General features: G+C 39.6%; 2 protein-coding genes across 2 annotated transcripts; one reads left to right on the top strand and one right to left on the bottom strand.

Annotated features, from left to right (window-relative positions):
* Positions 1-5,788: 5,788 nt before the first annotated feature.
* On the top strand, positions 5,789-11,846 carry SPX (spexin hormone; the record flags this gene model as incomplete). The annotated part of the gene is made up of 6 exons (XM_084301395.1): positions 5,789-5,794; positions 6,706-6,786; positions 6,915-6,972; positions 8,217-8,279; positions 8,909-8,995; positions 11,788-11,846. The coding sequence occupies 6 exons, from the start codon at positions 5,789-5,791 to the stop codon at positions 11,844-11,846; spliced, it is 354 nt and encodes a 117-aa protein (XP_084157521.1).
* A 4,943-nt stretch (positions 11,847-16,789) lies between these two features.
* On the bottom strand, positions 16,790-71,383 carry GYS2 (glycogen synthase 2; the record flags this gene model as incomplete). Its single annotated transcript, XM_084305620.1, has 16 exons — positions 16,790-17,011; positions 18,080-18,160; positions 19,516-19,679; positions 23,291-23,386; positions 25,149-25,275; positions 27,397-27,510; positions 28,155-28,233; positions 28,980-29,039; positions 31,876-31,982; positions 34,427-34,547; positions 35,049-35,166; positions 47,979-48,123; positions 58,445-58,630; positions 59,418-59,609; positions 61,374-61,555; positions 71,263-71,383. The coding sequence occupies 16 exons, from the start codon at positions 71,381-71,383 to the stop codon at positions 16,790-16,792; spliced, it is 2,115 nt and encodes a 704-aa protein (XP_084161746.1).
* Positions 71,384-72,089: the final 706 nt, after the last annotated feature.

Genomic DNA, 72,089 nt, shown 5'->3' with positions numbered 1-72,089 from the left:
TGCTGTTGTACAGCTCATAGAGTAGGCACAGGGGCAAACAACATGCCTGTAGTCCTTGCAATCTAAACTGAGGCAGGAGGAGTAAAAAACAGGGTGATTGGAAGAAGTGTTTCATTTACAGGCTATGAGGTTTAATTAGACCTTTAATAATCTCCTAATAGTCTTGTTGGCATACTAGGTAAGGGTTAGGTGTATGTCATATTCAAGGTACATTGCCAAGTATCGAGGACAAACATTTTCAAAGTATAGCGAATGATAATAGAGCAGAGTTCGTAAGATACTTGTCTTCTCTTGAAAATACTTCTTTAAATACTTCTTAAATCCATTCTGTCTTTAACAACATTTTTCTCTACATAAACTATACACTTTGCATATAAATATATATGCACATATAATACACATATAAACCCTTCTCTATTCCCTCCTGCTATGCATGGGTAAGGAAAACAAGCCCAAGAGACCATGCATTTTATGGACTATGCAAGCACAGTCCATACACTTTGTAAAAAACATGAAGCAGGCTGTTTCAGTCTCTGACTCCTGACTGTCCAGTTATCACTCCAGCTCTTGGTGTGACCTGCTTTTTTTTTTTTTTTTTTTTTTCCCTCCTCTTTCCCAGTTCTACCCACTGTTTACAACAAAATGTCAGCATCCAGCTGCCCAGCAACAGCATGTATTTCTTGTACAGCTCTATGGGTGAGACTCTGTGACAAACATACAACTCAGCCAAGACAAGACGACTGCATGTGTAATGTTTAGCATAGTTTGTAGCCCTCTAGGTAATTTATTGACAAAGACAAAAATCCTCTTTGCCAAGTTCATGGGGGTGGATGAAAAGGTCAGATGACTCCCTGGCCTTTGGTGCTTCTGCCATTATAGAAAGGTATGTTCTGGAAGATGCGTTTGGTAGTAGTATGTGCTGGTCTGAAGAGCTGTACAACTTCTGCTAACAGACACTGTAAATGCCTGTACTTAGATGGTCAGATTTCTTTTCCATTTTGCAAATTGCAGAAAACTTTTTCAGCTGGTGCTTTCTTCCTGGTGTTTGCCCCATACTTTTTCATCACTGAAGAAAAATGTCTTACTATCCTATGGATCACTAAACTTCAGAAGTAATACCTCTTTTTTGTGATGCTTGCACCTTTCAAATATTTGTTGATTTCTACACTTTCCTGATACTTTTAAATATCCCTTACCTCACATAACACCTTTAACTTTTACTTATAATTACCTCTAGAAATCTCTTCTGTTTTGTCAATACACTTTTGAGAAAAGTAGTGTCTGGACCCAAATATAGCATCTCACTGCAGTTCTCAGCAAAGACTCTGTTACCTCTACTGTGTGAGCCATTTACACAATCCCTAGCAGACTGTCTTTTCTACATCTTGAACTCTACTTTGAGTAGTTTTTAGTACAGCTAAGTAGTTTGTTGTATAGTTCTTCTCGTGAGGTCTAGAGAAAAGAAGAAAAACATCTCCAGTAATGATACACTAGCACTGGTATTGTGCCTCAAGATATTCTGGCTTTGAAGGATACATAAAAAACAGGACTGACGTTGTTCAGAGATTGTACAGTTCATCACCCTGTCCACAGGCAGGAGCAATGTACCAACTAGTCCTAATAGGGGCTTGGCTAATATATTCTCTGATCTTCTCAGTGATTATAGGTTCAAAGCCTTCTAAGGCACTATGCTACCATTAGAAAGTCTGCTTTTCAATCTACATGTAACTTAAGTTCCCTTAATGCAAGTTAAGTACAATACCATTTGTCTACAATTCCTGTTTTGCAGACTCTCCCACAATAGTTCAGTCTTTTAAGATATTAAGACTAGCATGTACAAGCCATAACTACACTGTGCTAGATGCTGTTCACATGACAGACAGAAGTGAGATGAATTTGCCAAAGAGTTAACAAGCTAGCAGGAAAGCACAAAAGAAATTAGAATAAACATAAGAGACAAGGGCCATGGTAACAGGGGATTTGAACCTTGACACCATCAGGATATTGTATTGGCTGACGTATAACCACCTCCACACAACAGCTACACCTTCTACTCAAGGGCAAGCAGCAGAACATTGGTGACATTACCAGCAGTTTAAAAATAGACAGGGACAATGACTGTAGCCTATATTTTTAGGGAAAGATTTGGGAAAACACATGGTAATGACGTAAGTCAGTGATGTATGCTTGACTCCACAAGGTAAATCTCCTCATGCAAGAACCTTCATGCACCTCAGCACTGAACGCCAATCCCAGAAATTGGCTTTTTATCATTTAGTGTCAGGATAAGCAGCCTCTGCCCTTTAGATCATCTTTAAAAATAAAGATGATCTATGCAGGTTATGTTCTTTCTAATAAGGGATCCTGCTGCTACAGCTGCTACACTCTACTTCCCTCACTTAAGGTATTGATTATATGCCAAAGCCGCTTCCTCATTTATATGAATCAGCTGAGAAATCGCAGGATTGACAATGAGTGTTTTGTGTGCAGCTTATCACCCTGAAGTGCTGTAGTTTTTCAGTGTGTCATGAACCATAACCCAGTTACATGCTGCTTCATTTTCAACAGTATAGGCTTATATATGCCTATACAAATCCTTTTTTTTTTTCTTTTGTGAATGCAAGAACCTTCAGTATGTGCATTTCACAATGTATGAAGTATTGCCTTCTGTTGCTGTTTGCAAATAAATCAAATAAATCGAGCATATCCCATATGCTATCCCAGAAGTGGTTAGATTTCTGGGAAAAGTGAGAGGACCCCCTTCTCATAGAACCATGACAAGAAAGAGCTATGAAGAGAGAAGGAGAGTCTTTTAAAATTTAATCACTGAAGTAGAATTGACAAACCTGGAGTTCCTTGTTCTGCACACAGACTTCTTATTTCCAGGGACATGGTTTGGAAATACATTTTTTTAAAACACCGAAGCAACTTAGAATCATTGTTCATAGTGAAATTAAATGGATTTAGGGCCATAAGTCACAAAGGCACAAAGAATTTAAGGAAACCAAGAAGCTTTCTTCTTTAGTCTCTGTCTGATTTCCACACTTTTTCATTAAGGATTATGAAGCTCCTAATTTTAGACCACTATGGAAATTTGATTTTAGATTGGGTTCATTTCACCTGATATGGTCTGTGCAAAATGCCAGCTGTCTAGACTCCGTCTGAAGCCAATGAAGAGAAACAGACATCTCCAGATGGGAATTCAGTCCTTCTCTCTTAATGTCAGATGCTCTGAGGGCAGAGGGTGCTCTTCGAGGTCCTGTTTCCCTCCACAGAAAGGGAAACTGTGGAATTGATTCAGTTCTAGTCACAAGGAGCTAGTGACAATTTAGGTGCCCTAGGAACCCTGCCTGCCCCCACCTCCTTCTCCACAAGTGCTTGGGTCTCTTGCAGGCCCTGTGTCACAGCTGGCAGACCCACATGAGTGTCTTAAGTGTCCTGGATGGTGTTTGGGGAAAGCAGACTGTTTCTTGCTACTGGATGAAACTAAACCCTTCAATTTTAGACACTTTAATGCCATTGAGACACCTGACAAGACAGCATTAAAACAGTTCTGACTAATTAGAGGATGCTGTCAAGGTCCTGCATTTGCCCTTGAGCGATTTTTTGCCCTTGGTCACCTGATCCCACAATAAGCCAGCTCAGGTTTTGACCTGTCCAGCTGAGCTCCCTTTTGCCCTCTGGGCAGCCTCAAACAAGCCACAGACACCACAAGGAGAAGGGTGGGACTGCCAACAGAGACAAGTTTGGAAGAGAGAGCACAACTCCAGCAACACCAACTTCAAGCAGCTGAAGACTTTGGAAAGTGGTCAAAAGATATGAAAGGCTGAAGTTTTCTTCCTACAGTGTGGTAGTGACATAAATCTTTATCCATGCCTCCCATTTTTTCCCCTTCTCCCCACTTCCAACAGGAGGAGAAGACCTGGTTGTCTTCACAGTTAACTTGCCTCATTCTAGTGGCAGGAGAACGAGGACTTATTGTCTGTGTCAAACACATTCTGGTTCTTCTACCACAAGGACGACCATTGTGAAGACAATTTACTTTGCAGTGAGTAGTGCTGAACTTTGGGGGTTAATTTTCATAGACTCAGTTGTACTTTGTGATTCTGGCCCTTTGGTCTGTGCATAAAGAGAGGCTCCAAAGCAGCTACAGGGGACAGGTGAGTAGCTTTGTCTTTTCCAAGTCTCTGCTTGTTAAATGTCTTCTGGATGCAATGCATAACCCTCTTCTAAGGCTAAGGGTAAAACATCATCAAGAAATGTCTCTGTCAGAGCAAGAAGAAAATAGCAGGGAAAATGTAAACTTCATATTGAAGAAGATGCAAGTAGAATACATTTTGCTGGATAAAGGTGCATCATGGCATGGCCTTTTTAGAGGACAGAGGTACAATGGCAGTTCCCAAACATCATGAAAGCTGCATGAGGCCAAAACCTAAACTTCCCTTTCAGTTCTTGCATCTATGCCAGAGTGAGTTGTAGTTAACGTGAGTTCTCTAAGTTGCATGACTTAGAGAACTCTCTCTGTCTGGCATCAGCACAGAACAGAGAGAAATTTCCCCCAAAAGCAGGAGAGTAATTGCATCTTCAGTATCAGTGTGGTTCAGAGCAGTCTCCAAAGACACCTGATCTCAGGAAAAGGCTTCTACAAAGCCTTAACATTGCCTGTACACTCTTAATTCAGACTCCACATACACGAGCATGTGCTTGTCACACCTATAGGATGACTTGTATTTTTGTTACATAACAAGGTGGTTTGGTTTGTGAGGGTCCCAGAGTAGGTTTTTTTGTTGTTGTTCAGTCTTCCAATCAGCAAATTTCTGACTCCCTGTTTGCTTCCCTTCCCCTTCTGATCCTCTCTCATTTTACAAAGGAAAAAATGAAGAAGCAGAGATAAAAACACTAGCTGCACAACAAGCAAAGCTAGGAATCAAGCATGTTTCACTCTTTGCCTGAGGACCAAAACGACCATCCATGACTGTGATGAGACAACAATCACTTAGAAGTAGCTTATGCAAATGGCTTCTCTGATTCCCTCTTCCTGCCTTTCTTCTGTTAACTGCTCCACTGCTTGACCAATTCAAGCCCACAACCTGGGCTTTTATACCAATCAATCCAGGAGACAGTAAAGTGTTTCTGGCTACTAAGGATATTTTTTTAATTTTTTTTTTTTTAATTCAGCTTAGTATTTTTATTCATGTGTAAGAAAACCATACGCAAGAGATTGTTAGAGAAGCAAACAAGAGACTGCCCCCTCTAAGCGTATGCTAGGAACAATCTCAAGTGACCCTTGGATAAGTCACCCTTTTCTCAATGTTGGCATGTTATGACTGGGGAGCTATTTACTACCTTTTCCAGTGTCCAAAATGACTAACAACCTGAAGTTAGATTATCCTAGGTAAATACTCATCATCCATATTAATATTTGCTTCTGGCCGTTGTTATCGATCATCTGGCAAGAAGGTGACATTGTATTGCAAATGCACAAGGCTGATGCTGATGTATTCAGAAAGTATTCACCTGGCTAATGGGGTGCATCTCCAAGTGTGTCTATCTTTCAATCACTTCACTGACTTCCTGCAAGACTACAGGTTTCCCTCAGGAGTCATCAGACCTTCTACTTCTCCATCTACAGGGCTGACAAGAGATCCCTTTAGACTCCTCCACCCTGCCACAGAAGGGGAGGGGACATTCACTCTGAAGATTTAAAAAGGTACCCACAAACGTTTAGGAGATCTTGTGACACGTTATCCCAATAAACGAAGACTGAAGATTCACCACTGCAATAAGTATGAAGGTGAGTGAGACTTTTTGGTATGTGGGAAACATTTAGTTTGCAATTCAAGATTTTTCATTTCAACATAATATTTTAGGAACTGCAGTGGGGGTTAACAAATTTAACATTAAAAAATAACTTAAGATAAATATACATGTCATTATGTTCAGTGTGCTTGAAACCACTGCATTAGAAATAAATAAGCAAAATGCGCTCTCAAAAACAGACTGAAATAAAACACTGTGAATCATAGTGCTAGATCCTCTCTTTTACCCATCATGGTTACCAATGCATGAATAGTAACATGATCTGTGCAAACAAGCAGATATTCAATTTGTTTGCAGAGGATTTATGCTGAATGCTTTCATTTGCATGTGCTGAATCAGCAAACAAACTCCAAGAATCAAGTAAGCCTATCTCATGACAAGTATGTAATCATGGTTGATGCAAATAAGATGTTAAGTTTAAAAACTTCCTTTCCTGAGGAACTAGTGATCTACTTTCCCTGTTCGTTTGTTTGGAATAACAAGTCCCCTACTTTTGCTTATTGTCTAGTTTCTGTCTTCAGGTGTAGTAAAATCAAGATGCATTTTATATCATATTTCTCCTTAGTTTGCACATTATTCTCATTCCTGCAGGATCTAGTGTCCTTGTAAATAGAAGCACAAAAGGCGTTCACTTCAATGACAGTTCTCACCTGTATGGAACCTTTATAATAAATATGAGTAAAGAGAATAAAGTGTTTGATTTAACATTCATCCTCTTGTTGGATCACTGTGTTTTGAAGCTGAAATAGCCACAGAGCATGAGGAGGTTGGGCAGCAAGACAGGGAGAAAGGAGGGACTGGAAATACTTTCACATTTAGATTTGAAATTGAGAAGATCTACAGACCTGAAACCCTTTTCTTGTGTCTTGTGGTTCTTGTGCACAGGGACTCCGTAAATTGACAGCATCTTCAGTGGCACTGTTCCTTGCAGTGTCCTTCATATCTTTCTCCTGGAGTGCTCCTCAGGTAAACAGCTCACTCAGGCTGAATGCGCAGCATCCTTGCATCTCGCAGGTTTGTGCTGTATAAGTACTTGTACTTGTTTGTAATGGCGTATGGTGCTGACATGTCTCTTTCTCTTTTTCGGCATAAAGGCTCATTTCCAAAGGAGAAACTGGACTCCCCAGGCTATGCTGTATTTGAAGGGTGCACGTAAGTCCTAAGCTCTTTAAGTTTTGAGGAGATGACTTTCTATACCACCGGATTATTCCTGATCTGCTTGGCTCCACACAAGCAGTAATGTAAGGATACTGTGTAGGTAGAAATTCTGAAGCCTACCTGGATATGATTATAATTATTTCTCCTTGTCTTTGAAACAGTGGCATTGCCAGTATTATTACTAATTTTTAAAGAAATCAAATTGAAGAAAGCAACTTCTGGAAGAAGAAAAGCACAGTTACTTCCAGAAAGTACTGGAAATGTATAGAGTTGGAAGCTTGATTGTGAAACCTATTGGAAAAGCAATTCTCTTAACTGAAATAATCTTAAAGGGGGATTAAGACATACCGGATATAGCCATTATCCCTTATTCTCACTCAGGCTTTAATTAAAGCATCTTCCCAAGCAATAGGATAAAACACATTCATATAACAAGCATCTTGCATTACAGTTGGAATTCAAACCACAAGCAACCTCTTCTAAGAACTTGAATGTCAGGGTTATCAATACTGTTGTAATTAACTCTTGCAAAAAATTATTTTGAATTTCTGGTATTAGTACAGAGTTAAAGGAGCATTAAATATAAAATTTAGAGTCAAGGAGAGATGATCTTGTCCTCTGATGCAGACCCACATTTAACATAAATATTTGTGTTTTTAACAATTCTATTCTGAATTGTTTCAAAATCAAAAAGTACCAGGCAAGGTGTGTATTGAGGGAGCAAAGTTCCTTAAAAAAAAAAACAAACCAAAACAAGAGATTCTCCCCCACCTTTTTATTTACTTCTTCCAACTGAATAATGAACTGTTATTATTATTTTTTATTATAACTTAGTTATTTTATTTTTTTCATTTTATAGAGCAAAATCCCTTTAAAAAACAATACTTTATAGACCAGCAAAGTGATTGAAGGCTCTTGACCATATAGGAGTCAAGGAAAAACTGAGGAAAATTCAGTAAATTCCTCCATACTACATACAGCTCCTACAGTAGATTAACATATGAATGAAAAGTGCTGGAACAACATCTTTTTAGAATAAAGTATGTTTGGGAGTGTTCCAGTTAAGGATGGACTATTGCTGATTTCAAAAATCCCCCAGGGGATAAATGCATCCAATTTTATGTTTGTAGAATTAATGCTGTAACTTTGAGTTTTGAAAAGACTACTTTAGGGGTTGTAAGGTACGAATTACAACAGATTTGTGAGGTTGTTTTCAGCTTTTCCCACTGTTCTTCTAGAGGGACGGCGATTCATCTCAGATGAGAGCCAGCGAAAGGATCTGTATGACAGAATGCAGCTTGGTAAGTGCCCACAGTCTTTTCTCAGATTAGGAAAGAAATCTATAGAAACAGGAGAGGGGTTGTTTTCCCGGAATCATATTTAAGGAAGCACTTTTTAAATATAACTTTGTTTTGTTATATCCTTCATTCCAAAAAGCACATTATAAAGACCATGTATCTGATTTTCTTTTCTTGTGTACCTGTGACTTCACTTCCATAAGCATTGATGTTTCACATTATTAGTATTCACATGATAATGTTTCACATTATCATCAGGCCCTTTGACTTTCTTTTCCCAGTGGAAAAAAATCAAATGAAATTATTAATTCTGCTGAACTGACAAGTGACGAAAGTCAACAACATTTTTTCATGCTAGACAATGTGCCCAGAGGAAATAACCTAGCAAAATAATAACACGTGAAAAAAAATGTTCTCTTTACTTTCTAAGGAACCCCCTTTGCAAGAAATAGGTAACCTCTTCTGTGTTAGACATTTATCAGGCTGGTTTTGAGTACATAATGTTACAGAGTGAAGGAAAGAGCAGTATTTTTTTCTATTTATATCTCTATTTGTAGATATAAAAGCAGAGTGAAATAAAGAAATCGCATAAAACACTGACAAACTGGGCATCTCTGATTTTGTAATTCTAGAAACACGCAGCCAAAATACAAATCCTTTATCTCTTTCTGAAGCTGCAGCACTGTTCCTTAGTTCCTTACAGAAAGCCCAAGAACAAGGTAAGTGCATGTTTTGTTTTTCCCAGAGCTTTTAAAAAGGGGTTTATAAGTACTAATAAGGGGTTTATAAATACTAACATGTTAATCTAAAAAGTCAGTCTTGAAATAAGGTGTTCCACAGGGTATATTTTATCAGGGTGTACATTTACACAAGCTACAGCATGAATCTGAGAAGTCATAGTTGGTAAACTTTTGTCTGCTTTTCATTTGCTTTTCAGATTTTTATTGGTTTAGATTCAAGGGAATGGCTATTTTGATTTGAATTTTCTAAAACAAAACTTCTCTAATGGGACTCCTTTTTCTACAAAATATTGCTTGTGAAATTTTCATTACTCCATTGGCTTTTCTGCCCTGGTAGAAATGCTTAAAAAGAATTCTAAAAAGCTCCAGAACAGGAGCTGTGGGATTAACATTTGGCTTCTGAGAGCTCACTGGCACAGTCGACAAAGGGTCCCAAGGAGATTTAGAGGCAGAGCCCTGAAATATCCTGAAAAATCCAATAATCATTCATGTATTCCCAGCCTGCCATAGAGCTTGTCCAGCCATCCCATCTCTCTCTCCTCATCACCTGCTTTCTCACACTGCTGCTGCATACTTCTGCTTCTCAAAGCAAAACCTGAAAACCTGTGCCTGTCTTTCACAGCCTCCTACAGCAGAAACCAGTTACTGAGTCAGTCTTAAATAACTTGTGTTCCCCCATCTCCTTCACACATATTGCACCCCCTTAGATGAAGAGCCCTGTCTCCTGTCACCCAGCTCCCTCACCCTGCAATAGTTCACCTTTCCTCCCTAGACCAGCCTTCCTGCAAAGCTGTTATCCCAAACCCCTCATCTTCTGTTGCATACATACAGTTCACCATGCTGAGACCCTAAATCTATGCACTCTGTCGCCTGTCATAGAATCATAGAATCATTAAGGTTGGAAAAGACCTTCAAGATTATCTGGTCCAACCATCACCCTACTACCAATATCACCCACTAAACCATGTCCCTGAGTGCTAGGTCCAACTTTTCCTTGAACATCCCCGGGGATGGTGACTCCACCACCTCCCTGGGCAACCCATTCCAATGCCTGACTGCTCCTTCTTAGAAGAAATGTCTCCTCATTTCCAACCTGAACCTCCCCTGGCACAACTTGAGGCCATTCCCTCTAGTCCTATCACTAGTTATCTGTGAGAAGAGGCCGACCTCCAGCTCCCCACACCTTCCTTTCAGGTAGCTGTAGAGAGCAATAAGGTCTCCCCTGAGCCTCCTCTTCTCCAGACTAAACAACCCCAGTTCCCTCAGCCGCTCCTCACAGGACTTGTGCTCCAGGCCCTTCACCAGCTTCGTAGCCCTTCTGTGGACACACCCCAGGCCCTTGATATGTCTTGTACTGAGAGGCCCAAAAGCGAACACGGTACTGGAGGTGTGGCCTCACCAGAGCTGAGTACAGGTACCCTTCACCTCTTCAGTTAAACAGGCTATTTTTTTGTCAATGGCCTACTCCATTTGGAAATGGAGTTGGGAACAGGGAAGTTGAAAAGGGAAGGATACAAGCACCAGTGACTCTGTGCTGTACTCCAGTCCCTGGTGCTGGGGAGGTTGGAAGAGCTTATGCAAGATCAGGAGCTTGTCCAAGCTATGTTCCTTGCCTCTTTGGTCCAGGCCAGGGAGGAATATAAGGTGACTAGAAGCTATCTTTGTGGCATTTTTGGTCTCAGTTGTGAGATTTTTATGCAGCCTCTTAATTACAGTTGTCACAATAGGAAGAAGAGCTTTATTTGAATTATGAAATGTAAAGAAAAACCCAAGTGAAATATGAGGTGTTTTGTACCTTTTGCATAGATGCATGGTAAAACAGGCCTATTACTGCCTCGTTACCTTTGACGTGATCACTAGTGTGCAATAAATAACTTGCCATTGCTGCCATACCACCTCACCTTGTTTATCTAAAGTATACAGCTTTCCTGAAATGAAAACAGAATTTACCTGGTGTATGTGCAGATATCCTTGAACCATTACTGACTTTTCCAACTCCTAGCATCTCCCACTGTACCTCACATGATTCTGGGGCTCTATGCTTAACTCTCTCCTCCCTGCCATGGCAGAAGTCTGAAAACCAAAAATTTCAGTGGTGCTTTAGGTGAAAGAGGCAGAATTAACAATGAGCATAAGTCTTTGGACAAACTATATGGGCAATTCTAAAGATAAATCAGTGAAAGTGTCTGTTTCTTGTGAGCTAACAAAAAGAGAAAATCTTGTGAAGTTCATGATTCATAAATTTTAGTGGTGTTTTCCTGCCTGCTGTTGCTGTTCAAAAGGAGATAGTGTCTGGCAACACCCATTAAGAAAAAAGGTGACACATCTGAGAAAGCTAAGCAAAACTGCCAGCTTGCTTGAAAAATACTCTCTGAAATAACATTGACATCATTGTAGTACTAGACTAACAAAACAATCAAACATGGATAAGCCACACATTTTCAGAAGATCATGTTCAGTTGATTTTAGAATCCTCTTGACTGAGAGAAATGTGCAAATACAGAACAAATATTTTTTTTTTTCATGAAAAAATTGTTCCTTTTACCAAAATATTTCTCTGGACATGGCTTATATCCTTGTTCCTCAACAAACAGAAAAATTCCTACATTTAAAATGACAGAAGGCATGATTACTTCTATTTTCATCATTTAGCTAAGCGGTCAGATTACACTAGGGCTGTCCCTGAGGTATATTCATATCCTGAAAACTATGGGTGGCTGAACTTTCCTTTATCTACATCTTATTTTCTCCCATTGTGTCTTGTCTTACAGTTGAAGAAGAAAATGGTGATCACCCTGGCTACTTGACGGATAATTTATCAAATTGGTGAAATATTTCAAATTTCTTTAACATTTGTATTCTGTATACCCTGAAACCATGATTTGTGTAAACAGAGCATTTAATTTGTCCTCACTTAAGTTCCAAAAGGGTCACGTATTTTTCACATATTATTCATAGCAATGGTTTGAATACAAACTGATTAAAAATTACCAATTCAGCTAAAGATATTTGTAAAGTTCTTGCCTTGTTTAGATCATTTTGTATTTCTAATCCAAAGTTTAAAATACGCTGTTCCATCTTAGCTGAAAGGATGATTAAAGCTGTCCTTTTGCACAATTACTTCATTAAAATCAAATTTTCAATAGTGAGTGGAAAACCTTTTGCCACCTTCTACCCAGCTGTATATCGGAGCCATTTTTACTTCCAATTAAGGTGGATTCTTTCATTTCTGTCCCTGTATGTTGATGAAGGTTAGTACAGAATCAGGGCCTCAATAGGGTCCATGGCATACAGTCACTACTGCTGCAGGTGGTACAGGTCTGCTGGAGCTGGTGGTGGCACACTAGTTACAAATCTAGTGTCATACATGACAACTGGCACACAGAATATTAGTTGCATCATTCTTGTACATTTTTGTTGTTTTTTAAGTTTTCAAACTGAAATTATATATAAAATGGTTAATTATTCCATGCTGATAAAGATATATTGAACATTATTCATGCAGCTTTGTGGTCTTACTGGAAAGCCCTCTGTAGTTCTCATGTAATTAAAAAATAGCCACATGATTCTTGTGTCCAAGCAACTATGTTTTTTTTTTTTAACCTTTAGCCCTGGTCCTGCTCTTCATCATTTAATACTACTTTCCTCAGATCTTTCTCATGATACTGCTAATTAATTTTGTTAACTCACACTAACTATAATGCTTCTCCTCAACACAAAAAATGCATCTGAAGAGTAATTAATTTCTATCATTGGGCCATAGGCATTTTCAGTAATTGTTTATGTCACTTCATGACGAAACATAGAAGAAATCAAAATCTCCTTGTTTGTTTATTTTTAAGCAGTAATATATCTATCAATAGCAGTGTATACTATATGACAGAATGAATTCATGATGAATTTCATCTAAAGACACCACAATCTTTTCATTCATTTAGTAACTCTTTGTTTCAAGCATGTTCTGAAAGTACATTAAGTTAATTTTCACCAAAATTTGCAGTATGATCAATCAGTATTAAGAAAAAATTAGGACATCTGATTTAGTATTCTGAAATTCATGTTCCTCTAAATGTCCTAGAAATACAAAAATTGTACTAATCTCATTCTCCATTGACCTTGTATGTATTCCTGTGGATCTGAGCTCACTAGTTCAAACTTTCTTTTTTCTTTTTCTTTTTCTTTTTCTTTTTCTTTTTCTTTTTCTTTTTCTTTTTCTTTTTCTTTTTCTTTTTCTTTTTCTTTTTCTTTTTCCTTTTCTTTTTCTTTTTCTTTTTCTTTTTCTTTTTCTTTTTCTTTTTCTTTTTCTTTTTCTTTTTCTTTTTCTTTTTCTTTTTCCTTTTCCTTTTCCTTTTCCTTTTTAAGTATCATGAACCAGAACAGCAATTCTGTCATAGGTAGAGCTGTCTGTGAAACCCCAGTATTTGCAATATGGCAGATAATTGGTTATGTAACATAAAGCTGCTACTAACCTTGTCAGATGACAGTATCAGTTAGAAATCTGGGGCATTTAAGTTAGACAGTCTGTTGCCTTGACTGAATGAGAAGCCATTCCCCCTAACATTTCAAAAGGCAGAAATGTTTTGCCATACTTAAAACTGCGTTGCTACTGATATCTGGTCCTAACATACATGTACAAGGCAGAACTACAATAAGCCTAGAAGTGGGAGGCAGAGATCACTTTGTCCCCTGCAGGAGTATTTCTGAGAAGACTGAGCATGGTATTCACTTTAGTTATGTATCAAAAATTGTACACTTTCTGTCACTGGGCTGGTGCTCACAACGCGTGAGCATGATGAAAAAAACATAGCTGGCTTTGTAGAAGATGTCATGCCAACTCTCTGTGTCTGCTAGGAAACTCAAATACCTTCAGTACATCTAAGTGAACCTGCAGTCATGATAATACACGTTGCTTATTTTTCTCCTTATCCAGAAAGAAAAAGCATAGCTGTCTTAATGTAACCCCAGCAAAACCCTTCCAGATTCAATACTGTCAGGGCTGTCTCCATCATTTAGCAAGATTTACAGTTATGTGTGTAGTGATCATATCTTCCAGCACTGAAATGATGCTGGGTCTGGAATGATAATAAACAGCTTGTCACTACTAGAACATTTGTAAGCAACAAAGGAAGTGATGGATCATTCTCAGATGATGTTAATGCAAATTACAGGGAACATGGGGTTAAATGCTTTTCTTCACTATAACAGTGTGTTGACATACAAGCAATAATGCTAGTCTTCCTGAAATCCTTTTTTTTTCTTTTTTTTTTTTTCTTTTTTTTTTCTTTTTTTTTTTTAAGAGAAAGTTAATTTTCATTCAATATGACCTTTAAATGTTCTTTTAGAATCACAGAATCATTTAGTCTGGAAAAGACCTCTACTACCTCACCAGAGCTGAGTACAGGGAGATGATCACTTCCCTAGTGCTGCTGGCCACGCTGGTTCTGATACAATCCAGGCTGCGGTTGGCCTTCTTGCCCACCTGAGCACACTGCTGGCTCATATTCAACTTGCTATCGACCAATACCCCCAGGTCTCTTTCCACTGGGCAGCTTTCCAAACACTCTTCCCCCAGCCTGTAGCGTTGCATAGCGTTATACCACAAGTGCAGGACCAGGCACTTAACCTTGTTGAACTTCATACATTTGTCCTTGGCCTGTCAATCCAGCCTATCCAGATCCCTCTGTAGAGCCTACCTACCCTTGAGCAGATTAACACTTGTACCCAGCTTGGTGTGGTCTGCAAAGTTACTGAGGGTGCACTCAATTCCCTTGTCAAGATCATTGATAAAGATACTGAGGAGAACTGGCCCCAATACTGAGCCCTGAGGAACAACATTTGTGATCAGCTGCCAACTGGATTTAACTCCATTCACCACGATTCTTTGGGCATGGCCACCCAGCCAATTTTTTACCCAGCAAAGAGTACACCCATACAAGCCATGAGCAGTCAGTTTTTCCAGGAGAATGCTGTGGGGAAGTGTTGCACCCTTAAACATCATATTCATTGACTCAGCAAGGTAACTGATTAAATCCACTTCAACAAAGAACATACATTTTTGAGCTCACAGAATGCAGTTTTCCACTTAGTAAAAGGTATGAAGAAAATACATATGTGGTATCTTTGTTTTCACTGCTTTCATATGAAAAATACTTATTAACCATTTTTAATTACTTTATAAGTGGCTAAACAATAGTGACTCCTTTTAAATCCAGTCAAGTTTTTGCCATAAAACTTGAACATATCTTCTGAGAATAGGTATTTTTTCAGTTATCCAAATCAGCTTGAGAATGAAAGTCCAATTTTAAAACTGATTTTAGGTGACCAAAAATACAGATAGGCACTTAATCACTTTTATTTTATATGATCTATAGTAAGAACCATGTCTTCAAGTGTTGGTTAAGTGTTTGAAAGGTAGGTATCTAATCAAAACTGGTCATGTAAGCTCTCCCCAGAAAAGACAGTGAAGGTAAATACCTCCAGAGGTCAGATCATCCTACCTGCTGAGGAACAGCCTGAATCAATTCCTAGAAATGTCTTTTCTTAAACAGCTTGAGAAATTCTTGATTTTCAAACTTCTAAATAAAAGATGGATCTCCTTCCTAGTATTTTCATGCTAAGATCTACTTCTGAAGATCTTTTTCAGGCACTCTCTGCTTCTCTGAAAATTAAAATACCTTTGAAAACCATAACACAAATTAGATGTCTGGTTTTCATTGTAAGGTTCATTTATTCCCCAAACACTTTGAAAAGAAGTATCTTGTGCTTTTTACAAATCATGTCTGTGGGGAAGATATGTTTTTGGAATTGTTTTAGAATTATTTTTTAAGATGAGGTTTCTTCCACAGAAGTGAAAGAGAGCATGAACTTATGGGGCAATTGGAAGAATTTAAATGCACAACTTTGAATGTTTTCACATTGCTCTGTGGCATGTAGGTTTGCCTGCATGAGAAGGTGTTAATTAAGCAATTTTTGTCATTTTCTTTAACCAAATAACATTCATTTCTTCCCTGAACTTGGTTAACAAACTTAATGTACGACATAGTGAAAACAATTAAAGAAACATAACAGAGAAATGATAAAATAAATGATCTGCTGTTTATTGTGGGTCTAAATGACTTCAGGAAGATGACTTTCATTTATCTCTAAAATTCAAATGCCCACTGCATAAGACTTTATATTGTTCCACAGTATATTTTACCACTGAATCAAGATACTTCCATGTGCTGTAAAAAAATGTTTTAAATGATGTAAGCTTACAATAAGATAAACAGCATGAGGAAAAATGAAGACCATTGTGTTTTCAGTAAATCTTTTTTAACCCTGATAAGGTTTCCTCGGTGTACCACTTTTTCTCTGCATTTTCTGAGCTCTGATTTAAAGATCATTTCAGTTTGGGAGGGGAAAATGGAGGGCATAAATGAAGCAAGAGTTCATTTGGAACAACCATAATAGAGCTATCAGCATGGGCCATGATTAATATAGACAATTATGCAAACAAAGGTATGATCTACAGTTTGTATAAGCTCCTGAAGGGACTGTCACATTGTCTAGGTTTACTAAGCTTGAAAAATTTCTTCTACCTTCACTGGGCACAGAATTGTCATTTAAACTACTTTCAAGGTGAAATAATATTAGGCTTCCCAACAGTGTAACTCAAGTAACATTTAAGATTCTCCTAATCACAACACCCTGTCCTTAACACAAAGCTTGCCAAGCCTACAGGAGAAGCTCTTGAATGGATGAAGAGACCCTGATACAGTGAGAGCAACACATTCAGTTCCTGTACTCTCCATGTTGCTTTGTCTTCCCTTGAGGTAATACTCCAAGGGAAAAGGGAGATTTGATGTTTTGCCTATCCCTTTCAGCCTCTTCATCTTCATCATATCTTTCATCCTCATCTTCATCTTCGCCTTCACTGTGGTGAGGGCTGGAATGCTGAGAGACAGAAGGTGATGGTGGCACTGATGAAGGCCTGGGGTACCTGAAACCTTCCGTCTGGCAGAGAGAGAAGCAAGTTGTACATGTTATCACAGTGTTCCTCAGTTGGTTGTGTACAGCAATTCAAGGCAGTCAGCACGTCAAGGCAAACTATTGGTGATGGCATGTAAGCTAGACCACTCCAAAATTAAACTCCCTTAAATACAGGTCCTCTCAGTCCTTCTCTGATAGGAAGTATGTGCCTGTATGGCAGTAATCTTTAGCTTGTATCATAAACAATACGCTTCCTTTCCAGCATTGTTTCTTTGACTTATTGAGCATTAAAACCCTCAATGCTACATGAAATCCTCCTGAACTCTCTAGTCAGAATGCTCTGACTGAAATTCAGAATTAGCCTGAAGTTTTGAACAATTTTCTAGTTATACATCAATTTCTGCAAAACCAGAGCCAAACAAGGAGTCTTGGCCTGAGCCTTCCAACCTAGGTGATTCTGTGATTCTGTGATTCCTTTCTTCTTATTATTTGAAAACCTGAGTTGCTCTGGGGGTGTCTGGATTGAATTTGAGCAGCATCCCTTCTAACATTGGTGCTAATGTGCACTACACAAGAAGTGTAGTGATTGAAAGTATGCCTTTAAACTGGACCCCTTGCAGTTCCAGCCACAGCCTTCTCCTCACATACTCTGTTTAGATGAATACTGTGTTTTGCTTCGTTTTCCCTTGGTATCTTTTCCCAGCTTCCTTTTTATTATTGGATTAGTGCAGAACATCTTCATGGAGTTTACCAGGAGCAAAACTAGAAGTTGACGCTTTTCTAAAAGAAATTCCAAGGACCAGTTCTTCAGCTGGTCTAAAGTGGCGTAGTCCCATCCAGATCACTCTAAATTGCTGGAAGAACTGTCCCTGTATTGCACATGGTATCCTTACTGTTTGCATTTGATATCATTACAACTTGTGACTGGAGCTTGGGTCTACAACTTAAGATTTTAACTGCGAGCTAATTTATCTGCAGTTAGAACAAAACTTGCTGACTGACTCTCTCTCTCAAGCACACACACATTCTCTCTCTTTCTCTGTGTAAAACAGCCAAAATGCAGATGAACTCATCTCCAAAAGCAGACTGTACCTTTGGTGGAGCACTTGGTTCCATCTCAAATTTATCAGGGAATGTTCTGCTGAGGGCCAAGTGTCTGGCATGCATGTAATACTGCAAAATAAAAGAGAAACCTTTACAAGTCAAGGAGGACAGCGGATTTACACAGAAAAAAAAGGAATGTAACATGAATATCTTCTCAAAGGTGATGCTTAACAAAGCCTGACCATGTGTTTAGCTAAAGAGAACCCAAATGGTTTTGCTACCTGTAACAAACATATCACTGTGAAGTAATGAGCTCCAAAGTAGAGCTGAAGCTGGAACAGAAGCTGAATAAGGTTCTTTTAAGTCTAAGGTGTACCAATTTGGTAAATAGCACTCATCTCAGTCGGTGTAGTTTGGTGTAGAGTGACAGGCATTATTTATCCCTCAAGACAGAACTGTCTTTTTAAAACCAGGAAATTTTACATCTCTAAATACGTATGTGTATAAACTTTAGGCTCATTCTTGCATATAGAGTATGTGTAACAGTTACAAAGAAGAAACATTTATGAATTTCTGAGGCTTGGCATTTAAGAATTTGGTAACAATATTTGATGGATCCATTATATTCACCAGCCTCCATCACCTGTATTAAAAAAAAATAGCTTGTGTCAGTCTTATATTGTGTCAGGAGTAATATCAACAGAAAGGATCTCACACAGATACCAAAGCAGAGCAAGGTCCGAAATCATTACAAAACTGATATGTATGGATCCTTCCACTCCTTTGCTCCTGTGGACTTAATATTGCTTTGCTATTTCTTAGTAGGTGGTACTGTGGTGTTTTCTATGTCAAATCAAAAACACTGTTTTGCCTTTAAGGTACAGATTTAGTTTAGGAGTTCTGACTATCCACAAGGCCCAACAGCCTTTCAGGAAGAATTGATAGAATCATAGGATCATTAAGGTTGGAAAAGACCTCCTAGATCATCTGGTCCAATCATCAGCCTACTACCAATGTCACCCACTAATCCATGTCCCTAAGCACCAGGTCCAACTTTTCCACGAACACCCCCAGGGATGGTGATGCCACCACTTCTCTGGGCAACTCGTTCCAATGCCCGACTACTCTTTCCGTGACGAAATAGGATCCTTGAAAAGAGTCCAGATGACTTTGGAGCACAAATCTTAGTTAGTGTAGGGGTGCTATTGTCCTCAGAGAAAGCTCCCAAAAGCTTTTTGCATTGACTAGCATGAGGGGTACAAAAAACTAAGCGTGATTGGCTCCTGCTCTAACCTATTCAGTTAAGTCCCTCCATACCACTGGAGAATGGAAGCATTACACTGAAATGTAAAGGCAGGCTTTATCTTTAGCACCTTTGATGGGTGCCTTTCAGAACAGGGATGCCTCCTTGCAAAGTAGCATGATGCTGAAGACAGTTAGACACTGTGTCTGTTTTTAATACCTCTATTAATAGTTTCACACACCCTGCCTAGGTATCTCCAGTCCAACAGATCTGAAAGCCTCTCAGTTCGGTTTCTTTGGATGATCCTCTGGCGACGGGACTGCTGACAAAATCCATATAGGAACTGAGTCAGCTGGTTGCATGATTCATCAGGTGAGCGGAACCTCCTGTCTACTATGTAGATCCCTAAAAGACACAAAAAAGGAGATGAGTTGAATTGAAGATGACCTCTTACATTTCCATTCTACTTCCTGTCACATAGACTTACAAACATTACGTGTTAGATGTCCTTTTTTAATGTTGGGAGGCAGTTGTTTATAACTGGAACATTTGCTACTATTTTGATGGCATTCAAAGATGTAGGGAAATATGTATTTTTTTACTTCAATTTTCTTTACCTTTCAAGCTGAAATACAGCAGATTACTCAAAACATAGAGACTTTCTTGTTGTTGTTTTTCTTGTATAAATATATCCAAAAGGATTCAAGATTTTCTCGCTAAAGACATACCACTTTTATCTCCCACCATTTTAAAATACCATTTGCTTAAAAAATATCTAATGCTTTCCAAGTTTGCACTAGAATTTATAAATGTGAATCAGTCTGTAGGACATGGGCTGTGTTTTCAGTACAAATACTAGTGACTTGCACAGAGACAGCTAACTCACACACATTAATCAATGTACAACTCTGGCTGAGAAAGGGCAGAGGTAAACTTTGCCTCTGTGTAGTTTGCCAAGATCAATACATTATTATTGTCCCCAGGGAGTTGGAAAGAAAAGGAGGATAGACTTCAGGTATCTCAATAGGTAAGACAGACACACAACTACCTTAAGTGAACTGCTTGGTGTTCCCTAGGAATGTATAAGTTACGTCAATGCCCACACCCATGTTTTGGCAGAGAACAGCAAGTGACCCATGCTCTCTGTATATATATATATATATATATATATATATATATATATATGTGTGTGTATATGTATATATATATGTATATATATATGTATATATATGTATATATGTATATATACACAGTATAATATTATATTAATTAATTAATACAATACACACACATATATATGCACATATATATGCATATATATATATATGTATATATATATATGTATAATAATGTCCTGCTGGAGCTCCTGCCTGGCTCTGCCCTGTCCAGTCTACAGGAGCAGCCTTGGGGTCTGTGTGGCTCATGGTGACCTAGGCCCCATGTCTGGACAGTCTCCATGTGGGATTGTACACTTGATGAAACAGTGCTGGGAATGGGGGAGACCACGGGCCACTGACGGAAGACACGTGATGAGCGAGGAACAGGACAACACACCCCTTTCTTTGGCATGTGCCACCCTTGACAGGCAAAGTTAAAGGCCAGCATCCATCCAGGTAGAGCAAAGGTAAGAAATACAAGTGCAAACAGCAATGGCCCATCTGGTCAACCACCTCTCCCAGATTTGCCACAGTTCTCGTGCCATGGTTGGTCATAACAATGTGAGAAGAAGGCAATAGTAAATCTATCCAGGGAAATACAAAGTATTACAAACGTTATGGTGGATAGCATGAAAGCTCTACAGAGGGCTCGAGGCCACATGGCAAATGGCAATGCAACACCAGCTGGCATTACACTACATATCTGTGCCAAAGGAGGTGTTAGTAATCTCATGAATGCCAGTGGTTGTCTTAACGTAGACAGAAATAGGGACTGAGCCACTACTCAGGGAATCAGGACAGTGGAGACGGGAGGACAGAAGAACCAAGCCACTACTTAAGCAATGCTGGTAGTGGTGTGGGTGGAGAGAGGGGCTGTTCTACTACCCGAGGGATCTGGGCTGAGGTGGTAGGGGACTCACGGACTCTCACTAGTTGAGGGACCCTGGCTGGGGTGATGGGTGGACATAGGGTCTACCCTATAGACCCCCACTGTGTGCAGAGAGGACCTCTGCCACTACTTGAGGGATCTAGGCAGGTGAGATGGGAGGGCAGAGGGTCTGTGCTGCTAATTAAGGGATCCCAGCAGGATGGGGCTCTGCCACTACTTGAAGGATCCCAGCAACAATAGTGGGTGGTGATGGGCTCAGGGCAGCTACTTGAGGGATCCGGTCAGGGTGTTGGGAGGAAGGGGAGGTTGTGTGTGTCTGTCTCACTGTGGCTGGGGTGCTTGGTGGAGATGGGCTCTACTGCTAATTAAAGGATCTGATAAGGGGGTGGTGGAAAGACAGAGGGGCTCTACTGCTACTGGAGGGATCAGAGCATAGCTGCTGGGTGGACTGAGAGTCTGTTCTGCTTATTAAGGGATCCCAGAATGGGTACTGGGTGGAAAGAGGGGCTCTGATGCTAACCGCGGGATTCTAGCAGGGGTGGTGTGTGAAGAGAGGGTCCAAGCCACTACTTGAGGCAATAATTAGAAGATCCCAGCAGCAATGCTGAGCAGATAGAGGCCCCTGTGCACCCCTGTCCTCTTGCCAGTGGCAGGCAAGGCAGCGTGTGTTGCAGGGTATTTACCCATAGATTCTCTGCTGGCAGCCCTTGCAGGGGTGACCAGAGAGAAGCCCCCAGGCCCTGGCCTGGGGAAGCATATTGGGTTTATGTGGCAAGGTTTTGGTAGTGGGTGGCTGCAGGGGTGGCCTCTGTGAAAAGAGTTCAGCAGCAGCTCCATGTTAGATAAGGGGCAGCTGCTGAACTTATCAGCCGGCTCCAAAGGGACTTGCTGCTGGCCAGAGTCAAGCCAATAAGTGGTGTTATTTGTGCCTCTGTGAGAGCAGATTTAAGAAAGGGGCGGGGTTGTGCAAAAAAACTGCTGCACAACAGCAGCTGGGAGAGAGAGGAGTGAGAAGCAGCCTTGCATCCCCCAAGGTCAGTGCAGAAGGAAGGCAAGAGGTGCTCCAGGCATGGAGCAGAAGCTCCCTGCGGCCTGTAGAGAGGCCCCTGGTGGAGCAGGCTGTCCCCTGAAGCCCATGGGTCCCACATGGAGCATATCTCCATGCTGCAGCCCATGGAGGAGCCCCCGGTGGAGCAGGAGGCTGCAGCCCATGGAGAGCCTCTGCAGGAGCAGGCTCCGGGCTGGAGCTGCAGCCCTGGAGAGGAGCCCACGCAGGAGCAGGGGGCCTGGGGGGAGCTGCCGCCTGTTGGGGATCTGTGCTGGAGCAGTTTGCTCCTGATGGATGGACCCCGTGGCACAGACCCATGTTTGAGCAGTTCTTGAAGAACTGCTTGCGTGGGAAGCCCACACAGGATCAGTTTAGAAAGGACTGCATCCAAGAGAGTGACTATGAAGGAGTGGCAGAGATGAAGCATCAGGGACTGACCACAGCCCACAGTCCCCTGCACCACTTTGGGGGGAGGAGGTAGAAGAGAGTGGATGGGGGGAAGGTGTTTGTAGCTTGTTTTCTAAAAAACAGTGTTACCTCAAGAATTTCCAGTTATGGAAAGTATGCTTTAAGGGTTAAGTAAGACTGTATTAATGCTTAATTCAAGGCCGGGTTAGATGAGGCCTTGAGCAACCTCATCTAGTGGGTGGCATCCCTGCCTATGGCAGGTGGGGTTGGAACTAGATGATCTTTGATGTCCCTTCCAACTCGAGCCATTCTGTGACTTTATGAAGTGCTAGGAGACTATGTTTCTATGATTCTAACTGGTTTTTGGAGCTCTGAATGTATTCCCCCAGTGAACCACATTGCAATAGTGAAAGCATGAAAGTGAGAAGCTGAAGCACTATTGCTGTGCTTTTTGATTTCCTAATGCAGGGGCATTATTTTGATACAGTGTTAAAAAACAAACAAACAAAATTACCATAAGCAGCTGGGTCAGCAACATGTTCCTGCATAAAACAGCCGAATCCAGAAAGGTTTGTGGTCACACTTGGAATGCCCATCACAGTACATTCAGCTGCCAAAAGAAACAGACAAAAAGTGTTTCAGGGCAGTATGTTTTGAATGATTTTACCCTGAGAGAAAAAAAAAGAAAAAGAAACAGGCTGACAGAGGTCCCATAAAACTAGAGCTGCTCTGAAAACGACAAGGGAAAACTATTATGCTTTTTTGTGGATTTTGAGGAAAAGAAAAAAAAGAAGAGAGAAAAAATGGAATTTTAAAGAGAAAATTTTGCACTGTGAAATTAGCCTCATGTTTCCCAGCAGCTAAATTGAAAACTTTCTGGGAATCCAGTGTTGAAACAGAGAATCCCAACATATGGTCTGGACTGTTAGTTTGGAGTTTAAATTGAAGCCTGTTATACACAAATGTTCATTAGGTGTTCATGACTATTTGGAAAATTGAATCACTTAGTTGCTTGAGCAGGTTAAACTTTTTATTTTGATATTCATTGTTTGTAAACTGGTCCATATAGCAACAACAAAGAAAGCATCATTAATTTAGGATTGCTTTCAAAGTAGATGTGGAACCAGTATCATAAAATTATAAAATGTACACATCTTTTGTAGTTATTTCTGTCATTTCTGTGAGCAAGAATAACTATTTACTCAGGTTTAAAGAGTTTTTTGCTGATGAAATTAAGCCTATCCTATGCTAGCAGGCAGATAAAATAGAATACTCTAGTCTTTGAAATGCTGAAAGCCGTCTACACGCCCTTCATTCATATGATAACAAAGATTGTGTCTATAAAACAGAGCTACAAATCCACCTAAAAACCACCACTTTTTGTTTCTTGGAGAATTAAGTGGGTATATCAACAAAGAAATAAATTTTTGCATTAATAAAAGAAAGAGAAGCTATTCTTTTAACTAGCATAAATCACAGCTTTCCTCAAAACTGTTAACAGTCTAACTTTTCTGGCTGGGTTACTTCGAAGTTACCTGGTTGTCACATTTTCTTTATACTTTACCTGAAACTTGATCAGGAAGAGAAATTGCCGGAATGCAAGACCGTTGTCTTAGTTGGAATTAGATAGGTCTCTTACTTGGAGAGAAATAGCTCTGGAGAATGATCAACTTTGCAAAATTTTTATTCTGATTCATTGGCTTGCAGCAAATGCACTTCAGAGGAGCATCTAAACTTTTAGATGTGTATCGAGATTACAGAAAATATTTTGGAGGACATAAAAGACACCTGGTATTTGATCTTCACAAGTATTCATGTTTATAGTTTGCACTGATCTCATTAGGTGCTAAGTGCCTTTTTTAATTTTGGATTGTTAACTTTTTTTTTTTTTAATGTCAGAAACTACAAGTTTTCTCTATCTTTAGAAACTTAAGTCTGTGATATTCACCATCGCTTTATGTAAGTGTTTGTGGTAAATATCTTAGATATGGTATTATATATGTCTATCAAACTTAATTGCTATCTTGAATTAAATCCACTGAAGTATGTCTGCTGGTAGCAACAGAGTTGTTGCTTTAAGTTTTTCAATATGCTTTTTTTTTTTTTCTAAAGCCACAGAAAATCAAAAGATTACATGTTAGTATGGGAAAGGGTCCAGCGCAGGGACAAATTTGAGTAGTTGTCAGTCAGTAGATGCCATTTTATACCACCTGGCCCCCAAATTTTGCCAGCAGTAAGACCTTTGCACTGCAGAGGAAACAGAGTCAAAAGAGTTTTTTCAGCACTCCAGAAGAAACTGGCTGTAAAGCTATTCTGCATCAACAGAATGTGTATTCATCTTTGATACTTAGTTAAATGTACAGATTGCCTACCTGGAGTGTAACCCCAGGGTTCATAGTATGATGGAAACACACCCAGGTGACAGCCTCTAACAAACTCCTCATAGTCCAAGGGCAGCAATGGGCTGGTTGAAGAAAGAAATTCTGGATGTAGGATCACCTGGATATTCAAAAGTTACATTAGAGGTGAAAGGAAACTACTAATACATTTTAATTATCAATATACTTCATCAGTTCCTTCACTCTGGTCTTTTCCTAAGTACTTGGACAATACCTCCTTTGCCCATCCTAATTCAATTACCTAATTCAATTCCCACACTAAAATACATGATCTTATAATGAAGCCACATGCATGGGTCTTGTCCTGGAAATAATACTGATAATAAACGGTACTTTCTGGAAAAGTCTTTGGCTTTATCCTTCCTGATCAAAAAAGACCATGCACGTTGTGAATTATGGCTAAGGCTGTGACAATTATCAACTCTAAATTGGTTCTTTTGGTTGGCTGTACCAAGGTACAGACAGTACAGGGACGTCTTGTTCTAGAGGAGACCTCATGAGGACACAGCACTCCTGAGCTTCCAATTGAAATATAGGAATGCTTATGGTGTTCAGAGGGTCTTTTAAGAACTGAAAGAATTTTGAAACCAGACATATTATAACCCGATCATCACAATCCTGTGCCTGGGCTAACTAATCTTGCTGAAAGACAAAGCTTATTAGTTTAGGTTAACGTCCCTCTTCCAGGACCCAAGCTAATTTATTTGTATGACTCTGTTCAGCTTGGTGTTACTGCCCCATATTCCACTGACAGGTAAAGAACCTTGTGTAGGTTGTCCAGTCAGCTCTGGTAGAAAGAAGTATGAGGGAAGGGTTTAACCTCTGGGCCTTTCTTCCCCAAATTATCATACTTCAACCATCATTCCTCATCAGGGAGATGCCTTTATTTATTCTTAATAACAGAGTCATGCTACTCACTTGCATAAATCAACACATGAGTGTATTCAACCAGTAAATTGCCTGTAAACTTCTCATATGCAAGCTTACTTGAACCCACTGATTCAAGTAAGATTTCCCATTGGCATCACTGTTTTTTTCACATGACAATTGTGTGGACATGTCATACGTGTCTCAAGATGACTTTCTCTTTCAAGTTTAGAGAACTTTTATTGATACAATCAGCTCATTTAGTATACATTCTGTTCAAGTAGTAGGTAATTTTCCAGTGGTAATGCCAGTTTTGTACAACCTTTTCAGTGAAGTTTGCTGAGAAGTAGGAGGAGGTATCTGCAGTGTTATACACAATCTGCTTTCTAATGACTTCAAGATGTTAGTTCTGAGTAATTTTTAATACATTTATATACAGTGCCTCCTTCTACCCTACATTTATTACATCTGGTACATTACTATCATATTACATTCTCAGAGCTCATTGGAGACACGTGCTTAGTAGATATACAGTTAAGCCATGAAGAAGCATACTAGGAAGTTGAGGAAAATGGTTATGCAGTAATCCTCATGAGTTTAACAGCCAGCATACTGAGAACAAGAGATATATCATTGTCAGAGATACTATACACCTGACCACCAAAAGGATGTTTGGAAGAGGAAAAAAATGCAAGAAGAGAGAGCCATAGTTAACAGAGAAAATGTCACAGACTGCCAGACTAAAAAAACTTTGACAGACCTGTGGAAGATGGAGATGATCATTTCTGTGGTCTGGTAAAACATACATGGAAGTATAGGAAATAATTTATTTACATAATTTTAGATTCAGCAATTGAATTAAACATGAGGGCAGCATGAATAGGAAATATTTCTGTTCAGGATCAGAATCCTGGTTAGCTTTTACAGCAAACGCTGAGTGTCAGGGCGCTGTTCTTAATACGAGAACCAATACTCAGAAATGGCTGTGCTGAAACTCTAGACCTCCAGTTTTAAGCAAATTAATCTGTTAAAGAGTTTAACATCCAGGTGCAAATAACCTATGGTACTTTCTGGATGTCAGTAGTTCCTTGTTCAGCACAGGATGCAGCAATGAAAACAGTCAAATCCCTAGCATTAGATTTCTAATTTGAAATTAACTTAATTAAACAGCAACGGGGGTATCTGTAAAGTAACTAGTTATTCCTGGAAAGGGAGGAAGAGGGAGAAGTACTCCAGTAGTGTATTATTGCCCCTCTATCAAGAATCTGACTGTGCTTCCCATTCTAATGATCCAGACTGACTGTTTTAAAAAAAAAATCCATTTTGTATTTAAAATGGAAATCAGAGAACATACCTTTACTCTGTCTGTCCGGTTATTGAAAAGGCCAATGCGTCGAATGGTATTGAGGATTGGATCATTGCCATCGTCAATCATGTTGTGGGTGGTCACTGGAGGCAGACAATGTCGCTAAAAAGAGAAAAGGCAACCTATGAGGGGCAAAACTGCTGGCAACACATCCTGCTATCATTGTCTAAGGTTAGTGGAAGACACTGGGAGATTTTGCCATTGATGTGGATAGGTTTTTACCGTTTCATTTTAAGATAAAAAGAGAAAGTTGCAATCATATAATGTGCTCCTGTATAAGCCAGGCTACAAATGAGACCATAAAAGCTGTCAGAGCTTCATTTACCTCAAAATTCATGTATTTGTACTGACTTTCAGAAAGGCCTACCATTTAGTTTTAATTGTTTTTAGTGGTAGGCGATCGACTTTACTATCTCTGCTTAAGAGATTGATTTTACATATTTTATAAAATTGGAAGAATCCATGCTTCAGGAACAATGCAAAGACTTTGCACTTTATGCAGAACAGAAGAATTTGGAAACTTGCACATGACTGGAGGAAGATATATGGAATTACCAAAATAATTATTTTGGGTTGTACTGTCATTAAAAACAATCACAGAAGACCTTTAAATGTTACCAGTAGGAAGAGTATTTGCTGAATAGTTCTTCAAAGTACACATATGACTATGTGTCACGTACAATCCTTGTATGTAGTCATGCTTACCATCCACAACAGATGTTTGTGTAAACAGTATGTTTTCTGACCTGAGTTGAAAAGATGGCTCTTTTCATAATGGTTATATCATCCCGGTCAAGAATCTTGTTCAAGTCTGGAATTTCTCCTCTGCAGAGGCAACACAGAGCCTACTTTACCAAATGACTTACTATTAGTCTTTCTGACAACTAGAACTACAAGCTTTCCTAATAATGAGCTTAATTATGAGCTTAATAATGAGAATTAAAGTTGCATTAAAAAAATGAAGAAACAGAAAATGCGGTCTGTTCTGAAGTCTGCTGATGTCAACATGAATCTTTCCTTAGTTTTCATGGCCCTCCTATATTTCCTACATTTTATTCTCTCATACACTTGCTGTCCTTCCAATTAGCTTCCAAAAAAGCTAGAATTATTATTTTTTCTGTTTTTCAGTCACACCTTATTTTTGCTGAAGTTCCAGTCCTCCCAGCTGTGCTGTGAGTCATTCATTTCCAGCTCACATAATCTGTCTTTTGAAAGGGTATGAACAATCCACTAATCCATACTTGTCTCTGGTGATTTTTTAAGCTGAGGTAGATTGCTTTTGTCAGTGAGTAAGCCTCAGTGCTACTTAAACATCCTCATGTCTCTTAAGACTCCACAGTAGTATGCTAGTATGTTTTTTTTTTGTTTTGTTTTGTTTTGTTTTGTTTTTTCTCTGTAATTTGCTGATCCTGTATCGTGTTTACAGAATAGAACATCCCATATCCTTCACCTATGTCCTTTCTGTGGATTCCAAAATTTCTTACACAAAGAGTAGAAGCACAAGTATATCACAGGTAAACCAGCTGAATATGTGGGTTTGCAAGGCAGAGCAAAACAACCTACACACTCACTTTAGCAAGGCATTGTAGAGTTTCTTTCCAAACTTTTCTTTCACAGATTGTGCAGTGTCCCTAGGAAAATAAATAGATTTATGTATAAACACGAGCTCCAGGACAAAGAAAAAAAGAGATTCCTGCGGCTGGAAATCAAATTGTGTTTGTATACTGGTGGAACCAAGAATGCAGAAACATTGAGACAGAGGTCTCATTCTCAAAGGTCTTTTACCTGACCAACAGCCATACCGACAGATTTCATTGCAACTGAGGATATGATCTGCCTTCAATGATGGACAAACTGCCAAAGCCAGAAGCAGAACTCAACAGTGATTACTTTCAATACTTCGATCAGAAAACCACACTATATCTCAGTGATGAAAAAGAGAGCATTTACATGACTCTTAAGTAAAGAAACATAATAATTGACATTGGACACTAATCAAGACTCGGAGGTTCCCAACTTAACATGACTTTATGAAAGATGTAGGATATGAGAGGTAAATAAATAAGGATTTTAAAGCAAGCTTTTTCCTTCCATTTCAGACCTGTTTCTTAACTTAAAGACTTTTGAAAATAAGAGTTAGACTAACAAGTAGTTTGACAAAAAATAGTTTGCAAACAAACACACAAAAAACTTCCTGAAAATCATGGGATATGTTTTAAGCCAGTAATAAAACCCAGAAGTGTTATATTTTAGTTGAGAAAGAACACCAGCAAACAGCTATTCTAAATATAAAGAGCCATTTATATTATCCTATCTCTATAATAAATAACTTGAAAATACAGATGAAAGTGCTGTTTAAAATATAGCGCACACATGCTCAATTTGACTAAAATGCTCTCTTTCATGGAACTTTTCCTTCTTTCCTACTTTCTAAGAATTAGATTTTGGGCTAAGACAAAACTTGTGAAGTGAAATCCTAAACTTCACCAAGCTGAAAATTGACATACTAATTTTTAGTTGCTCTCTCCCAGCTCACAAAGATACAGTAGTGGATGAGTTAATTGTGGATGAGACGTAAAGCAACTAGAGGTCAAAACAAATTGATCCAAATCTCAGTAAGTTAGTCCCCTCGTAACTGTATTTTCATTGACTCATGACATGAGCAATCTCCAAAACTTAACTCAGATAGGATGTGCTGCTGTTCATGTATTCCTCAGTAACTGCCAATGTCTTCTAGCATTTAAGTTCTGTGACATCCTTAAAATCAACTAAAATTATTATTAACACTTATATCAGGTGGTTTTATCCACCAGCTCCAGATGCTGACCATGACAGTTCTTCATGTGAGGACACAAAGACTCTTTTGCTTTTCACAGAGCATAGTGGGAATAACAGCTGGAAACAGCATTTTTTTTGTGTGATTTCACATCTTTAAAGTTACCTTTACTGTTACCATTGCACCTGCATTACTGAGTACCAGAGAAACAACCCTGTAGTAGAGATAAAACAGGGAAAAACCTTTTCATATTTTATTTAAATAAACTTTACTAATATATCATATATTATTTATTTAATATAAACCTGTTGCATTGCATTCAAACATTACATACTTCATATCAAAAACACAGTAGAAGCAAAAAATGGCTTGTTGCAAGCATGGCTGTTTCTCACTGTGCTTACATTATCTTCCTGCAGCTGATTCAGAGCCAGATCCTGGCCCTATGACAGCAGTGACTTCACTTGAATTCATTTCAGGATTCAACAGTATTTCCATCTGAATAGCCAGTTCCTGCATATAGAGGTCTTATTAAAAACTCTGGCTATGTTACCTCACTTTAGCCATCTACAGTTAAAACCAGTTGTGTAAATCCTCTGCATATCAATCAATGGTGACAATCAATTTCAGAGGATGATTCCCTTCACTTATCTTAGATTCTTCCTGAGGTGGTATAGGATGAATCATTATCTGAAGAGAACCACCACTCTCTACTAGCAGTGAAAACAGCTCAGATGCATTGCTTTTAGGAAGCCATAGAAAAGCAATTAATTTCACTCTCTACCTTTTTGGCACCCGTTTCCAGAGTGGTAACCAGGTAGAATGATTCCTGCAAGTCCCCCAGAATTGCTGAGAGATGACTCTGGAGATAATCTAGAGAGTAAATAGATCTTTCCTATTTGTCATCTTTTCAGATATAGCAAGAGCTAAATAAGTTCAATCACCCATGTTGAACTATTTCTGTCACTGCTCCTGTGCAGTTTTAGTATGTCCCCTCCTGTGCAGAATCACTTAGCCATTAAAGGGAGGTGAGTTTAGAGCTGCATGTTGAGTTCTGCCCCTGATTTGCTTTTTTGTTCAAAGCTGTAAAATGAAAAACTGTTAAAATGAGGATTGTGAGAGTTTTCGCTTTGTAATTGCAAGTTTCACCACTTGGGTCTAGCCATCGCTCATTGTAAACTATATAGAAAATTACACACAATTGATATCAACTGCTATTTTTCTGCTGGATTAGACAGAACACTTTCCATATTTCTTAATAAGAGAGCAGATGTAATTAGGTAGGGTTTTTTCCCCACTTATGGCAGAGAAGCTTACTCTAGTAAATTAGCAAGCAGTCCTTATTTTGTGGCAGCTCAGTGTCAAGTCCAAAGGAGGAAACAGAACAAATCCAGAAGACTAGGTTTTCTGGAGCATTTGATTTTGTCACTACAAACCAAGTACTGGCTGCTACCTTGTTACAAAACATGACAAGAAAACTTCACTAAAAATAACCTAGAACAAAAAATATATAATTTACCCTTATTTATCATTCCCATCTCTTTCATCCCCACAAATACATTCTCACAATCAAAATGTTACTCACAATCCTTGATTTTAGCAGAGCAAAAAGAAAGCATTATTATTCATCAGAAACATTTGCATGTCTCCTTAATTGACTACACAAGACCTTCAGTGACAATGGTAATTACCAGAGCTGCTTCCGGACTGCTTGTCCTTTCAGGGTTTCCACATTGAAATTGTTTGTCTTTGCTGGCATAATGAAGAACACAACAACCGTAACATCACTCTTATGTACCTGCATGGACATGAGACAGAGAGGAAAAGAGAATCTCACCACACGGTATCATTGCCCACTTTAACACTAAGCATTAGCCACAGCAAAACTAAACACACTTTGATTAGTTATCCAAGAAGGCTCTGATCTTATTACTTTCCTTTCAGCTGTGAAGTTTTTGTCAAGTCAGAAGTATAGCTGAAAACAGATACAGGTAAACAGATGTCAATTGCCGAGTTCCAATTTGGGCAATATGGATCTCCCTGACTTCTCATGGCTTAAGGACCATGGCTTAGGATGTGAAAATAAACAGAAAGAGTTAAAAATACAACACAGATTTTCTCATGTGACATAAATGTGGTTGGCTCAAAGAGGTGAGAAATTAGTTTACTAGCTGGGGTATAGTCAGCCACAGGGCAAGGGATTCTCTATAGCCAGCAGAACTATCTTCCATAGTAACACTGCCTCAGATGAATGTTCTGAAAGAGATGTTATCAGCAACCACTGTGCACCTGAACTCCTAGCACAAAATCTGCCAGATACACAAAGAACTGCTAGTAACTTCTTGATCATCTCTCACATCCATCTCACTCCAAAGACAAAAACTACATGACAAAAAAAAATGACAATTTGGTTATAGGGAAACTCCTCACAGGGAGCAGAAAGAGGTTTACTCATGTCAGCAGCTCTTTAAAGAAAACTAAGAGTAAACTATGTTCAGAGCTGTAAAAACTACATTATTTTTAATTGCCTCTCCTCTAAACTTTAGACACACAAACACGCTGTTAGCACACCTTCTCTCAGAATGAAGTATGGGAAAACGTGCAGTACAAAATAATAAGATTAATCTATCATTTTAAGATTCCTCCCTTCCTTTTCTTCAAGGCAGGTCCAAAATCCATTATGCTATTATCTCAGCGTATATTAACAATCTGCCGTAATATACATACTTTATCTTTGACATATCAGTCAAGCGTTTTAGTAGTAAAGGAAAATGATTTTATACTGTAAAATAATTCTATCCAATGCTATGTATTTTTGAGGCTCAGGCACACTGCTGGAGACTTGTTCAAGAAGCACTATAATTCTCAGATTCACAGATAGTACAGGTTATTGTGCTGTTCCCAGCCAAATCACCTCTCCGGAATTAATGACAGAGCAAGTGTTCTTTGGAACAGTAACACAATAAAGCCATTCAGCTAACGGGAAAAGCAAGCCCCAGTACACTTCTGGAGTACTCTGGAAAACTAACCTCAGTTTCTGTTGATTTTCCATCAACCTAGCTGCTTGTCATTTGTTTTGCATCAGTCATCAGATAAAATAATAGAATGCTGCAATAATTGCTTAAGCAGTTCTTTCCTTCTTACCATGCAAGACCTTCTGCATGTATGTTATCAGCATTTATAGTTCATAGATGTGTAAATGCCAATAAAAGGTAGCTATTTTTGCACAGCATTGCCAAACAACAAAACACAGGTATTTGGCAAAGTTGTGGAGGATATCCTTAAGTTATATGAGGTGATCCGTTGTATGAGTGAGTGGATTAGCATTTCCAGGAAATCCACAGGCTCCAATGACATTCTAATAGAAGGCAGCAGTAGAACAAGTGTACTTAGGGCCTTGAACACCAGTATTTTGTCAGCCCTGCTGACAATACTGTATCAAGGTTTTTATTCAGATTTTCCACATCATTTAAGTGACAAAGTACAAAAGAGAGACTGGGACAACTTGTGAGATGACTGAAAACTGATCAGCCTGTTTTTTTTAAAAAAAATATATATACATATATATTTATTTATTTATTGTTAATATAGTCCTTGTGACATATCTGGAGATGTTTTCAGTGACCTCAGTTGCAGAGGTCACTCTCTCTGCTCTTTGGTCATGACAAGGTCTAGGTCTTTTCTCCATTAAAGTACTCCATAAACAAACTAAGAAACATTGCATTCATTTTTATCTGAGAAAACAGAAGCATTGTGCAGTGACTGGCCTCCCCATGCTCACTCATCAGGACACTGTTGTACTTGGAATTTTAATGCAAGATTCCCATCCAATATGATAATAGTAGTCAAAAAAAAATCACGGTCAGGTTCTAATCAATTATGTGATTGCATTAAAAAGATGTTTTAAAGTTGCATCATTACAGGATGATTTTTTATTTGCCTTCTGATAAGTATACCTTCAGAGCTAATTCTTTAAGCATATTTTTAGTACTTTTCTTTAAAAACAAGGGTCGTAACCACAGATTAACTTCTTGAACTATGTAATTAATTATTTTTAAGCAACCTGAGAGTGTTGTATGTTCTGATGATTCAGGGAGAAAGCTTTATGAAAACTTTGAATATTCCATAATTATTTTCCTGTAAACCAAGAGTATTGCATGGAAATTCTTGCATGTCACTTCCACAGTAAGGTAAGTTTGAGTGTAAGATCTACTTTTTCTACATTTCCAGAAGCTTTCTTACCCTCAGCAAAAAGTTTAATCTTGATAAGGCTTCTAGAAACATATCAGCTCCCTTGTTGGAAAATTCGTATCTCCCAGCAATGAAGAAAAATAATGTCTTTTCAAGACTGAAGTCAAGGTGGCTGAAACCAAGCAAAAAAACAGACAAGCACAAAATGTTTTTCAAGATGTAATCATACAAAACACACACCAGCTTTCTATTCTGGAGGAATTTACTGTCTCAAGAAAATAATGACAAAGAGGCTTTTCTTTGAATTACGGTGATATCTTAATCTGATAAACTCTATCTTGGGTAAATAATTGGAAAAAAAAAAAAAAAAAAAAGACCTTCTGACCTTCTTCTGAACATCTGCCTGATTCCATAAGATGTTAAGCAGGGCTAGAGCTGGTGTCTGAAATTCCTTCAGCTTCTGATTGAGAAATCCCAGATGGATATTTGACTAAGTTGGTAATATTTCACCTCCATTATGAAGTATTTGTTGTTCTTCCTGTGTTTTCTGTTTTTTTTGTTTGTTTGTTTGTTTGTTTGTTTTTTGTTTTTTGTTTGTTTTTGTAGTTTTTTGTTTGTTTGTTTTTTTTAATAGTGGACAACCATTGCTGAATTTTGAAAAGTAAAAGCTTACCCATAGAAATGACCTCGAATGAACTCTTGGATCCTAGCCTTGTACATGGAATGCAAATTCTGAAACTCATGCATTGCTGAAAATTTCTTAATGTTCAAGCCATTTGGGGTGACAACATCTGGAAAAGCAGAGAAAAGGCAGAGGTAGACAACTTCAAAGTCAGAGAAATCTTTAAGGAAAGAACCAGTGTGTCTTTCAGTGTCAGCATGTGAACAGTTAATATAGTCTTATTACTCATAGCTAGAGAACAGCACTGCCTTAACACAATGCTTTCCACCAGTTTTCTCCTCAGAGCTATTGCATGTGGTATTCCACTGTCTACAGTATTGAAATGGCTTTGTATCATTTTGACCTGTACTCAGCATTAGCATAGACCCTGATGGATAGAAAGGTCCCTTTTGCCCTATCAGGACAGAAATTATGCTTCCATTTGGTCATTTTTTGTTCAATACAACCTTCACCACTTTAATCTTGACATCACTGTTGCCTGCTTTATTACTGTACATTGAAAGCTCTTGAAAGCAGAAATTGTGCCATACTATGCACTTGCTCACTGCATGGCAAAACAGTCTGTTCTATCCAGACTTACGAGGATTTACCAGAAAAGAGTGTATCAGAAATCTTTCTGAAGGGACCATCTTTCATTAAGCTGTTGGATTTCTCCTTCAAATACCCACAGAATATTAAGTTTTACACTTTTATAGCAGCTCTTCTCAAAAATACCAAAGCATCTTGCAGTTAAAATTTGCTCATATACAGTACCTTCTAAGTTAGAGTTATGGATAGGCGCAGCTTGTTCCAGCCAACACTGAAATTCCGTCACCCTTCACCTTTCTGGCACAGCACAGCAGCTATTTAAAGGCTTGCCCTAAATCTACTTAAAGTAAATGGAAAGAATGTCATTTTCTTCCCTTTGAGTTCATTTATTAAAGCTGTGTATGGAAAAGAAAGTGGGGCCAGTACCTTCACAGTAACACAGCTGACTTCAGTAGACTGACACTAGATTACACCAGAGATTCTTCAAATTCAAAGAATCTTCAAAGAAGGAAGAAACTCTAATTATTAGACAATGCATCAGCATTGATTTCATACTTGTACTCCTGGTAAGCGTCATCAGATGTCTAGTAACCACAATCATCAGCTGTAGTCATTGTTAAAGCTTTATGTAACATCCAAATGACCTTCAGGAAAAATACCATTCCCTACCACTTCTTTGTGCAAAAAAACCCCAGCATTTCCTTTGATCTCAGTACATATAGTTAACTGTCCCCATTCACATCAAGATTACTATTAGGAGCACCGGCTCTTGCTTGCCACTTAATACAGGGCTTGAAGTTATTGCCATTGTGGTTTTTCAGTCAATGATGTCTGACATTCATTTTTTTTTCTGTTCCTTCCCCTCAAAAGCAGAGGTTTGCTATAACATTAAGCATCTGACCTAATACAAACTGTCTCTTATTTCTGGGGACAACATGACTCAACATGACATCTTTAAAACATCCAAGGCTCCTTCAGCTGAATACATAGAATCACAGAATCACTTAGGTTGGAAAATACCTCTAAGATCATCTAGTCCAACCTTTAACCTAGTACAGACAAGTCCACCACTAAACCATGTTACTAAGTTCTACATCTACACATTTCTTGAAGACCTCTAGGGACAGGGACTCAACCACTTCCCTGGGCAGTCTATTACAATGCAGCACAACCCTTTTGGTAAAGAAATTTCTCTTAATATCCAACTTAATACTCCCCTGGCACAACTTGAAGCCATTCCCTCTAGTCCTGTCACTAGCTATACGTGAAAAGAGGCCGACCCCCAGCTCCCCACACCTTCCTTTCAGGTAGTTTCAGAGAGCAATAAGGTCTCCCCTGAGCCTCCTCTTCCCCAGACTAAACAACCCCAGTTCCCTCAGCTGCTCCTCACAGGACTTGTGCTCCAGGCCCTTCACCAGCTTCATAGCCCTTCTCTGGACACACTCCAGGGCCTTGATGTTTTTTCTTTACTGAGGGGCCCAAAACTGAATATAGTACTCAAGGTGCAGCCTCACCAGAGCATAGCACAGGGGGACGATCACCTCCCTGGTTCTGCTGGCTACACTATTCCTGATACAAGCCAGGATGCCATTGGCCTTCTTGGCCAGCTGGGCACGCTGCCGGCTCATGTTCAACTGGCTATCAAACAATAACCCCAGGTCCCTTTTCTTATCATGGTCATTTAAAATAAGTTCAATCAGTTCTCCATATTCTGTTCAATATACTTGCCTGACCTTTTTCAGGCAAATGTCATGGCCATTTTTAATGACTTCCTTGAAATTTAGTCTACTTTACCAGTATTTGTATTTCCCATCCAAGTAAATGATCTCTGATAACTCTTTACCTTATGAAGTGTTCTGGGACTCTTTATGTTAAATGGCAGTAGATAAAAATACAACCTTTATTAGTAACCATGGAACACCAAAAAATTTGATGGATTTCTCTTGAAATAGCATATTTCAAACTGAAGACCAGCATTTACCAGAAATTTTTGCTTGTTAAGCTCCAGAGATCTGATTCTCCGTGACAAGAAAGGAGAGTTTTGGTGACACTAACAAGAAATCTTGAGTCCTTCTTGCTTTCTGCTGCCCATAACCAGAGAACTACAGTGGAGCTACTCTGACCAAAGCCCTTTGTGGGCTGATACAAGTATTTCATCAAAAGAGCTGAAACACCCTCCATTTCTCCTTGTGTTTGCCAACAGTGTATCTTCTCCTTCCTCTGAACTACTTACTCAGCATGGGAGAACTGGCTCATGCAGGACTTAGCTTTGATACTGTAACTACTTTTAAGCTCTTCCCAACAAAATAAGAATACTTGATGGGGGTATTGCTGGCCAGTTTCCGTCCACTGTCTGGTATTTATTATATTATTATCAGTGCGTTTTGGACATTCTCACCCAGCAGCAGCAGCCTGTATATCACCCACTCAAATGTTCTTTGATTCAAATGCAGCTCCATTTACCCTTTCATCAGTAATGGGGCTTGATCTGTCTCTCAAGCCTTTGCAGTACAAAATAAGCATGGTTTCTCAAAGCATCCATTTCACTATTTCTGCTCAACATACAATAGTATTTTGAATATGTGTGAAGAAATGTACCCTTGCCTTTGTGGAAAAAGTAATGAAAGAGGGCTTTGTTCCTGTTTTAAGTGTGGGGTTCTTTTGTTTTCTTTAATGTATTAATGATATTTTTGTTTTAAAATCATCCCAAGTAGATGAAATCAGAATGATTCATCTTCAGTATTCACAGGAAAGAAACTGGCATTGATTTAAGTAATAACAGTACAGTATGATGTTTTCATTTGATAAATTGCAGTTTCAGGGTTGACTCACTTTTTCAGCATTTACTCCTGTGGCTTTGATCAAATATATGCAGATTCAAAGTCTAGATTTAGATCTTAACTGATACCTAAATATGTTGGAATTTTGATTCAAAGTCTTCTCTACTGGTAACGAAAAATATGTTTCATAACTGAATGTAAATATTAGAAATCCCACAATATCAGTTTTCAAATCATGGCAATATAACTTATGATCACTGACAGAATCTTGCATGATCAAAAAAAAATAGGTTTAACATCAGACACTCCAGCTTTTGACAAACAAATTGATAAATTACTGATCAAATTTAGTACTCCTAAAACTGAAGCACTATGGCAGCATGTGAAATCTGTCTGATGTAAGCAGTCATTCTGCCAGGTTTAGACTACACACTTTATCTTATTATGCACACTCTATACACATGGCAAAGTGCCCTTTGTCCTGATGCAAAAGCCCTCTATAGTTTTAAAGAGGCTTTTCTATGTGATGACATTTGTAATGTAAATTATAATCCAAGTTTAATATGAATGAGAAATATCAGAGACTGCTGTACTTATCACATTTACTCAATTGGTTTTAGTTAACAACTTTGTTGTGAAGCAGCTTACCTCTCAATAAATTCAAGTGCAAACAAAAGATAACAATTTTGTGCCAATTCCACACTCCCCTTTTAAAAGCTTGTTTTCTAAAGTGATCATGAAGTTGATTTTAAAAATTCTTTCACTATTCATGTTCCTTTGCAGAACTCAAGCTTAATGATCTACTGAGAGTTTGCTGACGTTTCTGAACAGCCAACATCTATGTTGATTTCACAACTATAGAAAGAATAAATAGTGTGAGAATAGACCCCCTACACAGTTTATTTGTGGTCTAAGATTTAAAGTAACAATGAAGTAGTTATTCTCATCAAAACATATTTTCCACTTATAATTGTCCCCTAGGATTTGTGATACCAACTCCTATGGAATTTCTTGGTAGCTCTATCAACATGAAGTATGGTATTTGTCAACATTTTTTAACCCAAGCATTAAATATATTTACTTGCTTTCTTCAAAGTTTCAAAAATACACAAAAAACTCAGGCCTGTAAATCTCTGGGCATGGAATTCCCTTCAGCTTCACCTGAAGTTCTATCTGCAATATGCAGATTTCCTCTCCCAAATTAAACTGGATTCAGACTGATTTCAATCTCCTAAAATACCTAAACATAAACTATGATTTTTAATTAAAGCTATTGTGTGGAGAAGCCTCATGCCAATATAAAACAGCTTCAAAAGTCTGATTTTCAGAGGTTGAGTTCTCTGCCCTTGACAAGAAACAAGGCCTTTCAGAAAGATCCCCGGTTAGGTGACCAGACACAAATTACTTTTAGGATGTGGCTGTCATGCTTAAAAAGGAAATTTCTTCTAATTTCATCATGCTATTGTCAGTTGGTCAGGAATGAGACAGAGGATCCAATGGATAACCTCACCTTTATACTAATGCATAAACTGTGATGTGGCTTCAAGCATTGAAGTTAATAGGGATAGCAGTCTCAGAGCTATAATTAGCACTGCAATTCACCTAAAATAAATCTATAAAGAATAAGAAAACCAAGATTAAACCAAAACAAAAGTTCTTTGAGCATTGCTATACTTAAAATAATCAACTAAGATATAAGCACACCTACTAAATAGTCTCAAAACTGTTTTGCAGTTTTTCCCCTATGATGCATTCTTGTGGATGGATTATTGTGGCTTATCTTTCTAGAGCACTGTGCTGTTTTAAATGGTATTTCAATGACACACCAAGCTCGGATTATTACCTTCCTCAAACTCTATGCATGGAATACAGTAAGGTTTGAAGATAAATTCCATATTTTTTAAGACAAGTGCAAAGGGGAAAATTGGACAAAGTTTTGGGCATGCATATCAACTATTTTTTTAAACTGTACTGATTGGTCAAGTGGAAAATCATGGTTCATGATTTGTCCAAAATCATTGGCCATGATTATCATGGTTAGGTTCTAAAATCATGATGGTTATAACCACACTGCTGTTTCTAGCTGTGAGAAATATAGGCAAATGAACTGCATTCATTTGTGATTTATTTATTTATTTTTGCTTTCTCATCATTTGCAATATTAACTAGAGAAAAACAGGGTTAACACTGGAAAGTACAACACATCTGTACTGGGTCTGGCTGGAATGTTGACTTTCCCGGCAGCAGCCCATTCAGTGCCATACTCTGTACTTGTAGCTGGAACAGCAGTGTTATCACACCAGTGTTGTGTCTACTGCTGAGCAGCAGTGGCACAGCATTGGGCCTTTCTCTAACCCTCCTAGGGGGTGGGCAAAAAGTGAGGAGAGAAACATCACTAGGGCAGCTGACCTAAACCAATCAAAGGGATATTCCATACCATGTGGTGTCACACTCAGCAATAAAAGGTGGAAACAGGAAGAAGAGGGGAGGGGTGGGCTCTCGTTGAGAAGACGTCGGTCCTCCTCTCGAACACCGGCTGCGTGCGTTGAGGCCTTGCTTCAAGGACGTGGTCAATCATCGCTCATTTGTGGGAAGTAGAGAGTAATTTCTTTCCTCTGCACTTCCATATAGCTTTCATTTATTTTGTTTGTTTGTTTTCCTCCCCTTTTCCCCTTTTCCCTTTTACTTCCCCTTAGTTAAATTGTTTAGTTCATGGTAGTCTTTATTTAATTATTATAATTATTTCCCTTTAATTAAATTATCCTTATCTCAACCCGTGAGTTGTTCTTTGCTTTACTTCTCCCCCTCCTCATCTAAAGGAGGGGGAGTGAGAGAGCAGTTGTGGGGTTTAGCTGCCCAGCACGGTAAAACCACCACAGTCCTTTTTGGCGCCCAACGTGGGGCTCGAAGGGTTGAGATAAAAATAGAATTGATTAAACGCATACAACTAACACACTTGCTTGCTAGTAACCATGTACATTGTCCTGTTAATAATAGCTTTGTTCATATGTCATGCAATCCGTGTCATATTCTCCTTTCTCCTATATATCCGATCCGACAAAGTGCTACAATCTGTGTTCACTTTTTTTAATTCGCTGTGCTGCCAAGCACTGACCTTGGGTTTACTCTGGAATTCAGGCTCTGCGCTGTTATCATTTGGGTCCCATGGAAACTATCTTCCAGAGAATATTCAGAACTACACTGCCTTCCTTTTCTCATCTGGACACCAGTTTATTAATAATATCAGGAACGGTACCTTTCCCTTCTTTCACAGTGGGCTAATTACAACAGTTTGGGAGTATTTTGAAGATCCATCTGTAACCCATGTATTGCTATTTCTAATTCTGAATAACAGGTTTCATTTTCTCTCTAAGATTAGTCGATTGTTTAGAAAACTTATTTGGGAATCTGTCCCAAAACAGTCTTGTGGTGAGTGGCACGGTGTGTGGGATGATGTTAGCAGATACCTGTCACGAGTGTCTCCTCCAATAGTTTTGAACTTCACCCCTGAGCAAGTGCTAAATCCTAAAAACTTGGTAGAATGTTTGAGAGTTGTATGTCCTGACCCTGATAATGCCGGAGAACAACAGCTTGCAGCATTGTGCTGGGTCCTGGTTTATTCCTATCAAACACTGTTTAACATCATCCAGCAATTTGAAGAGCGGGAGGAAGTCTCTGAATCTGATGACCAAGTAACACACGCTGTGGCTGACCCAGAGGACCAACCAACTATGGTATCAGTCGCCCCCATAGTCAAGTCAAAACAATGGAAACGGAGGTCAGCTCGTTTAGTAAGGGAAGAAGGCTCTCCTAAGAAGGAGGGAGAAGGGGAATTGGCAGGCACCTCTAAAGCAGAGCCGTCACAAAAACAGCAGGAAGACGAGACGGAAATCATAAAGGAATCAGAAATCACTCGATCCTTATCCCTGAGTGAGATGCGAGAAATACGAAAGGATTATGGTCGACGCCCAGGTGAACACATCCTCACTTGGCTGCTCCAATGCTGGGATGCTGGGGCCAGTAGCCTACAATTAGAAGGCAATGAAGCCAAGCAGCTGGGATCCCTCTCTAGAGAAAGGGTAATCGACAAAGTAATCGGGAGAGGAGCACAGGCCCTCAGCCTCTGGAGACGACTCCTGGCAGCTATCAAAGAAAGATATCCCCATAAGGAAGATATTGTATATCACATAGGCAAGTGGACCACTGTGGATAAAGGTCTCCAACATCTGCGGGAATTAGCTGTGCGGGAGATGATTTATAGTGATTTGGACAATGCCCAGACACCTCAAGACCCCAATGAAGTCCAGTGCACAACATCCATGTGGCGTAAATTTGTGCGGAGTGCACCATCAGCACATGCCAGTACCCTGGCAGCAATTCACTGGGATGAGGGGATGGGACCAACGATGTATGATGTCTCCTGCCAGCTTCAAAAATATGAAGACAATCTCTCTGCTCCGCTACAGTCCTGTGTCTCAGCTGTGGAGAAATTGTCTAAAGGACTTGACAAGCTTGTGGAGAAAGTATATTCCCCCTCATCTAGACAGAGTGATACTTCAGCCACTAAGAATCAGCATTCGCCTGCTCAAGAGAGAGAGTACCCAAGACGTACACCACGTGGCACCTTGTGGTTTTATCTGCGTGACCATGGGGAAGATATGAGGAAATGGGATGGTGTACCTACTTCAACTCTAGCTGCTCGGGTACGTGAACTGAAAGGAAATACAGCAGCAAGAAGAGGGGCTCCTAAGAGAAATGCTGCTCCGGTGTCTATTGGACAGTACCCCAGAGGCAGTAGAAGAGCTGATGTTATTCTTGACCATGATGAAGGGACCTCTACCTCTCATTTGCAAGAATTAAATGGCAGATGCTCCAGCCAGGACTAGAGGGGCCCTGCCTCTGGCCAGGTAGAGGAGAGGGATAACCGGATTTATTGGACTGTGTGGATCCGATGGCCTGGAACATCAGAACCACAAGAATACAAAGCTTTAGTGGACACTGGCGCACAATGTACCTTAATGCCATCAGGCTACCAAGGGACAGAACTCACCTGTATCTCTGGAGTGACAGGGGGATCCCAACAACTATCTGTACTGGAAGCTGAAGTGAGTCTAACTGGGAATGAGTGGCAAAAGCATCCCATTGTCACTGGCCCAGAGGCTCCGTGCATCCTTGGCATAGACTATCTCAAGAGCGGGTACTTCAAGGATCCAAAAGGATACCAGTGGGCTTTTGGCATAGCTGCTTTGAGCACAGAGAAGATTAGGCAGCTGTCTACCCTGCCTGGCCTTTCAGAAGACCCTTCTGTCGTAGGATTGCTGAAGGTTGAAGAACAACAGGTACCAATTGCTACCACAACGGTGCACCGACGGCAATATCGCACCAACCGAGACTCCCTGATTCCCATCCATGAGTTGGTTCACCGACTGGAGAGTCAGGGAGTAATCAGCAAGACTCGCTCACCCTTTAATAGTCCTATATGGCCAGTACGAAAGTCTAATGGCGAGTGGAGGCTAACAGTGGACTATCGAGGCCTGAATGAAGTCACGCCACCACTGAGTGCTGCAGTGCCGGACATGCTAGAACTTCAGTACGAACTAGAGTCAAAGGCAGCCAAGTGGTATGCCACAATTGATATTGCTAATGCATTTTTCTCCATCCCTTTAGCAGCAGCATGCAGGCCACAGTTTGCTTTCACTTGGAGGGGCATCCAATACACCTGGAATCGGCTGCCCCAGGGGTGGAAACACAGCCCTACCATTTGCCATGGACTGATCCAGTCTGCACTGGAGCAAGGGGGAGCTCCTGAGCACCTTCAGTACATTGACGACATCCTCGTGTGGGGCAACACAGCAGAAGAAGTTTTTGAGAAAGGGAAGAAAATAATCCAAATTCTCCTGAAAGCTGGTTTTGCCATTAAAAAGAGCAAGGTCAAGGGGCCTACACAGGAAATCCAGTTCTTGGGGGTAAAATGGCAGGATGGACGTCGCCATATTCCAATGGATGTGATCAATAAAATAACAGCAATGTCTCCGCCAACTAGCAAAAAGGAAACGCAAGCTTTCCTAGGCCTCGTGGGATTCTGGAGAATGCATGTGCCAGGCTATAGTCAGCTTGTGAGTCCTCTATATCGAGTGACTCGAAAGAGAAACTATTTTGAGTGGGGCCCTGAGCAACAACAGGCATTTGAACAAATCAAACAAGAAATAGCTCATGCAGTAGCCCTTGGGCCTGTCCGTACTGGACCAGCTGTGCAAAATATACTGTACACTGCAGCTGGGGAGCATGGGCTCACCTGGAGCCTTTGGCAGAAAACCCCAGAAGAAACTCGAGGTCGACCTCTGGGCTTCTGGAGTCGGGGCTATCGAGGATCAGAAGCCAATTACACCCCAACTGAAAAAGAAATACTCACAGCATATGAGGGTGTTCGAGCTGCTTCAGAAGTTGTGGGTACAGAGGCACAGCTCCTCTTGGCACTGCGGCTACCTGTGTTACATTGGATGTTCAAAGAGAAAATTCCCACTACACACCATGCAACTGATGCTACATGGAGTAAGTGGATAGCGTTAATTACACAGAGGGCTCGAATGGGAAAACCCAATCGCCCAGGAATCCTGGAAGAGATTATGGACTGGCCGGAAGGCAGAGATTTCGGAGTGCCAACAGAAGAGGTAACCCGTGCTGAAGAGGCACCACCATACAATGAGTTGCCAGAAGACAGAAAGCAGTATGCATTGTTTACTGACGGATCCTGCCGTGTGATAGGGAGCCATCGGAAATGGAAAGCTGCTGTGTGGAATCCCATACGACGAGTTGTGGAAGCCATGGAAGGGGAAGGTGAGTCGAGTCAGTATGCAGAAGTAAAAGCCATACAACTAGCCCTAGATATCGCCAAAAGAGAAAATTGGCCAGTATTGTATCTTTATACTGACTCATGGATGGTGGCAAATGCTCTGTGGGGGTGGCTGCAGCAATGGAAAGAGAGCAACTGGCAGCGCAGAGGTAAACCTATCTGGGCTGCTACCCTGTGGCAAGATATTGCTGCCCGGGTAGAAAACCTGGATGTTAAAGTACGTCATGTAGATGCCCACATGCCCAAGAGTCGCACTACTGAAGAACATCAGAACAACAAAGAAGTGGATCGAGCTTCGAAAATTGAAGTGGCTCAGGTGGACCTAGACTGGGAACGTAAGGGTGAGCTGTTTGTAGCTCGATGGGCCCATGAAACATCAGGACATCTAGGGAGGGATGCCACTTACAGATGGGCTCGTGATCGAGGGGTGGACTTGACCATTGAGGCCATCACGCAGGTTACCCATGAGTGTGAGACCTGTGCTGCAATCAAGAAAGCCATGAAGGTAAAATCTCCCTGGAACAGGGGGAGATGGCTAGGGTTTCAATATGGTGAGGCCTGGCAAATTGACTATATCAGACCACTCCCAAAAACTCACCAAGGCAAACGGTACATACTCACCATGGTAGAAGCAACTACTGGGTGGCTGGAAACATACCCTGTAAACCATGCCACGGCCCGAAACACTATCTTGGGCCTGGAAAGACAAGTATTGTGGTGTCATGGTACACCAGAGAGAATTGAGTCTGACAATGGGAGTCATTTCCGAAACAATCTTGTTACCTCCTGGGCAAAGAGGCATGGTATTGAGTGGGTGTACCACATCCCTTACCACCCACAAGCCTCTGGGAAGGTTGAGAGGTACAATGGACTGTTAAAGACTATGTTACGAGCATTAGGTGCTGGGACGTGGAAACAATGTGACACAAATCTACCAGAAGCCACTTGGCTAGTTAACAATAGGGGGTCTGACAGCCGTGCTGGTCCTGCCGAAACAAAACCCCTACACACTGTGAAAGGAGCTAAGGTTCCCGTAGTGCATATAGGAAGGTGGATGGGGAAGGCAGTGTGGGTTGCTCCTGCCTCGGGAAAAGGCAAACCCACTCGTGGGATTGTCTTCGCCCAAGGACCAGGGTATACCGGGTGGGTCATGCAAAAGAATGGGGATATCAAGTGTGTGCCTCAAGGAGATTTGACATTGAGAGAAAACTAATCTATAATCTAAGTTATATGTTGTAGGAAGATGCTGTAGGATCAACGACAGGTCAACTTTGCAAGGAGCCGGGCAGTGCAACAAGGACTTGAGCTAAGCTGGTGCTGGTGTCCAGACATCCAACTCCGCCTGCCTTGAGTGACCACTTTAGCAGATGAAGACCTAATCATCAACAGTTCTTATGAACATTTTCCAAGAAAGACCTATGGAATGAAAAGATACACCTGCCTATTAATCCTGTCCTGTTAAATCCTTGTCCTGTTAAAGGACAAGGGATAATGATGAGAATGCTTGTATGCTAAAGTATGGGGATCTGAGTGTGACACAAATGTTATGGAATAAGGGGTGGAGGTTGTACTGGGTCTGGCTGGAATGTTGACTTTCCCGGCAGCAGCCCATTCAGTGCCGTACTCTGTACTTGTAGCTGGAACAGCAGTGTTATCACACCAGTGTTGTGTCTACTGCTGAGCAGCAGTGGCACAGCATTGGGCCTTTCTCTAACCCTCCTAGGGGGTGGGCAAAAAGTGAGGAGAGAAACATCACTAGGGCAGCTGACCTAAACCAATCAAAGGGATATTCCATACCATGTGGTGTCACACTCAGCAATAAAAGGTGGAAACAGGAAGAAGAGGGGAGGGGTGGGCTCTCGTTGAGAAGACGTCGGTCCTCCTCTCTAACACCGGCTGCGTGCGTTGAGGCCTTGCTTCAAGGACGTGGTCAATCATCGCTCATTTGTGGGAAGTAGAGAGTAATTTCTTTCCTCTGCACTTCCATATAGCTTTCATTTATTTTGTTTGTTTGTTTTCCTCCCTTTTTCCCCTTTTCCCTTTTACTTCCCCTTAGTTAAATTGTTTAGTTCATGGTAGTCTTTATTTAATTATTATAATTATTTCCCTTTAATTAAATTATCCTTATCTCAACCCGTGAGTTGTTCTTTGCTTTACTTCTCCCCCTCCTCATCTAAAGGAGGGGGAGTGAGAGAGCGGTTGTGGGGTTTAGCTGCCCAGCACGGTAAAACCACCACAACATCTAACACTGGTTCACACATGAAAATTTTTGCTATAGTTTTAAAAGAGCATACTGCTTCGTACTAGCAAAGCAACCAATCTCACACTCTGTAAAAGCTGGTGAAATGTATTACAAATATTCCACCTTCTGCTTTCATCAGTTAACCTCTGGTCAACTGGAAGATAGTGATAATATATGTCTACCTCAGTAGACAATACTCCTGAAGCTTAGCTATCCCTGCAAAGAAAACATATTATCCATAGAGGTAAACTAATGCTCTCCCGAAACAGTACAGAATGTAGCTATTGAATGGTGCTGAACTCAATTTCTTCCACATTACATATGCTACTAGAATGTGTTTCAAGTGATATCGTCTGCACATTTCTTTTGTAAACTAGTTATTCTCTGTAGTGTAGTCACATGTATGGACACGAAGTGCCTTGCACTTCATGTTTGTATGCCTGTCTATTATTTTAATTCAATGTGAGAAAATGTAGATACTGAGAGGAAATATAAGAAGAAAACAATTCAGGTCTTACCAGGATTTCTTTTAAGCATGTGTTCTGCTTCTATAGCCGTTATCTGTGAGACTGTGGTGAACACATGGGCACAATGTACAGATGCCCGTTCCATACAATACCGATGGTAAATCTGTCTTTCTCCTGCTTCTTTGTCAATGTCAAACTGTTAAATAACAAAATAAACAAACAAGACACTTAAGTGATGTGCCCATCAGACTTAGCACCATAAAGAAAGTTTCTCAAGTTAAGCTTGATTTCCCCAGGGAATTACTTGTGAATGTGGTCTCTCTGCCTCTTTTTTTAACCATTTAATCAACTTCAAAGAGACTGATGGCAAAAGACAAGTCCCGGTTCCTGCATGTTTGTGAAAAAAAATGGCAGCTGAGCATTGGAAGGAGGCACAGGTTAATGATCCTATGATACATAAGGATCTGTGCTGTCTGGCCTGCTGACTGGCCACATTATATTGCCTCTTTCCTGGACTTGTTGGAAAACTTGGTAGAACAGGGAAGTTGCTGGTAACTGAAGGTATAGGGGGGAGAGAAGAGAAATGGAATGGGGACAAAAAGAGATCTGGTGGCTGGGTAGTCTGCTGGGAATCATAGGTAGGCAAGAGAGAAATGGAGTTATTATAGTTATGGAGAGGTGGGATATTACAACTCAGCCACAAATTCCAATGGAACAAAGAAAATAGAAAATGAGATATTTTCTGATACTCAGAGCTGTTCTTCCTCTAAGTCCACCACTACTATTTGCTGCTCTTTTTAGTTCAGTTTTAACTCAGTTAAATTCTAGAGGCAGATGTAAGTTAAACCCCTAGACAAACCACCCCAAATTATTTTGAAGTCACTTCTAAATTTTGCAGCTGTCTCTTTATTGAGATAAATGAAAACTAAACAAAACAGACAAAGAAAGCTCAGGTTTGCAATCACTAAGTTTTAACTGCAAAGGCAGGTGCAAAGGATTCACCTTCTCTCAGTATCTATTAATTACTGTTCCACACTGAAATTCTCCACTATGGCTGCATTTACCAAGCAGATTCCTTGCCACATGTCCCTATTACTGTCACAATGTTCCTGTGCATTGACAGTACCTGGTGTTGTTCTAGCTAGAGGTGACTGCATTTTACTGATGGATGCTGAGATCTTTGTGAATAACTGCATATTAGATTTTTACATTCACAAAAGTATTCCAGGAATAGGAGTAAGGACATTAAAGGAAAGCAGGCTTTTCTGTCCCTCTGATATAGAGTTTCTGGCTCACAAATAAGTTAGTGAAACAGAAACTGGCAAGAGCTATGTAGTGAAAACCTTATCACAATGGGAAGAAAATCCACAATACTTATTTAACCCATGCTAAAAAGTTCAAATGTTTATCACTGGTGTCCACTGCAAAGTCACTACAAAGTAGTCTAAAAAAGAATAATGCTAATGAGGTGCCAATGATTACAATTAAATGGCAATCCTCTTAGTCTGACATGATGTTTCACTTCTGGGAACATGAAGGTTACCCTCGCCAAGGTCAACAGCACGGGCACCATGTAGACTGCGTGAGCTATACAGAACGTGACTGACTCTCAATGAGCTCTGTCATTATCACTGCTAATGCTAGATGCACAGTCTGATTCTGATTGCATTTGACTCCATAACTTCAGTGACTGTAATAGATTTAACCATTATTATAGGCTGAGCAGAAAATACTATCTATAGTTATGACTTTCTGACCTTTGTTAGCTGCTTTCCATGCTTCAGAACTTGGCCAGATGTAAAGCTATTTAGACTGTGACTTTCCATGCTGAGTACATGCTTAAGAACTTATCTTAAAGGTGGAGAAAAGGAAAAGAAAATAAAGCTGAATTAAACTACTGAGAGTGACACAGAGCTCCAGTATGATGCTTGGCTTATTCTAACACAAATCTTTTACATTCAGTCCCTAACTGTGTTCTTCCTTTTCTGAGAGACTACCTTGATATTTTTGAGTCTGATCTGCTGAAATGCTGAGCATTTACATCTGTATTGGAATTCCATGGGACCTTGTGCTCTGAGGTTAATAAAAGCTTTTTTAAAAAAAAATAAAAATAAAACTTTCCTAAAAGAATATCAATAATGTAACTACCCTCCTTAATATGTGTGTGGTAAACAAATTAATTAATGTTTCTGGAGCATTTAGATACCACTGATGACTCTGCAAAACAGCTCTTAAGAGTACCGCAGATTTGCCCTCTTCAGAGAAGAAATCTTAATTACATGTAGGAAGAAAGATAGCAGACTGTACAAAATAAATAAATAAATAAATTGGATTGTTCAACTATTGTGTATAAAAGATGCAAAGTGGGGCAATTCTTTAGCACGTTGGGTAAACACATAAAGGGGATGAAATACCATTGCATAGTCAAAACTATGCAAAACTTTTATCAAGTATGCTTGGCTTCATATTTAAAATGTTTTTAAACTGCTAACAAAACAAACAAACAAACAAACAAACAAACAAAAACAACCAACCATCCAACCAACCAACCAAACCTGGCTAAACTCTAAAAGTTTGTTGTTCTCGTCTCCTTCCTCACCAAGAATGTATTCTTTACAAAATGTAATTCAAACTACATCTGGGACATGTTCACTAACTGTAAATATGTAGTCCCTCCAACTCTATTGGGAGAATGGTTCTTAAAGGGATTTTTACAAACACTATGGCTTATTTCTTGCTAGCTTTTGTTTCTTTTGTTGCATGGAAACACTTAACACATTTAACACATAAACACACTGACATCTCTCCACATGAAAAAATATTCATTTTTTAATCTTCTGAAAATGAGAAATATTTTATTTTGCACATTCTTACATGACTTTTGTCGTGCATTTTCAAAGGATGTGCATTTCCACTAGCAAGAATTTGCTCTTTGTTAGCAGGTATAAACTGAGGTCACAGAGTCCTCACATTTCATCTGTTCTTATTTTCCAGAAGTTTCCTCCATTGAACCATATTGCCAGATCCTCACATTTAACCTAATCTGTAGTGTGAAATATGAAATCTCATTGTGTACTTCTGAGCAGGCTAGACTAGTGAGTTCAGAAAATACGTCTTAAACAAGTTGAAGGACAGGTTAAATGGAACTTAACAGATGGGACAGTGCAGGAGACAAATTTAGTCCAAACAGTGGAGTACTCTGCAAAGACAGCTTGAGAACTAGAGGTAACATGAGGCATAGCTCTGTATTGAGCTAGTGTGCCAAAATGAAGCAGAACACCAGCACAGCAAGACTGATTTTCAGCTCCAGGCCAGCATTTTTGCTCAGCAACCTCTCAGCAGTCTGGATGCACTGCTTGTCAGACCCAGCTCAGGTATCTGTGAACTATGTTCCATAATGTTCACTTTCAGCAAGGCCAAAGCAAAATATCTGTGAAGTGCGTCATGCTTACTTATGTTTGTTTGCTGTTATCAGCAAATTGGAACACTAGCAAAGCCACAGATGAAAGCTACATCCAGAGAAAAACAGATCTGAGCCAGCTTCACTGTTTTTTTCCCTCAGTGGCTTTTAAGGACTAACATCTTTACTGTAAATACTCCATTGCCCTCAGTGAGGATATCCTCCTACCATGACTGTTGAAAACCAAGCAAATTATTAGAATTCACATGATAGCAAGGATTAGATGAGAAAACACTTCCCTTATAAAGCCACTCTAACTCCAAAGCAAAACAGGAAGATGTTCCACAGGCATAATATTTTTGACTGAAACTTGTATTTGTTTAAATGTAGTTCTGAGGAGTAATTCCAACCCATTTAAATCCTTTCTAGAATCCAGGTGATGAGCATAACATTCATTCACGTCTTAAAATTTAGCATGTTAGGGAGCACAGTAGGTAATTACTGAACCTGCCAGCATGACATTCCGGTTCAGAGAGCTAAGACAATCTTTGAATGTAAAAAGAAGAGAATATCAAGTGGTTATGGGACACTGCTATTATGTTTCTTTTGGAAACAAAGAGCAGTTACAGAAGTAATAAATTCAAATTAGACATTCATTGAACTGAGAATGACAATTTGCAAAAGATTTAGAAATGCACAAGAAGAATGATTTGAGAGTGGAAAAGAAGGAAAAACTTTGCATAAATAATGTGGATTCCCCTCATCACTTCAGCCTTACCTCAGGAGTGGATAACATTTTTGTATGCAGTTTGTATCTCAAATGAAAACTATAGGTTTGATATATGAATTGGTAGCTGAGGAATTTTTAGGCAGAGAATAAAATTGTTTTTTTCTGGTTTCTAAAGTTGGTGGCATACTCAAGTTCACAAGGTGATTCTGCAGTGCAATCAAGAACTTTCAGAGAGATCAGTGTGGAGTTCAAATTCCTTATTTATGGACAGTTGGAATTGAAAAATCTTCAATTCTAACATAATCACATCAGCTGCCATTGTCCAAAGTGTGTAAGAATTACTTTTTTTTTTTTTTTTAAATCCAGCTTACATCAGATTTAACTCTCATTGATTGTTATCTTGTGCAAATAGAACTTTCATTCTGGTATAGCTCAGCCATGCCAAATAAGACTGAAACTTACACTTTCTGGCTTAAGTCAGATTTCCATTAGCTGCTCTACTACCAAAGTGGGTCAGCTTTGCTTAACAGTGAGCTCAGTGACAGCTACAAGAGTTCTGTACTAAGATGAACAAGAGCTTGTGCTCATATGTTGTCAGCATAGAAGCTTTCCAATGTTCATTTCCATTGGGATTTTTACTACTGTTCCTTTTAGACATCTTGGGACAGAATTCTCCACTACTTTGCAAACTAGATTCAATCACATTGCTAGGTCTGAACAGAAGTGTTACATATTGGCAGGGCACTGTTATATAAGGAAAAAAGCTATAAGGAATGAAACTATTTTTTTTATTTTTTTTATTTTATTTTCCTTAGAGCACTTTTCCCGTTAGAACTCAGGGTGATTTTTTAGTAAGAAGCAGCAGAGGCTGAAGTCCACAAACCTCTCAGCTATGCCAGGCCAGTAATTTACAAAACCATTTTAGTTGCCTCTCAGATGAAACTCGAGGTTAGAACATTTGCCCAAAAGATTGTTCCTAATTCACCTAGGAACTAGCCTGGACCACCATTGTCTCTCAGTCAATTTATAAAAGGTGTTGGTCCATTTAAAGAGGAGAGGAGAGAGAAGAGAGGGGAAAGGAGAGAGGTGAGAAGAGATCCCTTAGTGTGGAAAGCAATAAAAGATTGACATGCTTGATCTTCAGCTGAGAAGTCAGTTGCTCCGGAAGAGAAAAAAGGCTTTATAGGCTCAGAAGTTTATCACAAAACTTTTATCCTAGCAACAAACAAATCTTTACTTTCACTAGTGTAAAAGCTACACTTGACATGGGACAAAGGGAAAAAATTTCATGCATTCCTGGTTGGACTACTTAGATCTGCAAAACTTTTCAAGCTAGCTAAATCTATGATACTATCTCACAGAATCACAGAATCACAGAATTTCTAGGTTGGAAGAGACCTCATTCGGAATGAGGCTCATAATATGCTCTGTTGTTGAAATTAGGAAGTGTTGACTTTGGAAGAGTTCAAGGCAGTAACCTGCAGGTGGAGTTAGCAGTCCCTTACCCATCTGTTTATCCAGGGTTCTTCAGATGCTTAAAGGTGAATAGAAATATCACACACTACCAGTTACCATGCAAGTCAGCTTCTGTTTTGTTCTTTCTGCTTTCCCTCCCTCCCTTCCTTCAGAATCACAGTGACTTAAATGTGAGTCAAGGAACTAAAACATACACTGATTAGCTGATATAGGTAGGGTTAATGCCTCAGGGGTCCCTGGCTCAGACAAACTGTTTCTTGTTAAATGCTGCTGAAGACACAACAGTGATCCTTCTAGTATACACTATGCTCCTGTGCACACAGTTGAGGGTTTAACACCCAGTTTTCCACTGGAGCAGGATCAGCTGAATTTCTCCCAGTCTAGATGAACTAAGTCTGTAAGAATAGAAGAACTGTACACTGTCATACAGTGATGCTGTATGAGAACCAGGATCCTGTCTCTGACTGAGGTAAATAGCAGATGGCTCAGGAAGAGGTCAGAAGTCAGACATTATTGTCTTACTTCTATAGTGTACTCTCCTAGCTTCCAGCAACCTGCAGTTCTAATTTACTAGGTTGAATAGATTTTCAGCTCCCCGTTTGTTCCAGCCATTTTGTGGTACACTTCTGAGATATGTGACAGCCATGAGGCTGAACAGCCTTCTCTCTCCTTAGACCCAGTCAGGTCCAGTTGCTATCCCTAACATCAATTCATAACATCAGTGCAAACAGTATTTGAACCAATTGGTAAACTCACTCAAGTTCCCAAAACCTGAAAGTGGCTTAGTACAGCTCAGACTGACAACACAATCCCTTGACCACACAGTTTTGGTGGCCCTATGACACCTAAGGCCCCTTTGTGATTTCAGGAGTCTCTAAAGAATCATGCATCACATCATGGCAACCCTTCACTAATTGATGCTTAATGTTTCACCAAAAGACCAGTAAGAATGAAGGCCAAGTTTTTATGGATCTAGTGTTTGTAAGGGCTATCAGAAGATCACATGGAGCCTTCCCTTCCACTTTTATCATCTGGCAGGGGCTAGTGATTTGAATTGTTTGTTTGTAGGAATGCTAGAGAAAATGTCAGCCAGCCCGCATTGTACAGCCCTTTGAATGATTGTTGATACCGATGTTTACTCCAAGCAGGCTGGGTCTTGGGCCAAAGAATTCTCTGGTCTAAAGCTACTGACCTTGCTGGCTTACTTCAGAAAATACAATTGTGCCTTCTATACTTGTGCTAATTGGCACATACTGAGCTTAGAAAGGTGAATCAAAGAGGTATTTTTTCCACTGTAGAATCTGGAGAAGGAAAATAAATATCAGTAGTCCTCCACATTTTTAAAAGAGATTTTTCAACTCAGCTTGTATCTTCTGGCAGTGCCAGAAGATATTACAGGGGTGTAATATCACTGAAGTGAAAGAGTGCTGAATGCATATGTGTGCACATGTGTTTGCATGCATGTGCACAAAGACCGCAAGGCTGGTGGACAGTGGAGGAAAGGCAGGGAGTCAGCTAGTGTCAGGGCTAGCAGGAGATACTATAGTGACAAAGAACACGCTGATCACACACATCTAGGGCACTGTAAAAGTGGAGGGAGAGGGAGAGTGAAAATTTTGAAGTTGCTGGGTAAGTATCTTTACTCATGCATCTAACCACCACGGTATCATGAAAAATCTCCACTGTTAAATTCTTCTTGAACATTGCAGCAGAGCAGCCTCACCGACCAAAGTACAGCTCTCTCTAGCATGCATTCAAACCCAGCTTTTCTGTTGAGGACTAGAAAAGGGAACATGAGGTTTCCTCTTTTCTTTGCAGGGGCTATTTATGCTCAATTCTCTCCAAGCACAGCTAGGCCATACCTTTTCCTTCGGTGCTGCAATGACTTCTCTGTGATATGTGGCACAGCACATACCACAGTTGTTTCTTTCCCACCTCTCTCAGCTGCTGTGCTTAAAGCTGGTGGAAAATATATTCTAAACATGAAAAGCTGAACAAAAATGAGAACTTAAAGTTTATTCTTATGCCTTAAAGAAAATTATGCAATGGCACCAAAACAGAAAAAAAAAAAAAAAAAAAAAAAAAAAGCTATTATAATTCTTGGGTAAGTTCCCATGAGCTAAAAGCATATTGTCTCATCCAAAGGTTAAACATTAGGAAGCCCTGGAGAATCTTCATCACTGGACAAATCACTTGTTTTACCTTAATAGTTCACTACTAGAAAACAGCAGCAAGAACAGCCTCTGAAGAATTGCCTATCTGTACCATTTAATTGCTGCACTCTAGATCAACCTCTAATGTTTCTCAACAAGCTTTTGGGCCAGGTTGACCTTTTTACAGACAAAGGAACCCTCATTAAGATATCTGATCTCTTACTAAATGTTAACTTTGTCAGGAAGAGCTTTAGCACCTTTTAAGTGTGTGAAACAGTAGTGTAACAGCTTTGCATCATTTCTTGTATTAATAATATATTTAAATGTCAATCTCTACACAGAGAGCATAACATTATCACATAGCTGATAGTTACCAGTGAGATTTGTGAAGATTTGCAGCAGAATGCACAGTAACTTACCACATAAAGTCAATCATGTCATGTGTGAACAGTAAAAAAAAAAGAATCCTAATACTGGGACTGGTATATAAATATACTAAAATCTGTACATCTGCTCAGATGCAAGTTCATGACTTTCTTTCAAGTACACAGACAAGGTTAAGGCCCCCAAAGTCATCATGAAGAAAAAAAAGTTGTTTTTTTGAAAAGCAGACTATTTTGTGAGGCTTCTTGTAGATCACCAGATAGAACAGAATACAAAACAAAGCATAAACTTTTTTAGAACATCCTCTACAAAAGGAAGAGAATTTTCTGACACAGTATATTTAGCTTCAGTTCGTTAAACTATTAGCATTCTTTTTTTAAAAATTCTAATTTTCATTTTAAATACCTTTTTATTTTTTTTAAACTGTGACTTCCTCACTAACAAATTACATTTAAGAATACAAGGGTGAATTAATAACGTTTCTGCAAAACAGTCCCCAATTTCTCAAGTGTTAAACCTGAAACTACATGATCTTAGTTATTTCAATCTTGCTGTCCAGAGAAAAATAATGTAATGAGATTGAAAGCTAGATTTTGCATGTATACATAAAGTGGGAATACAAGGGAGTAGGAACATCTAGACTCCTGAAATCTGCATATGACAGCACGACTGGGTTATTCATGCTGCCTCATTAACGCACCTAGCAATAATATCTAATTTATGGGACTAGTTTTCTTACATGATAGAAGGAGACAGATGGTAATATGAGGATATTTGCCTTGCACTGACCGGGCAGAGAGAATTCCCCTAACATACTACCATGCTGCACCCCTGTATGCATATCTGTAAATGAGTAGAGACAGTTTCACTCCTTGTGTGATTTAGTAGTTGCCTTTAGGAAGGTGGGAAGACGAGTAAGGTGAGTGCCTGCTTCCTTGCAGTACAAGGGAATGGCAGTGTACTCTGCGCTCCTGAATAAGGGCAGTAGCACACTACTGCTTGGGCTTTGTCTTTGGGAGACACTGAAGCTTGACACACTGTGGAATGAACATTAAATGTGTTACCAATACATTCATAAATTCATTTTCTTCACTGATTCTAGCCAAAGAAATGCATTGACAGTAAATAAGACAGTTGATTTAGCCTTTTAACTACTGCTACGTAGTAAATTCTACCTCAATTCACGGTAGAATGAAAAAAATATCTCTTGTACTCAATTTGTCTGTAACCACATCAAAAATCTCAGATCATGTAATGTAACTCTTCTGAAGGCAGTACTAAAGACATCTGAGTCCTTGAAATGTTTGTTTATGTTATGCTTTTAGTGGAAAGAGAACAGCGAAAACCAAAACCACTAGACAACATGCAAGAATTCCCAGAAGCAGATGTGGGTCTTTTGAACTCAGAAAATGCTTCCTACATTTGTCAGTTACAAACAAAGCCTAACATGGAAAGTTTGAAAGTAGAAGGACTTCTAATGACTTGGGAGAATTAAGAAGTAGGCTAGGGAAAGGAAACAAACAAACAAAAACATTTAATGCTATTCCAGGGTAATTTCAGCATGAGGAAAGGTACTCACTATTTTCATTAGAGTGTTGTTAGGCTGCACCTGAGTACAGCTGATTGGGTTTTACATTTACTGGTTACTCACTGTGCTAACTAACTCACAAAAGGTAGCATACATTACTTGAGTTGATTGCCTTCCCTGAACAAGAAGGGGAAGATTCTCAATGGCACTTGACTTGTGGTGATATCTGGCCCTATAACTCTTCCCTGGCTTTTGAAAATACCTCAAATCATTGAAAAGAAGGTTAAGAATCTCTGTTGGCAAACCCATACTCTTACAATATTACTTCATATATTAGCAGAATGAACCAAGCCACTGACTTGTCTGAAGGCTGAGTGAGTTTCAGTACTCAGCAGTGCAAGTCTGGTAACCAAAGTTAACTGAAGGGCGCACAAGTATTCCAGGCTTCACTGAGCTTTAGGACTTGACAGATGGCACAGAGACAAAGGTACTTGGACCTAGACACCACAGGGTCTTACCATTTCATAGATTCATGGAATCATAGAGTGTCTTGGGTTGGAAGGGCAGGGACAACTCCCACCAGACCAGGTTGCCCAAAGTCCCATCCAACCTGGCCTTGAACACCTGCAGGGTGGGGCATCCACAAGTTCTCTGGGCAGCCTGTACATTTCTTTTGCCCTGGAACTGATGATCTATCTCTCACTCTGCTGTGCAATCCTAAATTTGTTCAATCATAAGTGATAACACAAGACAAAAATGTACAATACATAGTGTAATGCAGTAAACAGAAAAGGAATCAGGAACTGATTAGCTGAAAAAAGAAGGAATGAGTAAAATATCTCTTACCTGGTCAAGGTTGTTGTAAAAATCTATACTGGCTGCACACAGGTATCTCCCAAGAAGAGTGGCATGGGTAGTAAAAATTGTGGCAACAGGAAGTTTCTGAGATCGAGACAGTATTAAACCCACTCCTGCCTGCCATTCATGGAAGTGAGCTATTATGTTGGGCTTGTCATCAAACTGAGAGGAAAGCTGAAAACAATTAGAAAGAACACATATTAAACACACATTATCCTGCTTATCATCACAACCTCAGAAATGTTCTTTCATGCCTTCTTCTGTGTGCTTTCTTTCTTTCATATGACAAAATAGTACAGTATTTTAAATGGTCATGTGTCTTGATTCCAATCATCCATAATCCTTAGACCACAAAGCACATGTGCCTCAGAACAGTATCCTTCCTTGAGTGTTGGGCAGCTCTCAGGCAAGGACAGTCACTCTCTATTCTTTTGACTTACTTTTCTGCTGTTTAATCTCTCATTGGATAAGGAAATCATGAGCACCTGTGACAGAGATGATTCTGCAGACTGACAGTTTCCTGTCTTCGGGTGGGCTGTGGCAGAGTAACGTGAAGTCACAGTGCTGTCATTCTGTCTGTATCACTTCTGCAAGGTAGAATCTAGCAGCTGAGAGATACATTGCTTACTGGCTTCAAGGACAGTTTGTGAATGTGACAACTTGGCTATGGTAGGAGAGGAAAAGAGAGTTTGAGGTCTTACCTGTAAGAGCATCCAGTGACAAAGGAGTTGAGAAGAAACAGAGGGAGAAGTGACAGTAAAGACACAGCACATTTCATATTGGGATCCCCATGGAAAAATAAAGTGTTAAGTTATAAATCCAAACTTGATCTAGATCATGCATTGACTTTTTAAAAATCATAATTTTCAAACTGGAGGAAGAATAGAAATTACATCCCAAAGTTCTTCTGCCTTGCTGACAAAACCAAAGGATTTAAAAACTCTAGATTTAAAAACTGTACCTCTTTTAAAAACCAGGCTGTTAATGATCCAAAAATCACAGCATCATTGGCTTCTCGGTCATGAAAAGGGATCCCAATGTTGCTAACATCCCAAAATTCGCCTTTCCATCTATCCAAATTCCAGGCTGCTGATCCTATATCAAACAACAAGACATATGGACTGCCTTCTATCAGCCATCTTCCAAAAAAGACCTACAGGAAAGAGGCAAGGATATAAGAATTAAATGTTAAAGTGAATGTAAAAAACAATTTCCGTAAGTGTTTTTATCCATCAAATCTTAAATATTTTACATAAGGAATATGATCATAGTCCTACATACACAAGATTTGTGGTTTTCTTTGCAAAATACATGGAGTTATATGTTACCAAAGGCAGGGGTAAAAGGAAACTACATTACATTTCCTCATTCTGCCCACATGGTGCAGTTGGTGCCCTTTGGCAGAGTGGAAGGAACAATCAGAAAGCGTCAGAATACGTAAATACATGTCAGCCCCCCAAAGAACAGCTTTCCTGCACTATCTGCATCAGTACAGTTAAATATCTCTAACAGAATTTTAACTCCAGTGATATAACCTACCTGCCCAACAAGGAGAATAGACTGAACTGTCACAAGGCCACAATACACAGCTGGATACACACTACAGTCTGTACAGTCAAATTATTTTACCTTAATTCTTCTGAACCAAAATGGCTACAGCAGCAGAGGCATATTATCTGCAGAGAATGAGGTACTATAGGTAGGCTAGTGCAGTTTATACTCTGTACCCCACACAGATGACTCTTTTATGCTGCTGTTCAATCTCTTTTCATTCACCAACCTCTGCGACCTCCAGGGAACACAGCCCTGATGCAGAACAGGCTGGATAGAGGACAGGTCTTAAAAACAATTAGATGAAAATTCTTAGATCCATTTGCACAAAAACTACAGGCTGTAACAAAGACAAGTGTGTGAAGGATGCTCAGCTCCCTGTATACTTATTACAGGCTATTCAGGTTTCTTACTCAGGAAAATGAGGTCAAAGGTGTAGGGAGACTTTTTGAACCCTGGCTTTATCTAAATATGGAGTCAGGTTGCAGCAAGGAACACACCTGACCAGAAAAGTTTGGAAGCATTCTTAGGTCCCCTCATTTAAAGGGATCCATTGTGATACATAAGCAAAATCCAGTCACAAATGTTAATAGGATAAGCGCAGCTCCTGGAAACTAAAGCGTCATTATTAGAGATCAAAGCTATACTTGACGTACCTGGGACAGATCTGCTGCTATATATGAATACTCCAGCAGCACAATGTACATGTTAGACTGGCAGAGTTGGCTGATTAAACTGAATGTATGCTGGAGCAGCATGAAGCATATATATAACATTGCAATTAATCTGCCCCACAAGCCTTTTGCTATTTTCCAAGCAAAGGACTATTACACAGCTTGCAGAGTCATCCCTCTGTAAGTATCAGAGGCAACATGCAATAGATCTAACCCCAATATTATCAGTTGGGTGCTTTTCTCAAGTCTGCCTGTGTTTTGTCCACGTCTCTCTTTCAACTCAGAATAGTGCTACCTAAGAAAAATTGTGAGATGATGAAATGCTTTTCTCTAAGTTTCTGCAACAGCACAAGAATGCCAAAGGTAATATACGGGTTCAGTCAAAGTAAGGTCGTATTATATCTAGTAAAATCTCACTGCATTTAGAGGCTGGAGAAGTAAGTCATTAATCCAGTTAAGTAGTCTTCCAGATAAATGACTGTTAAAACCTGTAATTGGATAAACCAGTTCCTCCTCAAAAATAACCTTTAATGAATTGACTTTGCTGTTCTAATAGTAGAATCTGAGCCTTTCCCATTGTGACATTGACCAGGACTGCTGTGTCAAGTGGAATAACGAGAGCATTAACCAAAACTGTAATCTACTCAGAGTCAGCTTAGTTGCCCTGGGAAGCAGTAGCACATCTGATTTACCTGACACCCTTGGCTTTTCATGATGTCCATTGCCTTCTTAACTGCTGGGTTTGGAGGCTCACATGCTTCCACCTGAGTCTTCACATTGTGCTCAAAATAGGGACCAATCAGAAAATAGTTTTCACCCCATTCATCTGCTGTAATTTTGGCTTTTGTCTGGATCACAGTGTAAATGCCTCCCACTGCAAAAGAAGATGACAAAGAACAAAAATTAGAAATGGGCATGGGCCACAAAGCTCTGGAATAAGCACCAACCAACCTGGGGGTCAGATATTCCACTAGTTAAGCCAGTTCACACATTCAGAGTTTAACTGAAACCTAGACTCAAATAAATCGGAATTCAGTCTGTTGGGACCAGAACTTCACCACTCAGTTCAGGAGTATGCACTGATTGCAGACCACAAGTAATTCTTGAATGGCATTCTAACACTTTGCTAAATTCTGGGTGACGGCATATGGGTTCCCTCAAATCCTCCTCTAATCATAAACGGATGCTTTCTAGTCTTAACCACTACTTTTATCTAAGTCTGTGGTCTTTTTATTTTTTAAATTTCTTTCATGTGTTAATACATGTAGTCACACCACAAATATTCATCCAATATGTTCTTTTATGTAGCCCCCCTTCCCCGTTCAGGTCTTGAAGTCTTTACATTCAGACTATGGAATTCAAATCCTGAGGTTCCTGCTTCCGCTTTCACATGCCAAATCTTAATTATACTGCATCCCAAGTGCAGCCTGCTGCTTCTTCTATTGCAGAAGTTATCCTTTTCAACCACATTCTTTGTGACGAGGAAGTACATGTACATGTGGTAACAACTGAGCTGGCACTACACACAAATCACTGAGAGAAGTAGAAGGAGAGATGAATTTCATTGACTACTGGCCATGAAAATAGATTTAACCCCAAATCCTCAAAGCAAGAGGTTTCATGTTCTATCACCAATCTAAAATTGTTAAAATTGAAACAAGTGTAGCCTACATTGCCAATATAAATGTGTGCAGCACCTTCCACCAAAGTATTGTCTATTTTAAAAATAAGTGCTGTATTAAATATGTAAGAGGATGGGACTGCAACATCCCCTGATGAGTAAATACAGATCTATCTAGTCTTGAACACAGTATGCAAGAGTCAACCAGCTGCTCTTCCCTCCCTGTTTTCCACCTCTGTCCCTGTAAGCCATGCAGTGACAGGGCAACCTTGCAACCCACCTTTGCCACAGGACCTGTGGTGGCAGGCATAGGCCTTTTCCTCCACCACAAATACAGAACAACAGTGATTGCTTAGATCCTTCAAGAAGACAGCAAGAGAAGAGAAGAGGCTAGGCCACTGCTATATATCAGAAATGTTTGGCATAGCTCTGATGATTTTCAAACAGGGTAAGGCAAATGAAACACAGCAAGTATATGAAAGCAAACAAAGTTTGCAGACCCAGGAACGACAGGAAAAGAATTAGGGTTCCTACTTCAAAATGTCATCCTCCACTGAATCTAGAAATGTATAGTAATACTGCAGGCATGAAGAGTGTGTTATGCTTTTCAGTAGTCATCAAAATACATAAGGAGTCAGCACTGTAAATTGCCAGTGACTAACAGCAGGCACTCCAGAATTACTTTTAAAAGGTACTTGAGTATTCAGAGATGCAGATGCACCACATCCAACTGCACATGGCAATAAAATCTTCACAGGTTACCCGAGTCTCCTTAAAAATCTGACCCATATAACCACCATTTACAGCAGAGCAGATGAAGTTGCTCAGCACTTTGGGAGATTAGTTCCCAGGCTAATTACACTGTATCATCTGAGAAATGCAGAAAGCCTGTCAAGCTTGGTATCTTTTAGCTCTAAGAAACTCAGCAACCAGAGATATGGTGTGGTTTTGTTTGTTTGTTTGTTTTGTTTGTTGTTGTTGTTGTTTTGTTTTTTAATTTTGCTCCTATAAAAGAAATTTTGCGCTTACAATCTTTTTCTTTACAAGTATTCCATTTGTTCTGAATGCTTGAAATGCTTGAAGTGTCCCTAGTCTTACTTTTTTTTTTTTTTTTTTTATATGCCAAGGTGTCTCAGAGTTCTAGCTACTTTACAAATGAAAACAAATAGTCCCGATCTACCAGCTTGCTAAGTAGAACTATAAAGAACTATAAATTATTACCCTACATAGTAACTCAAGATCTAAGAAGATGTGACTGTCATAGGTATATGTTCTTAAATCTATCCCATAGCTGAGGAGTTTCACATGATAGACATGTGGAACTTCAGAAGGAAATCTATGCATCAGATTCTTCTACACTTCATTAGGACCAGAAATCTAAGAAACTAACTCATAATCATCACGCTCTACCATGACTGCTCTGGACGGGGATTTAGAGAAATTTTAGGAAAGTGACACCATATATTCCCTCCAAATTCCTCTGCTCACAGGCTGAGAGACTACTTGAATACCTTATATTCATGTAAACACACTTCTAATGATATGAGACAAATCATAAGTTTCAACTCACGATGTGATGCAGTTATAATGACACAAATGCTCTCCTTACGGGATCGTAAATGCATTACATGAACACAGGATGCTTTAATGCAGATAAATAATGGTGTTGGTAGAAATCTCAGTCATGAAACTAGTTGGTTTTAACTGGCAGAAATACTGGGCTTATAATAAGGGAAGATTTTTGTGCCTGGTGACCCCAAGGAAAAGAGGATATATCTATTTGCACAAAGAAAGATCCTAGATAACATGATAAAGCCATGTATGACAAGAGTGGTGCAGGGCTCTTTCCCCACCAGCACAAGAGTGAAGAGCAGCCTCTTCCACACTGCAAGGCATTCAACACCGCAATCAGCAAGGCAGCTGAGTTTCCACAGATACTGCATTTGAAAGAGTAACGATAAAGCTACGGTGCAGGAGCTGAACAGAGTCTGGGACTTCATTAGGTAAAGCCAACAGCTGAGGGTTCCTTTTCGTAAGGTTTTGCTTAGCATCACTCTCTGTCCTGAAGCATGTCCTGCCGAAGATGTATGGAAGGCCTATTCTGAGCAAAAAAAGTGGAGAGTATGTTGTGGTCTAACACTGTAATTTATTGCACAACACTGTAAAAAACATTTCAGGGCACTGTTTTGCCTGAAATGCAACAAAAAGTACTTAGGATAAACCAAAAGAATAAATTTTATAAACTGTGAAAACTCTTCAGAAGATAGCTGCAATAGAATCTCTGGTTTACCTGGTCCCCAAACTTGCTTTTGTCTTTACTTACTGTAGCAATATGGCTCACAAGGGACATCTTTGTGTAAGCTTTAATTCACAGGGAGAAGTGGGCAAGTAAAACTATATATATTGAAAGGGTTAGGCAGAACTTAAAAAAGACATCTTGAGAAGAAAAGAACAATGTCTAGAATAACGTATTGACTTTAGAAATTACTCTTTCCCAAAACAAATTCAAGGAATATATTATATATCGTGAAGAGATGTCTTACATCTGTGAGGTTATTTAGAATTCACTGGAAATACCCCTGTTAGGAAGCCACCTATTACACATTCTACCAAGTAAGACTTAAGCTGAAAGTAAATATGCAAACCGTAACAAAATTCTCAAATTATTTCCAACAATTTGGTAAACCTCCTGATTCTTACTCAATCAGATGTTTTAAGGTCATATTGTAGAAAGAAAACCTTTCCAAACAACAAGAATATATGAAAATCTCATAACATTTTAAGTTTCTGTATTCAGCCTCTGAAGTTTTATTATCTGAAACGGGTTTTAAAACAATGAAAGACAAAATAAAAAAGAGATGCAGTATCAGGAGACATCAGATCCACAGAACTGGTTCAGATCATAAATAAACATTGTAAACATGGAGCATTACCAGTAAAATGTCGATAAAGGGCTAATATAGTGTTTTGATCTCCATCAAAATGTTTTATTCAATATTTTAAGTTCTGATAGTTTTAAAATGTCCTTGAAATAAACATATTTCTATTATTTCTTTTTAAAATTTATTTTTAACTTTTCTGCCAGAAAAATGGAATCAAGTTAAAAAATAAATTAACAACAAATCTTTCTCCCCATTTATTTCCATCCACTCTTTTTTTTTTTTTTTTTTTTTTTTCCCCAGGGAAAAATAAACTGGCATGGACAGGAGAACTAAAATGTTTGGGAAATAAGGACTTTGTCTATTTAACAGTCTTTCTTTTTTTTTTTTTTTTTTTGGTGACCTCTCTAGAAAGTAGATGAAAACAAAATATCTGCTCAGAAAATATTTCATACAATTATTTTTTAAAGTTTGAATATTTTCATATACTTTGCCATTACTATAAATTTATCTGAAAATTTATCTGCATTTCACTAGGCATTTACTTCTTTCAGCCCTGGTGCATTACTTCTGCTGCATATTTAAAATCCAAGCAGTAGTTAGAGCCTTCAAAGACAGACATCAGATCTATCTAAATAAATAAAAGGCCTATGAGTCAAGAACAGTCTCCCCATACTGTATCACTACTGAAGACAGCATAGGCAGAAGTGGAAACGTCATTGTGCAACTGGAGATCTTTGTGCAAGATCTAACCCTGCAGAAGACATGCTCTTTCTGTTGCAAGCTATTATATGCAAAGACTCATTGCAAATGCTTTGTGTCACCTGATGAGATGTGGCCGCAACTTGCAGGAATACACAGGAACTGCATTACTAAAAAATGGCTTCTGGAGGTAGGACCCTTTGAGCATGAATTGCCAAAACTTCTCAAAGCTGCCAGAAATACCCACCATTCATTTTACTTGCTCTCCCACCCACCCCACATTGTGGAGGGAGAGAGGCAAGCAGCCACAGAAACCAAAAAGGAGAGGCAGAAAGAGAAGCTATGCAACTGAGATGGAGATAAGTGGCGACCTCCAGGACCACCTCCAGGACCATGCAGGAGCTCTTCCCCACACACCTATGCTACAGAGGCAGAGGATCAAGCTGTTCCCAGGGCACTTCAGCTGCTTTCCCACAGCCTCACCAGGCCACTCTGAAGATACTTTCCTGGGTGCAACCCAAGAGGGAAGTGGATCCCAGGCTCATGATTCAAACTGACTTTACTGCTGCAATTACTAGTTATATCAGCTACTCTTTCACCCCCCCCCCCCCCCCCCCCTTCCCATCCTAATGTATCTCTGATCTACAAACGTGATAAAATTAGGCATGAACTCATTTCTTCTAATGTTTGGTTGGATATTTATTTATTTATTTATTTATTTATTTATTTATTTATTTATTTATTTATTTATCTGGGCACTATTTTTAGAGTACAATATGTCAAGTGAAAAATACACTGCCTCTTCAGATAGCAGATGCTTTTCATGTATTTTTGGCTACTTTTTGTGGCTAGGACTCATCAGAAGATAAAAGTTCTCCATATTCTTTGAAATTCTGGCACTCCAAATATATTTTGTAATAACCCTGAAACACTGAAATTTATGACAGGTGGCCACAATACAGAAGCTATTCCTATGTGCATCACCCTGAATAAAAAGGACTGCATTTGAGGTTGCTTTGATGCTGGCATGCCACCAGACTGTAAAAATGCAAAGGGCTTTGATGCGGTGCTTATGTTAAGTTTCCTATAAGAATATGTTTTTTCTTTTATATATATATATATATATATATCCATACATATATACATACCAGTCTATCTATACATATGATAGATACATAGATATAACAGGAGTATCTTATATAATTATATAAGAGAGATGGTAACATATTCTCAATCCCTAAAGTGTGCTAGCTCTCGTGTGTCACAGACTCCAGAGTTCACCATCTCCCAAGCAACTTTCATCATGGAAAGATATTTAACACAGAGGGGATGAAGTTCTGGTTTTACTGATTTCAGAGAATACAGGATTTAATTTCTAAGGGACAGATTTTCACCAGAGAAACTATATACAGAGCTCTGCTCCGTGGGGACCTGAAACAAGGTTTGTTTTTAGTAGAGTCTTCATTCCAGTAGGGATGGAAAAAAATATTTAATTCATCTACCAGTGACTCTTGAGCTAATCTGTCCACAGCTGAATGATGATACAAACTGGCCGCCTGCCCAGCATTTTTAAGCACTGTTCTACTTTCTATCTAAAAGCTGTTAAGAAGTACAGCAGAAGGAGATACTGATCTGAGTATCCATGGAGTCACTTTAAAGGCATCTTTATAGAGCACAGACCAAATTTTGAAAGTTTGCAGCCCCTTCCCATTAATGTATCAGAAAACCCACTACCCTACATAACTAATTGTTATGGCAATTTACAGATTAGGCTTCTCCTCTATCCAGATTAAATACTTCAATTATCAGTGGGGAAAACATTTAAAAGAGGTTGAAGAGGAGGGAGCAAAGATAAAAGATCACTGTGGAAAATTTCCAGGACTGCTGCAGCAAGTAATGGCCTCTGGCTCCCTGCTGACAACTTCCATCTCTGGAACTTTGGACACAAGATCTACAAAGCTTGTAGCCACTTGGTCTGCGCTCCTGTCCTTACAGTTTTATCCGTCTTCATGTTACAGAGGAAAGAAAACCAGTCCTCCAGTGCAACATGCACGGAGATATGATCACACCTAGTTTTACTGAAGCATGTTGTCCAGGAGAAAAGGGAAAGGAAAGGTGAAAGAAGCAGAGCTTCCCCATGATTACCACCAGACCACGTGGCATGGCAGTGCACTGGGGCTCATCTTTTTTCCCTTTCTGCCACAGAAACACAGTAGATTCACTTCACATTGTGGGACTTGCCCATCAGTAGAAAGTCAAATAAAGGGAGAAAATCTTGCATCACAAACTGCACTTTTGTCACATCTCTGGCAGTGGACTTTAAATGCAAGATTATTTCAACATTGTGCTCATGTTTTAAGTGGAAAATTCCTTTTCACATGACTTGGGGGAAGGTGGAGGGAGAGTCACACTTGCAAATTAGTTTTTTTAATTTATTTTTCACTATCTTCTTCAGCTACCTTGTCTTTGCTTGCACCAGCCAGAGGATGTAAACAAAGAAGAAAGAAGAGTAACCAAAATGCCAGTGCTTTCCAACACGTCAGATGTCACTTAGCACAGGCAGCACCAGAACACCATATAAAAAGGAAGCATGATGAAGAAGAAAACTTTGCCTAGATAGAGCATGTGTTATATGAACTAGACTTAAAAAACAGAGACACTTTCACTGTGCCAGCTGCTGAGAAAGAAGTTATGAGACTCTGGAAATAATAGATACCTGTAGATCTCCGAGTATTTAATCCATACAGCTGACTCATCCCTCCCTAGAGCTGCATCAAGTGCCACAGCATCGATCAGCCTCATCTCCTGCTCAAGGAAATCACAGTAAACCCTCTCTCCCCATCAGCACCCTGGCACATGAAGACCTTCCCACACTACACAATCGGATATACTCCAATCTGCAGGACCCTTCATCATCCTCAAGCTCTGAAGTTGAATATATTTGGGAGGTTGAAAAAACAGCTGAGCAGAGCTAGCTGTAAAGGGTACTGCTTACAAGAGTGTGAACAGATACCCATCTGTAAGCTCTGGTAGCATGTTCCTCCCTGAGGAGTAATAGGGAAGAAGATATTCAGTCTAACTGTCACTGCCACAAAGAAAAGGAGGAACTAATATGAAGCAGTCATGAAGGAAATGAACCCATAGCCAAAGTTGATAAAAAGCCTTGAACTCCCTCCCGGAGGCAGCAGCAACGTTACACCGCTTTAGCAGTGTGAAGAAACTTCACATTGAACTACCCTGATACAACTTTTCATTGCCATAAAAGAAGTAATAAACCGTCATGTTAAATGATCAAACTTGTCAGACGATAAGCCCAGCTAATGCTTACATTTCCCTCAATATTAGCAACATTAAAACTAAAACACTAAAATATGTAGCAGTATTAAATCTATGTGGGGCAGGCTATTTAGACAAATGAACAATTATTCCTTATGCCGAAGGAGACAGGAAAAATACAGTGTAAGCTAATATTTTCTAAGCCTGTATATCTTCTGTGATGACTCTCCCTGCATTTTGTTGGCTACACTCTCTCCTAAGAAGCACAGTGCCCTAGCATTTTCCAAGAACTGTTTATAAAACTTAGGTCACCAGGGAACAGTGTTTCACCATGTGACTTTGACATTCAAGTGCATGGAACATATAGAGAAATAGCCTTCCGTATCAAGAATTTAACAGAAAAATAAGCTGAAATGGCCTTATTAAAGAATTTTTGCATAAATATTTCCAGTCAGGGTCAGCTAATGGAATATTTGAACAGAGATCCAGTTCTAATGAAGATATTGTTTGCTATGATTAGCTGAGTCAGCTCCATTTGAATGCAAGGGTTTGATAAGTGGTGTAATGAGCAGCACCTTATTTTTAAACTAATTGGAAAAAATGTTTATTCACTTGTAAATATTACCTCATAATATATTAGAATAATAAATGCATCAAATGACACAGCTACTAATAAGTCAGTATGAGCTATATGAATGATGAAATGATTCTCAGCATTTTGTATATACACAGAAAGGCAGATAAATCTAATTAGGTTTTACTTTTTCTTAAACATATTGTATGATCTCTATAACCAGTGGGTCCAGATGACTCAGAAAATATATATACCATGGAGTTAAGAAATGTGAGCAAGAACACCTGAATTTGCTAGCTTTCTGCTGCCATCTGGTTGCCAGTGGCTTACTCATCATGCATAATGCAAAAGTAAACGCTGCATGGCCCAAGTTCTGTCAGTAGAAGATTAACTCAAAAAAAGAGTGACTAAAACTAATGAAAAATAAGCCCACAGGGATTCAAAGTGCAAAAGTTCGGGACTACCTCTGTGTATTGACACTCCTCACTAAACTAATAAGAGCAAGGTAAAATTACACTGAAGTGCAGATTAAACACCGGAAGCTACCACAGAACAGTAATTTCAGTTTCCCTACAGCGATAAATCCTAGAACTGTCTATTCCTCTCACACACAGTTCCCCTTTAGGGTTAAAATCTTAACAGATTACAGATCCCCTCTTCTGACTAATCTCTTTATTTATCTGTCAGGACAATAAGACACACAGGTCAATCATTTACTCATACTAACTCACTTTTGTGACAAAGCTGAAACATGTTCCTGCTTGGTAAACTACACCTAGCTGAAAGGGGGATGATTTGATGAGGGAATGAGAAATGGAGGCAGAAAGATCTTTGCATAATGAGTAATGTGGACTTTGTGTGCAAAACTGTATGCACTGCGCAGATTTTGAATCTGTACACATGCACAAAACATGAAGTCCATATCTGGCACTACCCGTGTTTGCAAAGACCAGTCCAAAAAGGTTTCAGTTGGCATAAAGGCTGCTGGTCATTGACATCTGCTTTTTGTTCGCTGGCTTCAATGCAGCTATGTTTATTTATGCTTCTTTCAAATTTGTCCTCTTCCCTCTCCTCCACACTGCTGCAGAAGGTTGAGAGACTCCTAAACTTCTCTGAATTTGGTGTCTGTTTTACAGCTACTTCTCATACATTACATTCCCAAGTGAATTTGCATGGAAGGTAAAAGATAAATATTTACTAATCAATGTCTATATATCTATATGCATGCACACCCAGGCATAACACTTGGATGTTTGTTTAAACTATGCAGCCCTGGTGGTGAATCCTGTGCACACACAAACACAGAGAAATCCTGACTCTACCACGCTCATTCCATACAACTACACACAGATGCAGCCCACACACAGCAAGCATAGTCACATACGGATGCCACATTTGTTCCTTCCAATACAACCATGCAGCCAGCTCTTCCCCAATATCCCCTTAATGCCCTTAATGCCCAAGTCCTTCGTTCCTCCCCCAACTTCCATAAAAAGAGCCATGCTGACTCCTCAGAGTGTTGTACAAACCTTTGTTGGTAACTTCCCAAGAAACTTCAAAGAGCAACAAATCTTCCACTGGTAGGTCTTCATCCTCCCACTGAGGAAGCCCATTAAGAGAGGTCATGGAGAGTGATCTAGCCAGTGGCATTTTCTTCAGCCCTTAAATACTCACCACACAGGCCACAAGAGTTATTATCAAATGTTCGGTTAATGTGGCAATTCTCTGCAGTTTTGGTTGGAGTAGTCTTCTAGTGCACTGGGCTGGGAGGAGAAAATTTACTCAGATAGCTGGCAGCTAATGGGTTTAAACTGTCTGACCACCAGCATTAAATTGGCTCAGTGAAATCCTCAAGGCTTGAGAAGCAGCTGCGGGCAGAGGTAAGAATTTAAGACTGACCTGAGAAAGGTCTTGACTGTTTTGGGACCAGGCCTCTTCCTTCTTTCCTTAGAGGGACATAAAAAATAGTTTTGAGCTTCCCAGCCACAGCATTCACTAGCTACCACCTCAGGAATGACTGAAAGTCAACAGCTGTAAATTCAGCACTGCCCTAAGCAAACTCCAGTAGGGAGGACACTTTGAGTTCACCACCTGATTAGAGTCCAGCCCCCCAAGTCCTCCCCTTGACATACACCCTGCCTGTTAGCACTCATGGACCTTCTCTGTCCGCTGGCCACTCACTAGCTGGGTAAGTAGACTTTTTCTACAAGATATCTCTTAGATGACTTGCCAAGTAAGGCACTGTTACCTAATTCTTGTTCAGTTCATCAGTCCCAAAGCACTATTTTACCTCACACCCTTTTTCCACAGTTAATTCCAGCTGTGTCCCTATTGCTCCGTGCAAGCTGTTGATTTC

The sequence above is a fragment of the Netta rufina genome, assembly GCF_964035555.1.
Source record: "Netta rufina genome assembly, chromosome: 1".
In the NCBI taxonomy this organism is placed as follows: domain Eukaryota; kingdom Metazoa; phylum Chordata; class Aves; order Anseriformes; family Anatidae; genus Netta; species Netta rufina.
Note: the sequence above shows the minus strand (reverse complement) of the source record. Positions and strands in the feature narration are given on the sequence as shown.